The 72,089-nt window shown below is 31.7% G+C and overlaps 5 protein-coding genes and 1 long non-coding RNA gene across 8 annotated transcripts; 4 read left to right on the plus strand and 2 right to left on the minus strand.

The window, feature by feature from the left end:
• Positions 1 to 5,228: 5,228 nt before the first annotated feature.
• On the plus strand, positions 5,229 to 8,532 carry LOC120082143 (heparanase-like protein 1). The gene is made up of 9 exons (XM_039037386.2): positions 5,229 to 5,447; positions 5,526 to 5,562; positions 5,633 to 5,816; positions 5,912 to 6,066; positions 6,808 to 7,041; positions 7,119 to 7,308; positions 7,425 to 7,550; positions 7,908 to 8,007; positions 8,080 to 8,532. Exons 1-9 carry the CDS (start codon positions 5,229 to 5,231, stop codon positions 8,395 to 8,397), a joined length of 1,563 nt encoding a protein of 520 aa, XP_038893314.1. The 3' UTR covers positions 8,398 to 8,532.
• A 3,597-nt stretch (positions 8,533 to 12,129) lies between these two features.
• On the plus strand, positions 12,130 to 15,503 carry LOC120082237 (uncharacterized). Of its 2 annotated transcripts, none has more exons than XM_039037513.2 (6): positions 12,130 to 12,267; positions 12,363 to 12,454; positions 13,212 to 13,490; positions 13,997 to 14,276; positions 14,351 to 14,432; positions 14,524 to 15,503. In XM_039037513.2, exons 1-6 carry the CDS (start codon positions 12,242 to 12,244, stop codon positions 14,719 to 14,721), a joined length of 957 nt encoding a protein of 318 aa, XP_038893441.1. In that variant the 5' UTR covers positions 12,130 to 12,241; the 3' UTR covers positions 14,722 to 15,503. The 2 variants fall into 2 exon arrangements, with proteins under 2 accessions (XP_038893441.1, XP_038893442.1); XM_039037514.2 differs by lacking the exon at positions 12,130 to 12,267 and adding an exon at positions 12,577 to 12,617 and having other exon boundaries at positions 12,303 to 12,454.
• On the minus strand, positions 14,905 to 15,498 carry LOC120082238 (nodulin-related protein 1-like). The gene has a single exon (XM_039037515.2). The coding sequence runs from the start codon at positions 15,462 to 15,464 to the stop codon at positions 15,054 to 15,056; it is 411 nt and encodes a 136-aa protein (XP_038893443.1). The 5' UTR covers positions 15,465 to 15,498; the 3' UTR covers positions 14,905 to 15,053.
• A 6,831-nt stretch (positions 15,504 to 22,334) lies between the features above and the next one.
• On the plus strand, positions 22,335 to 23,287 carry LOC120081875 (uncharacterized). The gene is made up of 2 exons (XR_005482971.2): positions 22,335 to 22,827; positions 23,058 to 23,287. It is a non-coding gene; the product is annotated as an uncharacterized LOC120081875 (long non-coding RNA).
• Positions 23,288 to 34,907: 11,620 nt separating this feature from the next.
• LOC120080748 (UDP-glycosyltransferase 708G1-like) lies at positions 34,908 to 36,912 on the plus strand. The gene has a single exon (XM_039035371.2). It carries the CDS (start codon positions 35,335 to 35,337, stop codon positions 36,721 to 36,723), a length of 1,389 nt encoding a protein of 462 aa, XP_038891299.1. The 5' UTR covers positions 34,908 to 35,334; the 3' UTR covers positions 36,724 to 36,912.
• A 3,969-nt stretch (positions 36,913 to 40,881) lies between these two features.
• Positions 40,882 to 47,875, minus strand: LOC120080916 (uncharacterized). Of its 2 annotated transcripts, XM_039035595.2 has the most exons (5): positions 47,337 to 47,756; positions 45,180 to 45,588; positions 44,568 to 44,803; positions 43,688 to 44,483; positions 40,882 to 43,349 (listed from the first exon to the last, which is right to left on the minus strand). In XM_039035595.2, the coding sequence occupies exons 3-5, from the start codon at positions 44,799 to 44,801 to the stop codon at positions 41,185 to 41,187; spliced, it is 3,195 nt and encodes a 1,064-aa protein (XP_038891523.1). In that variant the 5' UTR covers positions 44,802 to 44,803; positions 45,180 to 45,588; positions 47,337 to 47,756; the 3' UTR covers positions 40,882 to 41,184. The 2 variants fall into 2 exon arrangements, with proteins under 2 accessions (XP_038891523.1, XP_038891522.1); XM_039035594.2 differs by lacking the exon at positions 45,180 to 45,588 and having other exon boundaries at positions 47,337 to 47,875.
• Between the last annotated feature and the right edge of the window lie 24,214 nt (positions 47,876 to 72,089).

Raw genomic sequence — 72,089 nt, forward strand, 5'->3', positions numbered from 1 at the left:
TCATAAACCAAACCATGTCCAACAAGGTTTGATTTCTCCTATTTGATACATCATTTTGCTGAGGTGTATCAAGTGCTGAGAGTTGGGAAACTATTACATGTTATATCAAATAGTTCTAGAAAGATGAATCCAAAAACTCTCCACCTCGATCAGATCAAAGTGTTTTAATTGTTCTATTTAATGCGTTTCCAACTTCAGCCTTGAATTCTTTGAACTTTTCAAAGGACTCAGACTTTTGTTGCATTAAATAAACGTACCCATACCTCGAATAATGATTAGTGAAAGTGATGAAATATTCATAACCTCACCTGGCTCTTACATTCATCGGACCACAAAGGTTTGAATGTACTAGCTCTAAAGGTTCTTTGGCCCTACGACCTTTTCCAGTAAAAGGCCTTTTAGTTATTTTGCCTTCAAGGCATGACTCACACACAGGTAAATAATTTTCTTCTAACTCTCTTAGAAGTCCATTCTTTACCAACCTCTCAATCCTATTAAGCTTGTCGCAATCTTAGGTGCTAAAGTTGGGCATTTTCCTTAGGAGAAATTATAAGTCGTTTATTTTGAGTTTCAACAGTTTTAAACATCTTTATGTTTGGGAGGGCATTTTTTGCTAATGGCGTTAGCATATATAAATTATTTTTAAGTTGAGCAGAACATATATCAACAATATTCTTAGTAATAAACATTTTATTATAAGAAAAATGAAGTTGATATTTACATTCTAAAAAACACTTTACAGACACTAAGTTCCTTTTTAAATTAGGAACAATAAATACATCATTCAAAATGAGAAATTTTTTCTGTAAAGTCAATTGGAGACCTCCCACTGCCACAGCTAAAATGACGTGCCTGGTTCCAACTCGCATCGTCTTACCAGCACCAAGCTGCCTCCAGGAATTAATTCCCTAAAATGAAGAACAAACATGGTTAATGGCCTCAGAGTTAATAATCCAGACAGAATCTGAAGGATCTCTAAATATAGAGAACCTATGAGCAGAAGCAGATCGTCCAATCTCCATTGTGAAAGAACACATATATTCACAATCATACTAAATAAATTATGTATTAAATCATAAATTACAGCATACTTCTTGAAATAAATACAAAGGTTAGAGAGACAATACCTTTGAAGAACACTTCTTCAAGAATATCCCTCGATCAAACTCAAATGCAACGAGCAACTCGAACTCCCTCGAACAGCAACAAGTAACAACTCGATCATCGAACAGATTTAGACACAGCCACTAGATTACTTTGGTATTCTCGGTGTGAGAATCCAGGAGTGATGGGTTCTGGTTTATTTTGGATAGAGGGAAGGAGGTATACGATCGAGTAAAGGGAAACACTATCATATAGAAGATGGAAGTCTATCGAATAGACTTGATGCTCGATCATTTAGTTAAGAGCACTATCGTATAGTAAACTCGATGCTATTTTATAGTTGATGACGAGCAGAAATGCATGTCATTATAGGCTTTTTATTTAGAATTATGAGGGCTGTTAAGTAAAATATGTGGCGAATATGTTAGGAATTCATAAGAAAATGAGTTTGCGTCGATTGGCATTAAGAATCTTAGCTAACCCACTATTATGCGTTATTATGCATTCAATTTTTATTGTTGTAGCAACCGTAGGAAGCGATCGCATGCACAAAAGCTAGGTTATCGCAAAGACGATCGCATACACTCGACGCATGGATGTTGTGCCCATCTACTGCATGCCTCCATCTCATGGATGTTGCAATCATTAACCGCATGCGTCCAGCGCATAGAAGTTGCGGCCATCAAGCGAATGCGGTCATTGCAAAGAGATTGCAGCTATAGAATAATGACCATAATAGAGAGATGACTACAAGGTTGATGGAATGCAAACATGAACTCATATCTCGGGAGTATTAAAAGATGATGTTGACATTTCACCTACCACATCGTTAGCAGCAGAGATCCAGAAAATGACCATCGTGCTGTGAATGTCAGATTCAGAGCAAGTCCATAAATGCTATTGGCGATCAAGCTTTATAAATAAAAGCCATTGAGCAGAATTTCAGATCATCTAAGGTTTTTTTCCTGAGGCTCCCTACTTTAGGGCGGATCCTTGTGATCCAGACCTAAGCGTGAGAAGATAACTTGAGAGTTCTTCATCCCCTTCAATCATTCCGAGTGACGACCGGAGCCTTCGCCAGAGTTAGAGCTCGAGAGAGTCTACTCCATCACCCATCCATGGCACCACTGGCAGCCTTGACACACATCTACTGGAAGCAAGATATTGCTTTCAGCTGGCCCTCTATTTCTCTTCTTTCCTCATATTGTATTACATTTTGGCTTAAGGAATTAATACATTTTGTGATCATGCATTTCTATATTTTCCTTCGATTCCATCTCCATCTTCATTTACTTAGCATCCTTTACTTCATTGCATCACTAAGTGAGATTGCTAGAGTATCACATACTTAATCATGCGACATAGGAACATGAAGCATGTAGCAAACCACCGGGAGGTGTGCGTTGTGTGAGTGTTGTGAGAAAACCTTATTTGCTTAGTGTGAAGCTCTAGCAACGTTTGTCTATAAGAGGATGCAATGCTTATCTATGAGTAAAATCAACAACAACTAACTGCCCGAGAGGGTAAATGGTTGGTCGCATTATACAATGTAAACAAGTGTTCACTAGAAATAGGAAGAATCTTACGTCAACCAGATTTATGCGATTACCTTGTCTTATGAGTGCATCATTCATCATTTAGACATACTTAGGAAAGTAGTCTAAAAATCAAATCTAAGTCTCGGGAGAGCTGATTGGATCACATAAGCAAGAATGGGGAACTTAGAAATAAGCTCCGTTTGCTACTACACAGCGCATGCACCCTTTAACTAGGTTATGGTGGTATGCGGTCATATAGAGGCTTAGAAATAGGCTTCTCAACACTATCGTATATACATCGCATGCATCTACGCCAAGTGTGTATAGCATGATCGCATAACTTGCGTTTGTTGGGGTTGCCCTTGCGGTCAAGCTTAGTGTTGCAGTGAAGACATCCTCACTTTTTCATCTATTTTTCCGTACATTTACTACGCGTTAACAGTTTCCGTGTCTCTACCTCTCATTCATACTTCCACCGCTTAATCTGTTAGTTAGGAGTAGGAGTAGTGCATAGTTTATTACCCTCATCATTCTTTTATTTATTCATCGCATACCATTTAGCTACAAGTCCCTGAGTTCGACCTCGGATCACCCAAGAAACTTGCGTTCTCATTATACTTGGCGAGAGCGCAAGAAAACTTGTGATAGGAATGCATGGTCATTGCATATGAGTTCAACGCATACATTCTATTTCAACGCATGACCACCAATGCATAACTTAAGACATGCATCATATAAAATTGCGTTCACTAATTTACGTCACTAGTAGTCACTCGATAGTTAATAATATCTGAGCCGCGTGTCGTAGAATGACTAGAAAAATAATTTTTCATCTCTATTCCACTCATTTGTCATAAAACCGTATAACCACCCACTAAGGGTGGTTATTGAGAAAAAAGAATTTAATTATCATATAATTAATAAATTATAAATAAATACAATAACTAACTTATCATATTATATTTATAACCTAAAGTTTTAATATTTCATCATATACAATACATAAATCATAGTTCTTTTTCTCTTTTTTATGACATTTAATATAAATCATATTTATATTAAATTCAAATCTAATTCATAGAAATCATATTTGAATCATATTCAAATGTTATTTCCCCCAATCAAATGTATCAAATACATTATATCAATTATATCATACATAATCAAATTTCCTTTTGTTAATTTGAACATTTCAAGCTAACCCAAAAACTTATTCTCAACTAGAATCCATTGAGCTACCAAGGGGACCTTATGGACCTGTAGCTTGAAGCTCTAACGGTACGTGAATAACTGACTAAACTCTTTAATCACATTATCCACAATCTGTTAACTGTCGGACATTCCACTAAAAACCGACAGTTGCACTCTTCGCACTAATATATTTCTATGTCCATTGGATATAACCAATCAACAGTACGATGACCCTTCACAAATCGCTCGTAAGTACAACTGGACCAAATTACCGTTTTTCATCTGTAGTTACATCTGACTCCTTAAGTACCATTGATCCCTCTAATGAACAATAGATCGTAAGGAGTGAATTTCATCCTGTATAGCTGAGTTCCCAGCTCCCCAATCAGACGAATCCCCAAAATGGTAGGTTTGTTGAGTCGACGATCTGGCCACCCTCACCCATGCAAATCAAAAGACCGCCCTATGGTCATCCTAGTGAAATGAAAGTCTCAATTATGAACGGCGTTATATAATAAGGAAGAATATCATGAATCGAGGAGGAAGATCGGCGAGGAAGAAGATCGATGATGCTAAAATTGAAAAGAAAGAAACGTGATGCCTGAAATTAAAAAAAAAAAAAAACAAAGATAATGCATGGCAAACGAAGGGTATTTTTGGTAATTTGAAGAAAAAAACCTGGAATCTTTTTTTTTAATATAAATTGTAAATAGTTTTTTTTCCTATTTATAAGAACTACCCTTTTTTTTAGCACCAATATTTATTTGTAACTTTGAAGTCGATTATTTTATGTTTAATAATAATTATCAAAGCACTTAATTATTTACTTTAATTTGGAAATTATTTAACTTGATTCTTTTTGTCATCCTTATTTAATTATAGTTAAAGTTATTTATTATTAACTCTCAAAGTAAACTTATTTTTAACTATAATAAATATAAGATTGTAGAAATATTTTTCATAAAAACAAATCAAATATAAAACATCATGAACATTCCTCAATGGAAGAAAATTGAAAGTTCAAAATCATCTTTCGTTAACTAAATTCATATCTCATCCGTCTATATATAAATGGACATTATAATTTCAGACTTAGAAATTTTGTTTTATGTGCAACGATTTAGCCTCTATATTAAAATTTTGCTATTTTTACTGACAAAAAGTCATTTAACAAAGAAATTCAAATATATCCTAGTCAATTCCATTTTTTTCCCTGAAAACATAAACGATATCAATTCAAAATATTAAATCGATCATTGCGTATCTGAAAATGTAACCAAAATTTGAAATCTGATCGAATAATTTCTGTTACAACAATAATCCAAGTTTAACCCTATTCCCTTTTCTATAAATACTCTCACCAGTCTAAAAGATTCTCTCATCATCATACTCATAATGGCAACAATGGCTTCCAAAGCTTTGCTCCTCCTTTTCATTTGCTTCTTATCATTTTCATCTTCCATTTTAGCAGAATTCGTTAAAGTTTCAGTGAAAGGAGTGACCACCATTGCTGAAACTGATAACGATTTCATTTGTGCTACTTTGGATTGGTGGCCTTCTAATAAATGCGATTATGGCCAATGCCCATGGCGAAAAGCTGGCATCCCCAATTTGGTATCTTTCTCTTCTTCTTCTTCATCTCATTGTTTCTGTAATTTACTGATCATGGAAGCTCTGTTTTTGCTTTAACAGGATCTTCAGAATGTTATCTTGTCCAAGGCAATCAAGGGTTAGTTTTTGTCTGTTTAAGATTTTCATTTTTTGGTTTTCATTTTTACTTATTTTGATTGAATTTTCAGAGTTCAATCCTTTGAGAATCCGAGTTGGTGGATCACTTCAAGATCAAATCATTTACAGAGTTGGAAGCTCAGTGAAGAAGTGTCCTCAAATGAAGAAACAGAGTGATGGTTTGTTTGGGTTTAGCAAAGGTTGTTTGACTATGGAAAGATGGGATGATCTTAGTGAGATATTCAACAAAACATCGTGAGTAATAAACTAAAACATCATTTAAAAGAAAAAATATGTCGTGTTCTTGTCGAATAAAAAACAGAGTAAGTCGATTTAATTTGTTGTTGCAGAGCTCGGATAACGTTTGGTTTGAATGCTCTGATGGGTAAAACACCAGCAAATGATGGAAGTATTAACTGGGTTGGTGATTGGGATCCTCGTAATGCTCGAGATTTCATTCGATACACTGCCTCTAAAGGATACAAAATCGATTCTTATGAACTGGGTATTGCCCAAAATTTTACCTTTTTTAATTTTGGCTTTTTAAATTAGAAAAATAATAGCTTTTTAAAATTATCTCTCCTCCCTAAAATTATATATATTTATTTAAAATAATTAAGAAAATTAGTTCAATAAACATATTCTTAAAACTCAAGTAATTTTTTATTATTGTTTTTTAAAAAATATTTTAAATAAATTTATGATATTTAAAAGGGTAATTGTTTTAAATTAAGTAAATTACTTAAATGACTTTTTAAACATATTTTTAAAACTCAAAAAAAAAAATTTATTATTATTATTATATGGTATTTTAAATTAAAGCTTCTCTAAAATTATTTTTAAAATTTTTTAATACTATATATTTATTTAAAATAATTAAGATAATTACCTAAAAAACCTTTTAAACATATTTTTTAAAACGCAAATAATTTATTAGTATTATTTTAAATAATTATGTAAAATTTCTAATTTTTTTAATTTTAAACTCATATATTTATTTAGAATAACTAAGACAATTACTTTAAACATATTCTTAAAACTAAAATAATTTATTATTATAATTCTAAATAATTATATAACATTTTAAGTAAGAGAAATAGCTTTTCAAAATTGTTTCTCATCACTAAAATCATTTTTCAAAATATTTTTTAATTCTAAATATCATATATTTAGTTAATATGAACGAATTTTTTTTTATTTACCCTTTAATTCTAATTAATATATAATTAAATTTACCGTAATGTAGGAAATGAGCTTTGTGCAAGCGGAGTGTCGGCAAGGGTTGAGCCAGATCAATATGGTAAAGATGTGAGTCTAATGAGAAAAGTAGTTGAAGAAGTTTATCCTGATCCCAACAACAGACCCAAAATTCTTGGACCAGCTGGTTTCTTTGACAAAGAATGGTTCACAACTTTCCTTCAAAACACTGCCCCAAATGTTGTGGATGGAGTCACTCACCATATTTACAATCTTGGAGCAGGTAAATAAATACAAATTTATAAATTGAAGAATAAATTTATTAACAAATATTACATAAAATTATTATGATATATGTAGGTGTTGATCCTACTCTTATAAATAAGGTTCAAGACCCTTATGTTTTGGACCAAATTGCTCAAACTTTTAAGGAAGCTATGGAAGTTTCACAGAGCTTTGGGCCATGGTCTAAGCCTTGGGTTGGTGAATCTGGTGGTGCTTATAACAGTGGTGGAAAAACTGTTTCTCATACTTTTGCCAATGGATTCTGGTTTAATTTCTAATTAACTCTTTAACTTTAGAGAAATTAATCATTCAAATTATTATGGAGTAATTAATTTAATTGTTTTTTATTTTTTTATTTTTTTATTTTTTTGATTGATTAAGGTATTTGGATCAATTGGGGATGACTGCCACATTTAATCATCAGGTTTATTGTAGACAAGCCTTGATTGGTGGAAATTATGCTTTACTTAATACCACTTCTTTTATCCCTAATCCTGATTATTATAGGTCAGTAATTCTATTTATTATTATTTTTTAAAAATGGATTCTCCTTTTGTTGAATTTTTTAAAATTATACCCTAAATCCATTCATATGTTTGTTAGTTAAATTAGGGTTTTAATAATGAGTTTGTTGGTTAAACCCCAAAATCCACTCCTTTAAATTTTGGCTTTCTTCAACAGCACTTTCAAATCTATTTTCCCAAATCCTTCCCTTAACCATTTTTCTTAAATCCTCCAATTTGTTTAAAAAATCTGAATATTATATCATAAATGTTTCAAAATTATAGAAATCTAATGAGAATTTCAAAAATGATAGAAATGATTGATTGATGCAGTAACTAAATTTTATTTGGATGGAAACAGTGCTCTGTTATGGCACAGATTAATGGGAAAGAAGGTCCTCTTAGCATCCCACGACAGCTCCCCATACCTTCGCGTTTATTCGCACTGCACCAAAAACAATGTAATTAGCTCAACATTTCTTTTATAATAAAAAAGAAAAGTTTTTATTAATATATTTTTTAATTGTTTTCAGGAAGGTGTTACAGTTGTTCTAATCAACATGTCAAATTCGACAACTTTTGATGTAAATATTGTGAACGACAGAAATGTTTATCCAAATTTCATAGGAAGCAAATTAAAGGCAAGAGAGGAGTATCATTTAACTCCCAAAGACGGCAATATTCAAAGCGATGTCATGCTTTTAAATGGAAGTCCTCTTCAACTTACTCCAACGTTGGACATTCCCGACATGTCGCCCAAGCTCGTTGATCCCACGTCCGCTGTGTCGGTTGCTCCTGATTCTTACGTCTTTGTCTCCATCAAAGACTTCAAAGCTTCTGCATGCGCATAGGTTTTAGATTTTGCATTTCAAGGTAGTTAGGTTAGGAGGGTTTTGATTTCTCTAGTTAGTTAATTATGTAGTTACTTTTTGTTTCTTTTTTTCTCTATTTTCTTTATTCAAATTTTGATTCATTATTCAAAGTATATGACCTTTGCTTCATAATCACTTCCCTTTTATCATATTCTTACCAAAATTATCAAAACAAAACTAAATTTCTAAAAACTAGTTTAAGTCTCATGGAGGGAACATATACAAATTATTTGGAAGATTAAATTAAAATTAAATTCAAACTCTAGTGAGGATATATACGAGAGACAAATGGAAATTATTTGGAGACAAATAAAAATTATATTAAAATTTTCTTCAAGAGACATAATTCATTAGAGAGAAATAGAAGTTATATAAAAAGACCGAATCAAAACTTACTTCAAACTTGGGTAGATATATATAAAAGTATTTTGATAGACCCAATATAGATTAAATTCAAACTTACAAAATTTTAAATCTCTCGTAGGCTGTATTTGACTCTTAGTTTGATGAAGTTACATCATATCTATGTATTTTTTCACCAATGGTAGGTCTTTTTCAGGAGTTTTGTTTTTAATAAAATTGATGTATAAATCAATTTAAAATAAGCTTTTTAGTTGTTCTTTTTTTTTTTTTTCCTCTGGATTTATGTATTTGTTTCATATTGGAATTAGGATATTCATTTGTTTAGGAATGAAATTAGTATTCTATATTTGGTTTGTATGGATGGATATAATGAAGGATAGATATAACGAAGGATGAATTATTTGTGTATTTTGATTTTGATTTTGTATATGAGATTCATTTGTTAATATTAAAGTTTAATCTTTCCTTTTTATGGATATAATATGCTTTAAGTTTTGAAATGGAATTACTAAGGATGTTTAATTAACTAAATTTCACACTTTTTACTAGTGTTAAATTTCACACTTTATTCATTTGGTTCAACTATGAATAAGGATTGGATTAAGTTTAGAGATAGATTTTCAAGAGAGTACATCAATGGGGTCGCACAATTCATGGAAGTGGCAAATTTTATGTATTTGTTGTACTTATTATTTATATAAATTGGTTGTACTAATAAATTATAGTTTGTGTAGGAAAAAATGGAAAAGAACAAGAAGAGTATAGAATGTTTCAATTTCAATCATTATTGTGAGTCGAAATCCTTTCTTCAAGTGCAAAATAAATTTGTACGGTATGATGCAAATTCAATATTGTTTTATTCATTTTCCATTGAATGTAAAGAATAAAATTTATTTATTGAATTACAGACGATGGACCTTCGAACAACTACGTACGTTAAGACAACTTTCAAGTCTTGATTAGTGGATTTAGGAACTTAATTTAGTTGTTTGTGACTAGTTATGGTAGCCACTTCAAATAGGAGCGTTTTAGTGGATTTAGGAACTTCATTTGTTTGCTTTGTAGTTATCCTGTAGTTATGGTAGTCACTTTAAATATGTGTGTTTTAGTATACTTGTTGCCACTTTGTGGTTTAAATGGCGTTTAAGTGGAACTAGGACACATTCAAAGCAGCGGCGAGGGGGTGGAGGGGGGGATGCTTTGTTCTTGGATTTATTTATAGAGATCCGAGAGTTGAGTTATATGCTTTTAGGACTATCGAATGACAGGTTTGGCCTGGAAAGAAATTTAGGTGGATTTAGGGGGGAGAGATTCACTTCGACGCTTTCTATGCATTTGTGCTACTTTGTGGTTTAAATGGCGTTTAGGTGGAACTAGGACACGTTCGTAGCTTGGGAGGGGAGGGGATGTATATATGTTGTAATTATGTTTTAGATTATCTTGAAGCCTAATTGTGGACTTAAAAGGAACAATTTCTTGGCTTATTTGGAGGGATCCGTTAGTTGTGGATATATATGTTGTAATTATTTTTTAGATTACCTAAAAGCTTAATTGTGTTCTTGGATTTATTTGTACGGATCCCAGAGTTGAGTTGTATGCTTTTAGAACTATCGAATGACGGGTTTAGCCTTGAAAGAAATTCAGGTGGATTTAGGGGGAAGAAATTCACTTCAATGCTTTCTATGCATTTGTTGCCACTTTTTAGTTTAAATGGCATTTAGGTGGAACTAAGACATGTTCGTAGCTTGGGAAGGAAGGGGATGTATATGTTGTAATTGTGTTTTAGATTATCTTGAAGCCTAATTGTGTACTTTAAAGAACAAGTTCTTGGCTTATTTGTAGGGATCCGATAGTTGTGGAGATTTAAAGGGTGTTTATCTATTTGTTTAAGTAGATTTACGACATGCTCGTAACATGGGAGAGAGTTCATGTCTTAATTATAACCATTTTAATCACTTTTTAGAGAGAAATGGTTGTTTGTGGTATTCATTTTTTAATGATGACAGGTTTGTAGCTTGAGAGAGGGTTTATTCCTCATAACCATTTTAATATTTTGTTTGTCTTTGTGTGATAGTTAAGATCTTTTTGTGCATTTTTCTTTGTTGATTTTAAGAAATTCTTAATAATATTTGTTTTTTCTATTTCAGGTTGTTCGTATAAATTCTTAAAGATAATTTTTTGGAGATTGCGAGAAGATTTTGTGAGATGATTACTTAGTTTGGTTTAGTATCTCATTTATTTTGGATTAAGGTACTTTGACTTAGAGAAGATTAAACTTTTTTTTGTATAGGAGATTGGTAAAAAGTTAGAAAAGCTCAAATTTAATTGTATGCACAATTTTTGTTCGTGGAATTTTATAGCATGTGTATCGAATATTAGTCTTATTTTTAAATATATAAGCTTACTTTTGTTATATTTATCCCAATTGATTTGTTTGAAGATTAATTTTTGTTTGTGCATAATTAGGTATTAATGAAATAAAAAAAATTGGTTATCTAATTTTTACAAAAAGTATATAAAATTATAAACAACTTATGCCGATGTAAATAAACATTGACAGAAATCTATCTATTGAACTGAAATTTTGTTGTTTAGGACTATGCTTTTCCCGACATAAATTGTATTTTGTTGGGAAAACACATATGTCGACGCAAACAATTGCGTTGCCAAAAATGGTATTTATACCGACGAAAATAGTTTTCGTCAAGAGGAACTTCTCTCAACATAGATACGACGACGATTATGCCGATGCAAAAAAAATGCGTTGGCATAACCTATCCCGACGTTTTTAATACTTTGTCTGACGTTTTTTTGCGTGGGGAAAGGTGAAAATTTTTGTAGTGTGTGTCTCTTATAACCCACGAAGCCCAAATGGGCATTCAACTAAGATCCAACTATAATGCTCCGCATTTAGAAGAGGTACATAAATGACGTTGTCATTGTTTTAAGGATTCATATTGGTTTGTGTGGATGGTCTTCACCTTTTGAACCAATTAAGACAAGTAAAGATGATGTTACCAAGTTAGAGAAAAATATTGGAGCCATCAAGTGTCGAGGCAATATATGATCTAAGATTAACGAACCTAAAGAGGTACCATCATGAAAGGGACGGAGAACGCTATGCTAATTAATAATTATGATAAACTTATGAAGAAAGATATCAGCTGCAAAATGCTTTGGAAGTTGGAAGAAAAGAAAGAATACTTTCCTTTAGTGTAAAAGCTGTTTCAAAGATTCAAATCCATGGAATGCATACAAAGCATATTTTAAACTTCACTTCTCTTCTATTCCTTAAATTTTTTTTAAGAAAAAAACAAAAACTATAAAGTTTTTGACTTATTAAAATTTTTCTTTTCAGTTGGCTTGGTCTTCAAATAAACATCCCCACCTCCTCCTCCTCTACGCCATCACCATAATTTCCAATTCCCTTGGAAACAAGAAATCCCATTCGAAAATTCCTATGGATAATTTGCTCAAACAAATGGGGTATTTAATGTTTCCTTTTACTTTGAACATAAATTTATACAAAAACAAATTCTTTCTTCTTTATATCTCTCTCTTTAATTAACCACTAATTTCAGGTCAAGTTATCCTGGTCCTGGACAAAACAGAGAAGGACAAGCCAATAGAAGAGACATATATTTGCCTCCACAAATATCTCAATCTTCTAGAGGTAATCAACAATTCTTTGTTCCAAATCTTTGTATATTTTAGTTTATGTCCTCTGTCCTTTGACACTTTGATCATTGTTTTTAAATGTTAGTTCAACACCATTTTGTTTTTGTACTTTTTAAGGTGGTTCTCTATGAATAACGTCATCTTTTAAGCCTCATTCGGTAATATTTTGATTTTTTGTCTTTAGTTTTTTAAAATTATGCTTCCAACCACCTCTAAATTTCTTGTTTTCTTATCTACTTTTAACTACCGTTTTCAAAAACTAAGCCAAATTTTGAGAAATTATAAATAAAATATATATATAGTTTTAAAAACTTTTTTTTTGGAATTTGGCTAAGAATTTAACTATTTCATTTAAAGAAATATGCAAATTATTCGAAGAAATTGAGAGGAAATAGATTTCTTTTTCAAAAATTAAAAATTAAAATTCCAAATGGCTGACAAATAGAGCCTTTAATTTTTAGAATGATGAGATCAAATCGAATGTAGTTTGTCTGGTTGAGAATAAGATATATACAAGTCTAAAGGAATTATTGTGACAAAATTAAATGTACAACTAAACTGACTAAATGTATGATCATTCAAGTTATTAGTACAAATGATCAAACGTGTAACTCAAATTTTAAGTAAAAACAAAACTCCTATCAACTTAATTCTTTCTTAGACAGTTAATATATTTTTAAGATTTATTAGAAGATGTAGCCAAAATATGACAATTAAGCGTTCATTTTGAGAAATGTTTATGGTACATGCAGAGAAAAAAACACTTGGGAACTGGTTAGGAAGGCAATTTTCACGTCAAATGAGTCGAGGGAATGAATTATCTAACGGCGGAATAGAATGTATAACCGCAGTAGCAGCGGCTGCCTTTGCAATTCATTCGATTGAAGAATCAGAAATCACAAGACCTAGAAGAAAGGTCGATTATCCTGAAACATCGTCATTTCCAAAGATAAAGATCTTCGAAGACGACAATCATACCTCCCCTCCACGATCGACATCGAAATCTGATAAGATTTTTCGAGCATTCACAAGTTAGTATTGTGTCAATTCCATAGATGATATACGTTTGATTAAATTATAAGTTTAATCTCTTGAATTTAATATTTCCATTTAACAGGTATTTGAACTTAATAAAAATATCTAATTAGTCACTAAATTTTGTATTTGATAGATTTCTTAATCTTAAAAATGCCAAATAGGTCTATAATTTTCTTTTTTATCTTATATATTCAACATTACTTAAAAATAATGAATATAATGAATATATTCAACATAAAATTGAATTTTATATCCAATAAAACATTAAACTAAAACAAGTATAATAAGTTTAAAAAAATTAAGAAATATGTTTGATACAAATTCTAAAGTTTAAAATGTTATTACATATTTTTAAAGTTAAAAAAATCTAATAAACATCAATTTTTTTTAAGACAATGAAGATTCAAAGTTAGAAGACCATAAATTTTATAATTCTCAAATGATATTATCATTTTTAGCAAATTTGGATATGAATGTATTGAATGAGATATTGTGGCAGATGCTAAGAAAGATCCTGAAGAACCCTCCGGTGAGAAACCGGCAGTGAACTCCGAACAACAGAAACAGAAACCAAAAGAAAACAGGATCGTTCCTTCTCCACCCGCCGTAAACGACGACTCCGGCGGCCGAAGAACAGAAATAGAGAAACCATTACCGATCCCTCGACCTCCAACGCCACCCATCTCTCGAAAACCACCAACTGCACCGATCCAAACCAGGCCTCAAGGAACCAAAGCAGATCTCTGGGAAATAACAGAGCTTGCTAAAATCCAAGAAAGGTACTTAACTTATATTGTTCGCGAAAAGTTATTCAATGTGACTGTTTGATTACAACCGTTAAAGAACATTTCAGATACCAGAAGGTAGACGAGACAATTTCTTACTGGGAAAGCAAGAAGAAAGAAAAAGCCATACGCAAATTTGAAGCATCACAGGTTCATCATCAGTTTATCTCTGTTTTATGTTTGTCAATCAATTCACATAGAATTTATTATTATTGATTGATTCTGTTTTGTAAATTTGAAGGTTGTGGGAACGAAGCGGAGTCAGAGGGAAAAGGGAAGGAAAAAGTTTGAGGAAGATATGGAGTTTATAAAGCAAATTGCTGGAGAAGCAAGAACCAAAGCCCATCGTAAGAAAAAGAATGAGATTCTTAAAGCTAATCAGAAAGCAGATATTATCAGAAAAACAGGGGACCTTCCTGTTTCTTGTTACTGCTGCTGAAGAACACTAATAATTCCGTTGATTGATTTGACTGCTTTTTTCTTTTCTTACCTTTTCTTTTTTTTTTTTTCTTTTTTTTGTGTTAACCGAATGAATGCTTTGTGAACAAAAATAATCTATAATTTAAGTTGTTTTCAGATGGGTTCTCTGTTTTACTCTGTTTTCATCATTATCAGTCTCTGATTTTGCTTCAAAACAAAAATCACATATCAAACATATATAATATTAACTAGTCTACACAAATTCATCATAGGTTTAGCAGAAAATGCAAACCCTTATTTACACAGAATTACAAAAACAACCACATAAAAAAACCCAGTTGCCAAAAAGTGTCATTTCTTCAAGAAACCTTCAGCCACTTTCAAATAATCCCCAAACCCAGATCCTCCCGCTTCCTTCTCGGCGGCTTTCTCCTCCTTCGGCGGCTCGGAGCCTGAACCATGAGGAGCAGAATGAGACTTTTCATACTGATTGAGATAGTCCTCAGCTTTGTCAACATACATACCAATTCCCTTGGTTTCATCCAATTTTCCGTAATCGGAAGCAGCTCCGAGAAGGTCTGCAGCAGCTCCGGCGACTTTGCCCTTGTCAACAGAGTCGCCTCCGCCACCAAAAGAGGATTTGGCGGCGTCAGCAACCAGCTTAGCGCTGGACACGAGATCGGAAGCCGATGTCTTGTGGTGGTCTGGGTTTTGGTCCTGTGGCTTGTCGGAGGAGCCGCCGAGTTTAGACAGGAAATCCATGAATGTTGTGAAAACGGATACAAAACTGACAGTTTGATTATCTGTTTATGGATGCTTGAAACTAATTATATAGATCGGAAAGTGGAAATTTTTTTTAAATGTTATTTTAATATTTATTGACAAAAATATGATTAAAAAAAAGAAATGACAAAATCAAGATAGTCTCTTGAAAGTCCTTTATCTTTACTTCAATATCATTATTATTCTATTTTTATCAATAGTTTAATCTTTAACCTTATTTTTAAAATTTGTTTCTTGAACCATTTTTTTTTATAAATTTATTTTCCAAATACCTTAATTTTATCATTATTTTTAAAATCTACATTGAGTGGATAAAGAAAGATATGAATAAATATTGAGAAAAAAGAAATGAGTGGTTTCAAATGGAGGGGAGTAGATAATATTGAATCCACCATTGGTGGAACAGGGAAGCTTTTAAAAATCTTCAGAGCCACGTGGGTGTTGTCGTTTTCATATTTAAATATCATAAATACTACAAACGACCATGTCGGCAAGCCCAGATCTCGGTGGGCCTGAGTTGCACCTGGCCATTTTCCGAAATGGGCCTTGGGTGTGAATTTGGGCCCAATGGCTCTCGTCATCAATTGTACGATAAAACATGTTAGATGCATGAACAAGATAATTTTTTTTAGTACAACAATTGAGGGTAGAGAGATTCGAACCATAGAACTCGTGATTTCTAGTATATTCAAATGTTAATTGAGTTATACTCCTTTCGGCCATGAACAAATATATAATTGTATATATCGAATAATATATAATATATTTACATTTTTCCATATATTACCAATATATTCAACATATATTTGAGATCCCAATAGAGAGATGACGATTTTTCAGCGAGGAATATAAAAGAAAATAAATGAAACATTAATTTGAAATTGTTTGACGAGATTTCCTGAGAAATTTAATTTGTGGGATTTGAACTTTGTATTCGTATTAATTTTAGTATACTGAGTACAATCTCTAATACATGATCCTTTTATGCTTTTCTCTCGCAAAGTAAACTCTAACGTTAAGTTTGTTGATCTTATTGGATGATTGATATTTGCGCTTGATGATCGTCTTGGAGGATCGGCCTTTGGGTTTATTAATCTTCTTGGAGCAACCTTTGGGCTTGTTGTTCAGATTGGATCGACCTGTGGCTTGTTGATCAACCATACTATACATTAAAGATGAAGTAGAGCCATCCACACCAAACTTGAAGATGAAGTGAACCGGCTTCTGATCTTGAACTTTGAAGATGAAACGTCACTTCAAGTGAGCGAAACCAACCATACCATACTTTGAAGATGAAACAGAGCCATCTGCACTGAACTTGAAGATAAAGTGAAATGGCTTCCGATCTTGAACTTTGAAGATGAAATGTCATTTCAAGTGAGCAAAACCAACCACATACTTTAAAAATGAAGCAGAGTCATCTGCACTGAACTTGAATATGAGTGAAGTGGCTTCCAATCTTGAACTTTGAAGATGAGATGTCGTTTCAAGTGAGTAAAGCCCCAACGTTGAAGATGAAGTGTCGAAATTTAGGCAATTGATGCCTTCAGCTTGAAGCAAGCGATACCCAACACTTGAAGCTTCTTTATTTAAGATAGCAATGACAAGATTGATTTTGTTTAGTGAGACCTTTTTTTGTATGCATCTTATTCGTGTAGTCTCGTGCAAAGCAGCGTGTTTCTTCAATTTACTGTATCCCCTCCTACTAGGGATGGACATCTTGAATTTGTTACTCTGTCCTAATTTGTTAAGATACCCCTATTAAAGATGAAAATCTTCAATTTAGAATTTTATTTTTCATTGAGGATGAACAATATCAATCTTATAATGTAACTATTAGGTGGTTGTGGCATTCCTAGTTTTTGTCATAATATTTTATGGACTAAATTTAAATTTCTTTAAGTTACCTATGTACCCTTGAAATAAGAGATCGAGTCATAACATAGTTTTTTTTTTTTTTTTTTTTTTTTTGTGGTCATTCACCTTTTAAGCTTATGCAGACAAGGAGCAACATGCAATTTATACTCTTAAGACAAGGAGTTATTACATTAGTTTCACCATGGTTTTGACCCTCTTCTTCATTTGTGGGATTTGTCAATATGATGTGACTTCACCGTTAAGGAACTTTTTGTACTAATGACAACAGACAACTTCCTCTTCATGCGTGAAGGGACAATACTGTGAATTTTATCGTCACTGCTTGCTTCATGAAATGGTTTTGCATTCAAAGTTTTCATCTTTGTTCGTGTTAATCGCTTGTCACTTTGAAACGATCAAAAGCAAATGGCGAAGTTCAATCTCTCTTTGATGTTGAAATACTTAGCCTTTTAAAAACTGAAGTTCAAGTGGAAGTAGACATTAAACATTGATTTTCTTCTTTCCCCGTGGTCATACCCAATCTTTGGAAGATTGAAGATTGAGTAGTTGAAGGTTGAAAATAAAAGTTCTTTGCTTGATTTCTTTTGAATCATTGGCTTCTTCGACATTGATATGATATGAACTTGTAAAGTTTATTTGATTGCAGCTATTTGTTTCTATTGCAGCATGATTTGATGGAGTTGTTTCATCAAAGTCTAGTTCAATTTTTCCTTCTTGAGCTAATCTTAACATTAGCTCTTTTAGAAGGAAGCATCTTTACACTTGATGACTGATGACTCGATGATATTTATAGTAGTTTGGATCATCGACTTTTTACATCTTTTTTGGTCATTTAGACTCAGAAAGTTGAATCAACTGTGCTTTCAGTAGTTGTTCTAACATGTCAGAAATGTTGAAATCAGGAAAATGATAGATTTTTTTCTTGTCTTTCTTATAAATTTAAACGATGTATTTCATATTCTTGACGCTTTTTAGGTTTCTTATTTTTTCATTGAGGGACGACTTAAGAGGAGTTGTATTGACAGCCATAGATTCTTCTAAAGTCGTCTCGCCATAATTTCCTTCATTCTTTATGTTAGGGACTAAGATGGTTTTATCTTTTCGATTAGCAATACTCAGTTCCATATCGTGGGCACGAGTAGCTAGCTCTTCAAAGGTACGAGGCTTTCTTCCTTGAAGAATGTAAAGAATTCTCTAGTGCATTCCTTGAATGCACATCTCAACAACAGATAGTTCGGTGAGACGGTCTTTGCAATCCAGACTCGTAGCTCTCCAACGATTAATGTAATCAATAACGAGTTCACCTTTTCGTTGCTTGTTATTGGTGAGCTCAAACATACTGACTATTCGCCTAGTGTTGAAGAAGCAATTTAGAAACTCTTTTTCGCATTGTTACCAACTGTCAATTGACTCATACTCCAAGTCAGTGTACCAGTTAAAAACATTTTCTTTCAATATTCGAACAAATTGTTTGACCAATAAGTCTCCTCGCATTCTAGAATTTTCACATGTTTCGATAAAATAAGCAACATGTTGCTTTGGATTGCCTTTCCCATCAAATTATTGAAATTTAGGTAACTGGTATCCTATTGGCATTGCTAAATTATCAATTCTTTTTTTATATGGTTTAGAATACAAAAGAGGATGGACCACCATATCGGGCCTTGATAGAGTTTGTGATCATATCTTTCAATAGTTGCACTAATAACGAAGCAATTGAAGTTAATTGTTGTTGTTGGTTTTCTTGCAAGATTGTCTTTACTTTATCATTATCCTTGACAGCAGGTGTTTGACTTGATTTAACAGCATCACGACTTTCATTGTGATTCTGTAGAGATGCGATTTCATAATCTCTCTCTTCGATTGCCTTCATTAGTTGGCTCACCTTTTTTTCTAGTTTAACCATTCTTTCTTCATCTGTAACCACACCTGTCATCATTACTAACATTAGTTTGGGTTCCGAAGCTTCTTTTCCTGATTGTTTAGAAGATGAAGTGACTTCACTAGATAATGGATTCTCTTTGGTGACAATTCTACCATTTGTTGATTTTGACAGTTGCTCCCAGATATTTTTCGCGACCTCAAAGGGTGGCAGCTCTTCAAATCGTTGAATTTTCTTGGAATGACTTCGAGTAATTATTCTTGTGTAAACATTGCTTGAAGTTTTGGAATGTTTTTTTTAGAAGTCATGACTTCTTTTTGTTATAGAGAAAGAGATGAAAGGGAGAGATGGTCCCACCAGTTATGCCAAACTGTTCGACGAGATTTTCTGATAAATTTAATTCATGGAATTTGAACTTTTTATTCGTATTAAATTTAATTATAGTGTGTACAATCTCTAATACATAATTCTTTGATGCATTCTCTCGAAAAGTAAAGTCTAATGTTAAGCTTGTTGATCCTCTTGGATGATCGGCCTTTGAGCTTGATGATCGTCTTGGAGGATCGACCTTTGGGCTTGTTGATCTTCTTGGAGTAATCTTTAGACTTGTTGATTAGTTTAGATCGGCTTGTGGCTTGTTGATTAGCTTAGATTGATCTCTGGCTTTTTTATCGGCTTGTGAGCTTTTCCTTGAGTTTGAGGAGATTGAATATTTAGCTTGAAGTTGTGAAGATACGCTTAATTTGTTGAAGTCTTCGGATCTTTGAAGCTCCTAATAGTCATTATCTTTAGTTCTTAAGAACTTGAGTGCTAGTCTTTGGAACTTGAAAGGCTTTAGTTTTCGGCACTTGACAGCTTAAGAGCTTTTATTTTTAAGACTTTGGAGCTTGGGAGCTTGGGAGCTTGAAGAGCTTCGGTGTTTAATTCTTTAGATCTTGAAAGTTTCGGTCTTTGGAGCTTGAGAACTTAAGAGCTTGAAGAGCTTCAGTATTCAATTCTTTAGATCTTGAGAGCTTTGGTCTTTGAAGTTTGAGAACTTGGGAGCTTCAGTTTTCAAATTTTAAAAACTTTGGCCTTCAGATCTTGAGAACTTCGGTTTTCAATTCTTCAGAACTTCGATCGTCAAAGCTTCTTATCCTCAGAGCTGCCAATCCCCTCAAATGAAGAAGTAAGACCTCGATTTACAAGGGTTCTTCGTGGGCTTTACATGGGCTTGCGTCTATTTGATTTTGGGCTTGGACTAAAAGTGGGCTTGGATCTAGTCTTTTCTTTGGCCCAAATTTCTATCCTAGGCTTGAATTGGCTTGGGCCTTAGCAAATTTAATTACCTGACCCAATCCATTTATAATTTTCATATTGGGCTTGAGCTTCAATTGTGATGATGTGGCAAATTTTAATTGGCCGAAATTTATCATTCAACAGAAATATCTTTTATTAAATTAATATCATTTTAAATTAATAAATAACAAACAAAAAAGACAGAGTAAATGTGGTTAAAAAAGAATTAATTTTTTTAAAAAATTATTGATAAGAGATACCATAATTAATGATATTTCAAAAAATAAAATCCTTATATAATCAATAGTAAATCTATAAATGGTATGTTTTTTTATTTTAAAATATTCAAAATTAAAAGACAGGGGATAATTTCAAAATGTCAAAAGTGTCCTAAAATATTGTTAAATCAAAATGTCAACAAAATCTATAACTAGATTTTAACAACATTTTGGGTTCAGTTATCAACTCATTTGGGTTGGGTTGGGTTCAAATAAATGAAATTTTGGTGGGTTGGGTTGATTCATGAATTCACCTAAAATAACCCGTACCAACCCGAACTTATTATTAACTTTATAATGTATATTTTTTATTTATGGTACAATCATATATACATATATTTATTTAAGTTTTATCATTTTTTTTAGATAATTTATTCTCCAGCAACTCCTAAAAACAGTTTTTAGCACTTTGAAAAGAAAATATTCATTATATAAATTGAAATTGAGTTGTTAATCTTAATTCAATATATGAAAATAATTAAATCAAATTTTTACATATTAACAACTTACTTTCTTTTAGAACAAAAATAACCTGATCAACCCAACCCAACCCCAACCCAAATGTTTCATGGTTGGGTTGGGTTGAGTTCATCTTTTAATAAGTGTTATTTGGTGGAAGAAATTAACAACCTGAACAATTAGGTTGGATCCAAAAAAGTTCTTCAATCTAATCCAATCCAACCCACGAACACCCCTAGTTAACAAGTTCATTAGACATAGTCAATCATCTTCTAAAATTAATAAATTTATTTTTAAATTACCGAACTTTCAAATTTGAGTTTAATGGTAATTAGAAGGGAAAAAAAAGCGTCTGATGGACCCAATATTATCAACATTTTTTACGAAAACAACAAATTATAAGACACATCAAATTTTGTATATGACAAAAATTTGTCTAATTGGTCAATTTTTGTCTTACAATCATGAAACGTCACGAAAAAAATGTGGAATAAGCTAAAGATTTAGGCACAAAATATATAGATTTATGGAGAATTTTTAAAAATAGAAAAATAAGAAAATTTATTTAGACAAAATAGCAAAGTTTTAGTATTTTTTTAGAAGTCGATAGAAGTGTATCAGTATCTATCAGTGATAAACGCTGATAGTAGTCTATCACTGATAGACGTTGATAGAAGTATATCGGTATCTATCGATTTATATGTTATTTCTGTAAATAGTTTGACATTTTTTCTATCTGTGAAAATTTTACTAGATTTATTGAGACTTGTTAAATAACCCTATTTTTAAAACTTAGAAATTTATAGACACGAACTCCTCAAATGTGGAGATGATGAAGATATTCGAAAGGTATCAAACTCATTTTAAAAGGTTAAGACCAAAATAAAACAAACTAATTAACATCAAAGGAGGGTATTCTTGAAAATAAAGGAATGTTGGAGGGCATTTAAGAAAATCCTCCAAAATGTGGATATGATGACAACATTTGGAATGTTGAAAGAATGAGGACATTGTTGGAAAATAATTATGAGGTTTAGTTTAAAAAGAGGATGAGAAGAAGGGAATGGAATGTGTGTTATATGAGTTTACGTAACAGATAGTAACCCCAGAGGAGTGAACCAGAGAACACAAATGGATTTGGAGTTTGCCCAATTGATTTTATTTTGGGATTAATTCAAAATATCTTTTGTGTTCTCAGGTCACCCCTTTGGGGACTCTCTTGTGTTATTTTCTTTCATCCTTCTGCTTTGCTTTTTCCTTTTCTAATTCTTCGTGTTTTGTTTTGCATCTTATTTTATTCTCTTTTAAATTGCGATATTCGATTCCATAAGTGTTATAATTTTCAATTTTAATAATATTGTCTTATGTTTTTAACAGAATAAGAGAAATGAACTATCATGGATTATCTAGTGGTAATGGAAACATCAAAAGAAGGTCAAAAGGCTAAAGAGTCATGGGTTTAATCCATGATGGTCACTTACCTAGGTGTTAAGATCCTACAGATTTCGATGACAACTAAATGTTGTAAGATCATGTGGGTTTTCCCGTAAAATTAGTCGAAATGCATGTAAGTTGACTTGAATACTCACGGATATATAAAAATAAATAAATAAGAGAAATATGAGATGTGACGTTTTATCTTATGATACTATTTCAACCATTAAAAAGTGAGCATAACTCAAGTGTAATTGATATATACTCTACCTCTAAAATCAAAGATAAGTTTATAATTTTTCACTAATAAACTACTTTAATGGTTAATTTTATAAAATTTTTATTTTTATTTTTTTTTGACAGCCTAATTTATGATGACATCTCAAAAGTATTCACAAAGAAATATGGGAATTGGGGAAAGCTGTGACAGAGCAATTGAAGAGCTACCATTTTGATTTTAGCTTTCTACATGAGCTGCGCCTCTTTATTTTTGTTTAATTTTTTTTTATATATCAAATATTAATTTCTGACATACAATTTGACATATCTTTTTTTTTAATAATATTATATAAGTGTTCCCTTCTAAAATTAAATAGTCTATTTAAAAACGTTCACTGTTCCAACTAAAAACTAAAATAAATCAAATCAAATACTAGAATTATGTAAACTTCATCTTCACACGTATTGAAAAATATACTTACGTATCTGATTTGTAAATTTATTTTCTTATATGTTTTGTAATTAGTTTCCATTTAAGTTTTTTTTTTTATGATGTAATTTGATTTTAGGCTGTATATAATGAATTAATTAAAAATGAAAAAGTAAGGAAAGAGGTTTATTTGGCATGGTATCAGAGTATACTAATTAACCTAAAAATAAAAAATGAAAAATCTGCCATAGAAACTTCGCCGGCCACCTACTGAGTTTGCTATTACGCCGATTGAGTTTGTATGTTTTTTCTTTTTGCCACGGAATTGCCAAGACGTGCCATACTCGAACAGAAAAACAAAAAACTAAAACTAAAAAACTAAAAAACAAAGGGTACAACTGGTCTGCTGTGATGTTTTGTGATTTTGTGCATTTAATCCATGCTTAAGGGTGTTCAAAACATCTGATAATCCAAATAATCCGGACTACCCAACTCAAATTATAAGGGTTGGATCGAGTCAATTTTGTTCTTGAATTGGATTGAGCTGAAATTTTTCTATTTTAGTTGCATTAGATTGGGTCTCCGGTTGGCTAAAAAAATCCGGGTTGTCTCAATCCAACCCATTGTTGTTTAAAGTTTTACTATTTTTGTTTTTAAAATTGTTATGATATTTGTCTTTTGTTTAAAGTTCGTAATAAATATTATATTTAATATTTAACATTTGAATTTTATGAGAGTTTAGTTATTAGTAATGTAAAATATTATATTTAATATTTAACATTTGAATTTTATGAGAGTTTAGTTATTAGTAATGTATTGTAGATAAATTTACATATTTTTAAATTAATAAGAAAAAAACTAAGTTATAACCCGCAATTCAACCCAATCTAAATTTTAAGTGTTGGGTTGAAGAATGTATCTAGATTGTTTGAATTGTCAATCCAACTAAATCGAATTTTGAAATGGATCTAAAAAAATATATATATATATTCTCAATCCAACACCATTCATGTACGCTTACATGGAAGATTGATTTTATTGTTGTGAGATTTTGGCCAACTACCAGTTTTTTCAAATTGATGGTTGGGGAGCTTGTTTTTGTTTCACGTTTCCCAAATTTTTGGTTTGGTACAGATTTGCTTGGAGAGAATCACTCTTGCTTTGAATCGAATAGAATGCAAATAATGGATAAATTTAACTCTTCCTTTTCTTGGATAATTAATACGTGAGCATCTCATCATGCGACAGAAAATTTGAATTCTTTGACTCAAACATACACAATTATTTCATGTAAGCTTGCCAAATGAAAAAAAAAAAAAAAAAAACACTATTAATTGATGATGCCAGTGGTTTCATGCTTGAACATATTTTATTTGTACCGACCTTACAATGCAATTTAATATCGGTGTCACAATTAATTTAATCGTTTTGTTTGGCTTACACCTTCTTTATGTGCTATACAGGATCAACATTCTAGAAACTTGGTTGGCACCGGTTGTTGGGTTTTATGCCCTAAAATTCGTAGATAATAAATGTTATAAATTGACCGTCATCAATAAAGAGTTATGAATGTTAATTCAATAAATGTTATTGCTCGTATTGTTGTCTATTTTGTCTTAATAATCCTAAATCTAATAAACTAACATCCAAAGTTGTTTTATGAGTATTGAACTGTATGTGGAGACATACAAGGGTCTATAGTGTAGGGATAAGATTAGGTACCTTATCCTAGTGATACTATGGATACGGTCCACTTTGTATTTGATACAAACGTAATGATCCGACGCATTCGTGTAGGTGACACGTGAATGGGGATATCATATGTAACGAGTTTGCATAAGACTGGACCGTGAAATAGTAACCACTAGATGTAACACCGTTGACTAGTTAGGTTTCTATTTCATGAGGATGACCTAGGTGACTTAGTCTTAATCCTAATTATATTATGAACTCCTATTCACGAGAGATTGTCCTTTTATTTGTATGGGTGGGGGTGGTTAGATCACCGACCTAATATGCCTACCATTTTGGGGACAAGACTGAGCGAGGAGCTAAAAACATAATAATACAATATGGAATTCACTCTTTCCCATCTTAAGGGTAAGTAGATGAGTGTTCCCTTAGATGATGTCTCTAGGACTTCAACAAAAGACCTTACCCTCTCATTAGCCTGAGAGGGATTTTTGTTTATTGGTTGGACTGTTAATTAGAGGACCATTGATACTTAAGAAGTCAGAGGTAACCCAAGGGTAAAATGAACCCAATTGGATTTATGAACACTCCTAAAGGACTAACTTGTTTGTATTGGTCCAAATCCGTGGACACAGAAATATATCTGTAGTGAGAAGAGTGAATAAATAAATTAGCATTGATTAATTTGGTCAATGAGTTTAGCCAATTAATCTCATATCGTTGGAGCTTCTGATCTACAAGTCCACCAGGTCCCCTCGTTAACTCACTTAAGGATCCTTAAGAGGGAAATTTTGAATTGTTCAAATTAATTTGAGGAAATTATATATTAATATGATTAATATATAATTAATTGTGGATATAATCTGTAATTAAATTGAAAAATAATAGTTGAGTAAGATTCAAAATAATTAATTCTTGTCAATTAGATTAAAAAAAATTAATTAATAGAGAGGTTTTGCACATATACATGTGATGTATATGATAATTAAATATATACATTAAATTGGGTTTAATGTATAAATAGTTATTTAATTGTGTTGCAAATTAAAATTAAATAAGTGTTATTTAATTGAGCTAATTAATTAAATATGTATTATGTAATTAATTATAAAAAATGAAAATATTAGGAAAATGGTTTGGCCCTTTGATGACGAGAAATTAGATGTCAAATTATTCAACAACTAAAATCCCTTGGACGCGGTATGCGATGAATGTTCTTAAGGTATACGTTGATAGTCATGAGTCGATGGTCATGTGTTGGAATGAATATGCGTTTACAAATGTGTGTGATGACTATGCGTCCTGTCACAAGTTTTCTTGCATTCACGCCAAGTATAACGCGAACGCAAGTTTCTCGGGTGATCCGAGGTCGAACACTGGGACTTGTAGCAAAATGAATGCGGTAATATGCATGCAGCGATTTAAATAAAAGAATGTTGGAGGGGGGTTGCTACGTTAACTCTACTCCTACTCCTAGCTAACAGACAACGCAATGAGAATATGCATGAGAGGTAGAGACACGACAACTCTTGACATGAAACAAATGAATGAGAAAGATAGATAAAATGCGGAGATGTTTTCATTGCAATACTTAAGAGTGACCGCAAAGGCAACCTTAGTCAACGCAAGCCATGCAATCATGCTACACACACGTGAACCTAACTCTAGGACGTATGCGGTGGATTTGCGATAACGCCGAGAAGCCAATGTCTGCCTAGACCTCCATAACCTACTCACTAGCTCTCGCCGCATGAGCATGCTAGCCACATACCACCTTATCTTACTTCCTGGATGCATGCAATATTCTATCTGTAGGGCATATAAACTGTGTGATAGCAAACTGAGTTTATCTCTAAGTTCCCCGTTCTTGTCTATGTGTTCCAATCCGCTCTCTCAAGTCTTAGATTTGGGTTTTAGACTACTCTCTCAAATATGCCTAAATGATGAATGATGCGCTCATAGGACAAGGTAACCGCATGAACTTGGTTGACCTAAGATTATTCCGATCTCTAGTGAACAATGCATACATTGCTTAATGCGACCAACTACTTACCCTCCTGGGCAGTTGGTTGTTGCTGACTTTACTCATAGACAAGCATTGCGTTAGCCTATAGACAGGCGTTGTCGCAGCTTCACACTAAGAAAATAAGGTTACTCACACACTAACGCAACGCACACCTCTCAGTGGGTTGCTACATGCTTCATATCCCTAATCCACATGACTAAGTATGCGATATCCAAGCAATCTCACTAAGTGTTGGAATGAAAGTAAAGATGCTAAGCAAAAAAGATGGAGATGGAGTCGAAGGAGACAGAGAAATGTATTAAAAACAAATTGTATTAATTCCTTAATCACAAAATGTCATACAATATAATATAAGAAAAGAAAGGAAAATGAAATGACCGGCTGGACGCAAAGACTTGCTTCCAGCGGATGTGCGTTAAGGCTGTCGGTGATACCATGGATGGGCGGTAGATCTGACTCTCCCGAGATCTAGCTCCGGTCGAAGGCTTCGGTCGTCACTCGGAATGGATGAAGGAGGTGAAGAACTCTCAAGCGTCTTCTCATGCATTTTGTCTGGATTGTAGGGAAAACCCTGGGTTGTAGGGGTAATCCCTAGACAAGTTGGAATTCTGCTCAACGGCTTCTATTTATAGAGCTTGGATCGCTGACAACATTAATGGACTGTTCTAATTCTGACATTCGGCGCGTTAGTCCTTTTCTGAACCTCTGCCGCTAATGGCATGGTAGGTGAAATGTCAACATCAGCTTTTGATTTTCTCAAGATAGATGCATTGACGTGTTCATTCCATCAACCTTGCGTTGATCCTATTAGTATGCATTATCGCGTAGCCGCAATCATTCAGTGACCGCATTCGCTTAATACCGCAACTCTACACGATGACCGCAATCGCTTGACGAGTGCAACTCCCATGTGATGGATGCATACGACTGATTACCGCAACATCCATGCGTTTATCGACGCGTTCGCCTTTGCGATGGAGAGTTTCTTCGCATGCGGTCATCTATGCGGTGGTCCGATTTCCGCGTTTGCGCCCACTTTCTGTATTAGCTACAAAAATAGAACATTGAACGCATAATAACGCATAATAACAGGTTAGCTGAGATTCATCATGTTGATCGACCCAAGCTCACTTTCTCGTGAATCCCTAGCATAATTGTCGCATATTCTGCCTAACAACCTTCATAATTCTAAGTAAAAGGCCTAAGATGACATGAATTTCTGCATGTCATCACCCTTCTTTATATAAACATCTCCCTATGGCTCTTTGATATACACACATTCTCACCAAAGAGAAAGACTGACAATACACAACACCCTAGTGTTATTGTACAGGATTTTCTCTAAAAGAATCTTCTCTATTATCCAAAACCTTTTTTCTCCTCTCTCTCTCCCAATAATTAGATACCACCTATCCCTCTATTGGAATCCCAGAGAATAACGAGATTACTCTTGTGGTAGTGTTCGGGATTGTTAAAGAAATTGTTCGTGATTAAGATCGTTGGAAATTCGTTTGTTGGAACTTGGAGAGGATTGTTTGTGGCACTTGGGAGTCTACAAAGGTAAGAATCATTCTTATCTTTTCCCTAATGCATGCTAATTTACATATTTATATATTCTGTTTTGTATAATGATTTTGTTTAATGTAAAATCAATTTGTGGGATGCAAGGCATTCTGAAAAAACACTTCCGTTGCGGGATTCTATCCCCCATCACCAGTGAAGGGAAGGATGGACTATATTATTTTCGGGGAACTCCTACCGTGCATACAGTAAATGCTCCAGAAATATCTAAATTTGAGCTCTGACATAGGAGATTGGGTCATCCTTTAGACAGAGTGGTAAATTTAATTCATGTCGTTCATTCTAGCTCCGTGAAAAAGAAATTGAATAATGCATGTGTCACATGTCACGTGTCCTCAAGCTAAACAAACTCGAGATAGTTTTCCGATTAATGATAGCAAAGTTAGTCATATATTTGAACTTATTCACTGTGATTTTCAATACACCATCTTCTTGTAGTGTTCATTAACTATTGTAGATGATTTTTCAAGAGTTGTTTAGGTTATTTTTAAGAAATAAAATTGAAGTTTATATGGTTGAACTTCAGTTTGAGACATCTGTTAAAATAGTAAGGAGTGATAATAGGACGAAATTTCTATGCATGCATGACTATTTTGATGAGATTGGCATTATTTTTCAATCTTCTAGTGTTGGAGCTCCACAGCAAAATAGGAGAGTAGAGCGTAAACATCAATATACTTAATGTGGCCCACGCTTTAATGTTTCTAGGAAATCTTCCTATTACATTTTTAGGAGAATGTGCAATGGGTGCAATTTATTTGATCAATCGTACCCCTTCTGGTTTATTGAAAAATAAAACACCTTTTGAAATTCTATTTGGCATTGCTCTAGACTTTAATGTGTTACGTGTATTTAGATGCCTATGTTTTGTTCATAATCAATGAGAAAAGGGGATAAATTTGCTCCACGAAGTCGAAAGTTTGTGTTTGTTGGATATCCATACGGTTAGAATGGGTGGAAGCTATACGATCTTGTAATTGGAGAAACATTTATCTCACGTGATGTAAGATTCTATGAGAACAAATTTTCATATGTTGAACCTAGTACTTCTGTGTCTACTGATAAAAATGTAGTAAATGTTAATCCTATTTTGGATGATTTGGAAAGTACTTTTGAGGAAGTGTTGCCGCATGTTGATGTTGCTCTTATAGAAAAAGGCGTAGGGTCCATTAGAGTGGTTAATAATATAGTGATAGTTGAGTGTCACACCCCGCCCCGAGCCCGCCTCCTAAGCCCGAGGGGAGGCGTGAAGGTCCGTAGATACCACCCTTTTGTGATACCTACTGTCCAACTGAACCTCTTTACTCTCATAAACTCTAAGCCAAAGATGTAAATAACAACTGTTTGCTTAAGCTCAATTTATTACAAACAGTACAATGCTTATACAACTCTCAGGCTTAACTACAAAGTTTACAACAACAACTCTAAAACCGAAAGTGTGACTGTGGCTATGGCAGACCTTGACCTTAGCAGCACCCTAGATCTCCTCACCTTTCGGTACCTGGGAAGAAAAATATGAAAGAACAGAATGAGCTTCAAGAAGCTCAGTGAGTGGTAAGAAACTTCTAGAGTTTAATTCAACTTATAACATAACAAGCATATTACAACTATGAGGTTACAATCAAACCTCAGCCTTGAATGAGTCTGATCTCAACTCTATCTATACGCATGGTAGATAGTTAAACATAATGAGTATGTTCTCAAACTTTACCTACACATACGGTAGATAGTTAAACTGATACTAATCATAAATGCTTATTCTCTTGCGTTCCCTTTGTTTCCTACGTCTCCTATGTGCACATAGCTCCCCACTTATAGGCTCAGAAGTTAGGCCTACCGGCCCTCTGACCATCCCATATGAGGTCCCTCCCAAAGGCTCACAAACTAGACCTCTCGATCCCCTGACCATCCCGTGAGATTTTGCTCCTGGGCTTAGGAACTAGGTCTATTGACCCCCTGACCATCTTGATCACATATTCACATTCTCATGCTCATTTACTCATTCACAACGTAAGCATACACATATACTCTAAAAGATATGCTTAAAACTTAAGGAAAAATACCACTCACCTTGGTCGAGTAGGAACCTTCCTCCCTAGAAGTTCCTTAGTTTCCTCGGCTCCCTTTTGAACCCTTAAAATCTTAGCTCAGAACTCCTTGTGATTTGGCCGGAATCCTCAAATCATCAAGACTGGCCCAAGCTTACCCAAGAGCTCGATCCTTCTGTCTTTTCCTCACTCTCCAGCCCGATTCCTTAGAGCTTCTTCTCTAGTAGCCCTACCTTGAAAATTAAACTCTTAAAGCTTTCAGGTGGCTTTGGAATAACTTGATAACTGGCAGAAATGACAGTTATTATAAGCCTTTTATTTATAATTATGAGGGCTAGCAGGTAGAAAACGCAGTGATAATACTTAGAATTTGTGAAAAAATTGAGTTTTGCGTCGATAAGCACCTAAAACCTCACTGACCCAATATTATGCGTTATTTCGTGCCAAAGTGTCTATTCTTATAGCTATCGCAGGAATCAAAAGCATGCATTTGTAATAAGCAATCACAGACAAACGCATGTGTTGAAGTCAGGCGACCGCAAAAGACGATCGCAGGCAGCAACCACATGCGTCCAACGTATGGAAGTTGAGGTAAACGCATGCGTCCAACGCATGGAGAATGAGGTGAACAAATAGAAATTGTGGCCACAAAATGAGCCATAATAGAAGATCGCAAGATGGGTAAAACGCGTTGATAACTTCAGCTAAATTAAGCTCGGATGCATACCTTGGGAGTATCAACAAGATAAGACGATGTGACAACGCCCATACCGCGACAAAAGCAACAGTGAGCCATACCTTCATTATTACAGCTGTCAGTGTCCAAATTCTATAAATAGCCCTTGATACCTTCATTTTGAGACATCCGAGCTTCTGCCTCAAGGCATAAGTTTGTGATCACGGATGAGAGCTTGAAAGAGATTTCCAGTGAGAATTCTTCATCTCCACAGCCCAGACCGAGTGACGATCAGAGCATTCACCGGAGATAGAGCTCGAGATAGACATCTTCACCATTCAACCATGGCACCACCGGCAGCCTTGACGCAGAGTCCTTCATCTCCCTTCTAATCTCTGTATTGTATTACATTTTAGCTTGAGATATTAAGATATTTTGTGATCAATGCAAATCTTACTCCTTCATTACCATCTTCTTCATCATCTTCATCTCTATCATAGTTTTTCTTCAGCGTTTATTTATCAAAGTCAATCGCATGCTTAATCGTGTAACCTAGAGATAGGATGCATGTAGCAACCCACCGAGAGGTGTGCGTTGTGCAAAGTATAGTGAGTTAATCCTCTTTGCTTGGTGAAAGGCTGTGGCAACGCCTGTCTATGGGATGTTGCATTACTTGTCTATAAGTTAAGTAGCCGCATCTAACTGCCTGAGAAGGTAAAGGATGGAACGCACTAAGCAAGGTTCGTATTTTTCCTAGAGATAAGCACAATCTTATGCTCGACACAACCATGCACTATAGAGATATAATCATGCGGCTGACCACCTAGAGGTGTGATACGTTAGTACAACGAGCTGGGATTACTCGAGCGATTTAAGATAGTAAACGTTACTAAGCATTAATGGTTGTTATGTCTCTACCTATTCTCATTGCAAGTCTTCTATTGCTCAATCTGTTTAGTTAGGAGTAGGAGTAGTATGTAAAACATTTAAATCTTCTTCGCTTTATTTTTATTCTTATTCATCGCCTCAAACGCATCACTTCATAAATATTATTGAGTGACAAGTCCCCGAGTTTGACCTCAGATTACCCGAGAAACTTGTGTTTGTGTTATACTTGGCACAAGCGTAAGAAAACTTGTGATAGGAACGCGCGATTATTGCATGCTAAGATTAATGATCATCATTCCGACGCATGACCTCAGACGCATGGGAGCAAACACATCAGCCATTTCTAACGCATGATTTAATGTACAACCCCATTCGTCCTTAAAAATAAAACAAAACAAAACGCGTCCCTAAATTATCCCAACATCATTTAAAACGCATGAGTGAATGGGAGAACTTCTCGTCCCAAGTTGATGCTACTTTCAGACCTCACTGTTCGACAACATCTTCTCCTCTTAGAACCACTTGATCTTCCTTTGAATCTGCTCTCAAACACTCTTCCTACTGTTCTTTGAAGAGGATTTCGATTTTTGAACTGAAAGATCACCTTGCGGTGGTATTTATAGGCCAAAGGAACTGATCCTTCTCATCTTACAAAGCCTTTAACGCAAAATACCTCCTACTTTGGAGTGTTTGCACCATGTTTTGCCACCACCTTTTTTCTTGAATTTCACCTACTTCCATGCCACTTACCTGCTTGCATGAAGTTTGAGTTGTCTTCCTCATGCATAAATCTTCCTTGCACGAAACTCTATTCGTCCACCTCCTACTAACTCAAACTCAACCTTCTCTCGGTATAGCCATTTGTCTGGGTAAATTCATCAGCCTTGCATAATGCAAGCCTCAGCACCGCATAAACACTTGGCCCATCGTCTAATCCATCGTGTAGCTCTTGCACTTCATCGCACAGCTTAATCGTTTAGTGAATCTCTCGCTGTCGCTTAACATCCAGCCCTCTCGCTGTTGCCGATCGTCTAATGCCTGCGCCCATCGTATAACACCTATGCCCCATCGCATAGCTCCATTGTCTAGTGATCTTTCGCTCTCAATGATCTCGCTATCGCGTATCTTTCGCTGACGTTCATCGTCTAGCACATAGCTTATCACATAGCTCCTACGTCTATCGTGTAGCGCTGACGCCTATCGTCCAACGCATCACGCCCATCGTCTAGCGCGTCCGCTTATTGTGTAGCCCCATCGTCTAGCGTCTGCGTCTATCGCACAACCCCCATCGTCTAGTGCTATCATCTAGCACATTGGTTAGCATCACCTGTAGCTACACGATTGTCTAGCACATCGCTTAGCACCGCACATAGCTATACGATCGTCCGCCCAGCGCCTTGCCTCATTGTATAGCTTTCTCGCTCTTGCTCACGTAGCTTTCTATCATCCTAACGCATGAGCAACCCTTAGACAATGCCTCTTGCCAATGCTTCGACCAACATGCGTCCATACCTCACAAGATCACACATGGTTTGTCCTTGGCTTCAATGCTTAGTTCCTTTCTACCTCTACAAACTTAGCCTTATCTCATTCGTTAATGTTTCCTAACATCACACGCATGGTTTCTTTTTGACTTCCCACTTAGTCAAAATTTTACTAGTTAAGGTTCAACTCAAAGCTACTCAACAAACTTATTCAAACACTTAGAAATTTTTCCCTCTCTTCAACATAGGGTTTAACTTATACTTAGTTAATTTGCTTAATTACATGCTTAAGTAAGGAAATTAAAATCCAGGTTTCACATTGAGGATGAAAGTTCTGACAATATCTTGGGTGAAACTTCTAATCACATCGCCACAACCATTGAGTCACCAACAATGTTACACAATGAAAACAAGCAAGTGAAGTAGATGAATTGGGCAGAGGTTTACGAACCAAACGCCCATCAGTTCGTTTTCGTGATTTTATTACTGAACCTACACAGTAAGAGAGTCCATCTCGAAGTTCATCAGTGTCCATGAGTTCCTCGAGTACTCCCCCACTCTATAAACACTTTGTGAATTATGATAAACTTTTTGCAAAACATCGTATATTTCTTGCAGCAATGACTATAGGACATGAACCTCGATCAAGCTATAAAAGATATAGGTTTGAGAGAAGTCATGCAAAAAGAAATAAATGCATTGGAAGCTAACCAGACTTGGGTCATGGAAGTCTTGCCCCCAAGTAAGAAAGCTCTGGGGTGTAAATTGGTATATAAAATCAAATATCACTGGAGAGATTGAAAGACTTAAGGCTTGCCTTGTAATTTTTGGTAATCATCAGGTTGAAGGTATAGTTATAACGAGACTTTTGCTCCAATGGCAAAAATTATCAGTGTACGAACTTTTCTAGCAGTTGCAGCTGCAAAGAGTTGGAAATTGCATCAGATGGATGTTCACAGTGCTTTTCTTCATGGTGATCTCGATAAGGAAGAGTATATGAAATTATCACTTGGTTTTATTGGCAATATTTCGGGTATGGTGTGTCACCTCAAGAAGTCTTTGTACGGCTTACACCAAGCATCAAGATGTTGGTTTGTTAAGTTAGCCACCAACCTTTAATATAAGTTTTTTTAATATCAATGTGCCATCAATATTTTTATTGTATTTTATTGACTATTGTATTCCAACATCTCTGACGGTACCTTTTGTATTATATTTCAGTGTTTGTATTATTGTCATTAACTTGACATTTTATGATTTTAAGTGGATTGCATTTATTATTTCTATATTAAAATATACATATATCTTAATTTTTTATCTACATATCTATCGTTGATAGCTTCATTCATAGCTCTCCGATCTCTCATTGATAACCATTGAGTCCAAATAATTCAATTGAATTGAAGTAGTTGTTGAACTATTAATGATAAATTGACTGTGCGGTGGTAGTTAGAAGTAGCGGTTCTCTTCACCCACGATAACACCTTCCAAGTTTTAATGTCGACCATCAACCAATCGCATTCAACATTTACACTCCTTACTATTTAACCTCTCTTCTTTTCTTCTACTATTCTTCAACCTCAATCTTCGCCGGAAATGTCAAGTTCCGATCAACCCTCCGGCCACCAAACCCATGTTGCTCTCTTCCCAAGTGCCGGCATGGGCCATCTTGTTCCCTTCCTGAGACTGACCAACACTCTCCTCCGCCATAACTGTAAGCTTACTCTCATCACTTCTCATCCTTCTGTATCTTCCGCTGAATCTCACCTCATTTCCCGCTTTCTCTCTGCTTTTCCCCAAATCACTGAACTCAAGTTCCATATCTTACCTCTTGACCCTTCAATCGCTAATTCCGATGACCCATTTTTTCTTCAATTTGAAGCCATTCGTCGCTCTGTCCATATCCTCAATTCTCCCCTTTCCTCTCTCTCTCCGCCGTTATCCGCTCTTGTCTGTGATGTCGCCTTGATTTCCTCTAGTCTTCAACTTACAGCAACCCTTAACATACCCAATTACGCGCTCTTCCCTTCCTCTGCTAAAATGCTCTCTCTCTTTGCCTATTACCCGGTTGCTAAAATGTCTGATCCATCATCCGACTTCATTCGCATCCCAGCCATTGGTTCCATTCCCAAAAAATCCCTCCCTCCTCCTCTGCTTGTCAATAATTCGATCTTCGAGAAAATTTTCTCACAAGATGGTCAGAGAATCAGAGAACTAAATGGGATTTTGATCAATGCAATGGACACAATAGAAGGAGATACTCTCACAGCACTCAACAGTGGGATGGTACTAAATGGATTACCCCCAGTAATACCAATAGGACCATTGTTACCATGTGATTTCGAAAACCCAGATGCCAAATCTCCCATAAAATGGCTGGACAATTTACCCCCGAGATCGGTTGTTTTCGCATGCTTCGGCAGCCGGACCGCCGCATCAAGAGACCAAATCAAAGAAATCGGAAGTGGGTTAGTTTCTAGTGGGTACAGATTCTTGTGGGCAGTGAAAGATAAAGTAGTGGACAAGGAAGACAAAGAGGGGTTAGAGGAAATAGTGGGGGAAGAACTAATGAAGAAACTGAAGGAAAAGGGAATGGTATTGAAGGAATGGGTGAATCAACAGGAAATCTTAGGGCACAGAGCAGTGGGTGGGTTTATTAGCCATTGTGGATGGAATTCTGTGATGGAAGCGGGGTTGAAGGGAGTGCCAATTTTGGGTTGGCCTCAGATCGGAGATCAGATGGTCAATGCAGAATTGATAGCAAAGAAAGGGGTTGGAATGTGGGTTGAAGAATGGGGATGGGGCCAGACATGTCTGGTGAAGGGCGAGGAACTTGCAGGAAGGATTAAAGAGATGATGGAGAGTGAAGCTTTGAGGAAACAAGCTGCAAAGTTTAGAGATGAAGCCATTAAAGCAGTGGAAGTTGGAGGAAGCTGCGACAGAGCAATTGAAGGGCTGATTGGGAGGTGGAGGAAGGGGACTTGAAACCCTACTCTTCATTTCTCAACTTGCCTCAAAAAGAAATTACCGCAGTGGTAAAATTTGTATTACTACGGTTATTTTAGTTCATTACTATTGCTAGGTGGTATTTATATGTTCAATCTCTCGATTATTGTATTAAAAAAATCCACAAAGTAAGTGAAGTCTATGAAATGAAGAGCGAAATTAATGTAATAGAGATAATGAAACACAATAAATGTTACACAAATAATGGCGAAAAAATTCAGAACTAAAACAAGTTTTCAAAATATATGTAGAGAGGTTGATAGGTAAGCTAGGTGAGTGATGCTCGAATTAGTTTTAAAATTTAGTTTTAATGTATTAAAATATGGAAAATATCAATTTATAATTCTAAATTTTGACATTGTATTAATTAAAATTTTGAACTAATAATTATTTCTATTTACATTTTGTTCAACCAATATAGTGTGAAATTTATGATTTGACTTAATTAAACTCGTAAGTTTTTATAAGCTTATCAATTTAAACCTTTTATTATGACTACTTTTGAAAATCATCCATGTATTGATTCTCAAACACGTACGTGTGTAGGCTTCTTTAAATGTTGGTTTACAAAATTGACAAATAAAGTAAATGTATTGATGATTCTCAAAGACAATTATGACAAAGGATCTAAATTAATTCATTTATGAAAGTTTAGGTGTTTAATTTATACATCTATAAATTTCACACGAGGTTTTTCCAAATGAAAAATAATTAAGGATGTGAATTAACACACTTGTGAGCCGTTTGAATCGCTGATATTATTTTATGGGTATATATATTAAATATGAGGAATTTGAATGTCTAGGTATTAGATATCTAGAATAATTAATGACTGTGTTTAAATATGTATGGATACCCAGAATAATTAATATCTGAAAGTTAAATAGATGTGTTAAAGTTACCAATTTTCTATATAGAAATCAAAATTAAATAATTACTTAATTAAATATAAGAGACCAATTGATGCCGTCATTAATTAAAGTTAACATTATTTAATTTATTGTTATATTAATTAATTATGTAATGAATTAAAACGAAAATAAAATAATTACTTTTATATTAAACATAATTGAATTACTTAAATTAATTACTAAAAAATAAACTAGTATAAATTAATTATAATATTGATAATTAATCATAATAATCTTATATTAAATAGTTAAGATATCATAAAATATTAATTGTGAAGGTATTAGCTGAAACTTATTAAGTCTAAATAATATATTTGTATTTGATAATTAATCAAAATTAATAGTAATTAGTAATGAATAATTTATATTAATTTATTAATTAATTAGTTTATATTTTATTGTTAATCTCCTAGACATAATCTCACCATTCTACAGAGTAGTAAAAAGGTTCTCTTGATAATAATATCCTGTGTTTTAAAATCTAAAAGCCTGTGAAACAAACAATGTCTAAATCTCATGGAAAAATCTGTAAAACAAATGGGGTCTTAAAAAATTTTAGGGTTTAACTTAATAAATTTATTAGTTTAGAGCTCAAATTGATACAACCCTTAAAGCTAAAGAGTATAATTTGATATTTTCTCAAAAAAAAAAAAAAAAAAAACCTACTTTAGGTAAAATAAAAGTCTTGGTTTATTAACATAGTTGAATACTTGGCTATGTAACTTGGAAGAAACAAACCTTGTTAATGATTGAATCAAATTTGATTGATATATATGTTGAATTTTATGTGAACATCCAAATGCTGAGAGTTGCTCCAAGCAAGGCCCAAGTCCAAGGCAAATTGTAAGGTGTAAAATCATGTGTCTCAAAAAGGTTAAGTCAAAGCCTCGAGTTCTAAGTCGATCAACCAAGTTCAAGTAATAACTGAGTCGAGCTCAATGATGGCACGCTACAACCTCGAGAGCCACAATCTCCTTTAACACTAATGGTGATGCACATAACACCAGATAGGTATCAGATAAAAGGTAACCTCGATTCCACAAACATCATAACACCACAGGCTTACACGTAACCAAAGACGTTAAAGTGAACTACAAATAGCCTCATTCGATGATCCTAAAGAGGAAGCGCAAGTAATTTTCAAATGAAAACCCTAACCTTACTTTTGAATGCTTAGTTGAACTATACACTACCTATATTAACTTACGTATTAAAATGTTGTTGGCTCGATACCACACCAATGCGAGAATATTTCATGTAGGTCAGCTTGGAAAGCAATATCAAAATAGGCGAAGTGGTCCCACAAGAGATCTACAATAAAGACGAACATCTATAAGATTACTCGCTAACACAATCGTTCATATGTCTAGATTTATTAATGAAGCAAATAGCCAATTGATGTACTTTACCCAAATGTGGCGTGAATGAACCATAATTTCTTGGAAAATAATGAACCATAAATGAACACAGGGCTGTTACAAGACCCATTATGCAACAGCTCGATTAGACTTGATTTGGTTAATGTAGACCCACACCAAGCCCAACCAACGTTGTTTCACCCTAAACTATAAACAACCTATAGATCGAGGACGAATCAATTTCTTTATTTTTTTTCTTTTTACCCCTTAGAAAAACCTTTTTTTAAAAAAATATGTAACAACATATGCAATCCCCAAAAACAAGTATGAATATTAATTTTGTAACGTTCGTATGTAAAGGATGTTAATGCAACTTCTAAAAGTTTAAAAGATATTTTTACCTGAGATATTAATAGTTTTTATGTATTAATGAAGTTTTTTAAAGTTTAGATTTTTTTTAAAAAAAATAAAATATTAACATTTTAATCAAACACTAAGAGGATTTTTTTAATTTTGAAACTTGTAAGTATTTTTTTAAACAAAGTAAATATTTGAGGATATTTTAAATAATTTAGCCTTTAAATAGATGACCAAAATGTGATAATTTAAAACCTAATAAAAATGAGGTGAAAATGTGGAAGTTGTAGGACATATACCGATGGTAAAAGAATTTTTTTAACTTTTTTTTTTTTTTTTTAAGTTTAAGGGTATTACCGTAATTTTTAAAAATTCAGGTCATTTTTTTTATAAAAAAAATTACAATAAAGATACTTTCATACTTTCAAACTTTAAACTACCATTTTGATCATTGTTTTTTTGAAGTTTTTAACTTTAATCTATGCTTTTAATTCTTCACGTACTTTCAATAAATCTTAAATTTAATCCAACTAAATTAATTTTTATCAAAATTTATGAAATAATAATAATAATTTTCTTATAAAGAAATATAATATGTGAATATATTTCCAAATTTTATAATAAAAATATTAATAGATAACAAAACAAAATTAAAATAATAACAATAAACTAGTATTGAGAAGTAAATTTAAGATTTATTGAAAATAAATGAGGAGATTAAAATCAAACAAACTAGAGATCAAAATCGTATTTTAAGCATATATATATATATATATATATATATTAAAACCAAATTACAAAGTTGGGTAGTATTTTGTGTAATTGAGCTTAAAATAAATAATTAAAGAATAAATGGAAAATGAGAGACACGTGACGGAAGCGTGAGAAGCAAAGGACAGATAGAGATAGGGAATGGACAGCGAGCGAGTGAGAGATGCATGAGAATAAGGAAAAGAAAAGGATATGATTGGATGACAACTTTGAAAATCTCTATTTGGTTTTGGGGCCCACTCTTATTAATAAGGAAACTGCCTGTACCAACCAAATCAACTTCGACACCGACATGCCTACGCATGTTCAAACTCCTCCCACGCGCTTCCCCCGCGCGTGTCCCTCACTCTCCCATTCCCACAATTCTTCAAACTCGGGTTTTACGCTTGGGCTAAATGATAGACTACATTTAAGTATCATCAAATCATGAATGAAATGAAACTACTCGTACTACGGCAAACCGTCATAAACAAACTCGTGTACAGGAACCATATTAATGATTGGATTAGTAGATGTAGAACTATTGTTTATCAAATATTAGAATTTGAGTTGAGATGTAGATTTATCTCACAACAGTAATTTTAGAAGCTACAACTGTCTTCTTTATCACATGTATGAATCGTTGGATGAAATATTTAAAACCATGAAAATTTTCAAACCTTTCATCAGCTTCGCTCTCGTTGCAAATCCAGCAACCGTTGGTCCGAAGAAGCAGAAAAGAATAAAACAGATGAAGATCATAACAGAATCCATCTCAAAACCCAAAGCAAAGTGTCAATCAGCCTCACAGGTTTAGGTTTAGGAACTCTGGTGGTATATCCAAGGAACAAATCATGCAACATTATTTATGAATAATACAGAATTGGCAGACACCCAAAGACAGATGAGAACCCAAATCTTCAGCTATCAAATGTACAAAGAACAAGGAGGGGACTCTGCTCCATGGATCTTAAATCTCAACCTAGAGCCATACAAATAACCTTCCCAGCTTTCCTCTATAACATCATATGCTCAATTAATAAATCAAAGCCTCCTACCGTTGATTAAGTTAAAGGAACAGCCGGAGGGTTACCGGCCGGACATCTCTGCCGACGGGGCCGTCTAGTTGTTTTGCCCCAACCAGTCAGGCTTCCATCTTCCAGACCCATTTCAATGTTACTTAGTTGCTGTATCAGCTGATTACATGCTGATTGCACAGGGGGCGGCGGACTGATCACTGATCGTCGTCTTCCCCTACCACAACCGTTTCTAGTAGAGTTCCTCCTCGTAACTCCAGAATGCCAAGAGTGGCCCGTCGCTCGCATTAGCCCACCAAATGTCTGAAGATCTTCTGTAACCTCATGCCTTGATAGAGAAGAAAGGCCAGGAAGGATGTCCTTCTGGAAGTCCCTTCGCTGCCTACCTCTCCTCGTCTGGCCCTTTCGGGGCCGATTTTGTAACAAATTGGTTCCAGTATCTTCAATTTCCATATTTTCTGGAACCAGGGGCTTAGGCATGTATTCTTCTTCACCGACCTCCGCCAGCCTCAAAGTCATGTATTCGAAGTAATCAATCCCTCTCAAAGAGGATTCCTCAATATCCTTGCCTTCTATGGATCTCAATACAGTGTCAAACTTGGTCTGTACATCATCTCCATGTGTGGAAACTATCTCGGCAAACCAATTTAGGGGATCGCTCGAAGAATCTTCCAATGCATTGCTAACACTATCATCCAAATGACAGGAATGGCCACAAGAAGAGATGGCAAGTATTGCCTCTGCTGCTAAAGCCATAAGATCATCCTGAATATCAACAGCCTTGTGCTGAGGAGATTGTGGTTGCTGTTCAAGCTGTTTTTCCAAGGATTCTTCTTCTGCAATTATGTCGTCTTCAGCCTCGGGCATTGCTGGGACTTCTAAATCTATATCTACCACGACCTTTTCCTTGCCACTTGAAGAAGCCAGGGGTAGAGGTCTCATAGATGGTTCTTCATCGCTTACACATGAGTTCAAATCAATATCAACTCTCACAGTAGAGATCTTTGTGTCCTTTCCATTCTCTACAGCCAGAGCTCCGTCAGTAGCGTTGTCTGACTCAAAAACTGAAGGATCACAAGGCAAATTGATATCAAGTACTCTAGTTTTCCGGTTATCTTCCACTTCATTCTCAGATGGATTAGGAAGAGGTGCTGATGGGGATGTAATAGAAAACGACTCATTCTTAGAAATGCGTGACCCTTCAAAAATGGGAAACCCAAGAAGTTTTCGGTTACTCTGGCATTCACCGTGTTCCAACATTCTGGGTTCAATGTTACTACAATGTGAATTAGACTCGATGTTTGGATAACATATAACTTTACTGCCGTTTTCAGTTTCATTTCTATCAGAACATTGTTTCTTCGGAGAGAGTGCAAAATTAAGCTCTGCAGTCATGGGAAATCTTCTTGAATTGTTCATTTCATTCTTACTAGCAGCAGGTACAGCCCTTGACCAAGGTAATACATTATGATGGTCCTCATTGTTTTGTTCTGCCTCTCTGGTCCCGTAGTTTGGTTGTTGAGCTGCCTCATTTGATAAACTTTTTGAGAGCACTACATTCAAGTTAATGTCTTTTGGAGAATTCGTGCCCACACAACCAGATCCCTTGTAATAGTTTGCCCCATGGTCTTGCCTTATGGTAGAAGAGAGAACTCCCCCATTGGAACCAGATGCAGACCCGAAATATAATCCATTCTGGTAAGGAGTTTCACAACCAGACCCAGGGTTTGATCTAGAGTCACTACTCAAATGCCATCTATCTCCAAAAATTCCATTGTTCTGAGCTGATGAAGGAAAACTCTTCTGAACAGCAGCAGAAGATTTGAAACACGGCTGTGTATGACCTGAAGTCGTCTTTTGGGAGCTGTTGCCATTTGACTTTTCCCAAGATGAACCGGAGTGAGCCCAAGACTTACCCACGTCGAAAGAAGGAGCAATTTGATATGTGCGAGATGTCTGAGAAGCTAAAAGAAAACCAGGATCCCCAGTATTGGACATTTCATAACTTCTCTTGGATAATTGCAAATCATTAGCTGGCCTGTCCAACTCTCGTTGAACCTTGCTTTTATCATTGAGACAAAAAACTGGAAGTTCATGGAACTTGTTAAGTGGAACTTGCAAAGGATTAGAAGATAAATGGAATTTTTCCATCTGACCATGAGCAAAAGATTTCTCACTTTCCTTGCTACGTCCTGAAATAAAGTAGTTTAAGGGTTCAAAAACAAGTGAGAACTTTTCTAAAACAAACTTCTTCTATGTTCATAAGAAAAACATTCCAAGTGAAGATTCCAGTTAATATAGGTAACCACCACGGGCCACGGGTATAGAGACTTCAATTTCTCAGATTCATGTATTCTTTTTCTGTTCATATATTCAAAGCATTAAATATGTTTTTTGTGAAGGTTAAGAGATAAGAGATGCATCTGCAGATCAGGTAAACTGACTAAAGAAATTTGGGGGAACAGCAAAAGCCAAAAACCCTTGCATGAAATTTTACTAATGTTCACACAATATAAAGAAGAAATAATACCTGCTTCAAAGATGTTAGGAAATGCCTCTCTTTTATTTCCGTTCTCAATATACGAATTCCTATTTGTTGCATGTCCACCTTCACTACTGGAGCTCAGAAAAATTTCTTGCTTTGTAGACGACACAATGGGGCCTTGAGTCTCCCCATTGCTAGAGTCACGAGCACTAGGAAGATCAAAAAAATTGGACCCATTTGCCTCTTCGACCTGAACAGGCTCGTTTAAGTCAGCCAAACCATATCTGTTCCATAAACACGAGTCAGATCTCAAAGCAGCACTTTGGCCACCACTTTTTTCTCCAGGATTCACATTCAAATTTGCTGTCACACAACTCTGAGTCTCAAATTTCTTGTTGCCATTTGAGTGACAACCCAACGTGGAAGGCACTTTTTCATCATGAAATACCTCCCCCTCTTCGCTATCAATGTACTCATCTGCTGGAAGTTGAAGATCAAATGTTTTCCTCCTAGACTTTGAGGGTCTAGATTCTAGTACCTCACAGTCTTTTGAACTAGTTCCATTTTGGGATGGTAAGAGGCCATCGCTTCTATTGTTTTCTTTCAAAGAACTTAAAGATGATTTTACATCTTCAATGCCAGGTACGGATGGTCCACTGGAAGAAATTGCAAGAGGAAAGCTTGGGAGATGCCATTTCCTTGCACCATCAGGAGTACTTTGAGATGCTAGAGGACTAGATGAGAATGATATGTCCACAGGTACCGGGTGTCTGTGTTCTGATCTTTTAATATCATTCATTAACTCTCTCTGTTTTATATATAACCGATGCAGCTCACGAACCTGCTTAATGACAAAAGTAAAAAGAAACTCAAAAAACAATGTGACCATAACAATGGAGCTTCAAAGACTTGGAATGAGCGTTACCTGGTTCTTGAATATGGCTTCATGCTCAAGCATTGTCCTCTTCACTGCATCTCTATCACAACCTAGATATGCATCGGAGGTAGCTCTTGGCAGAATTCCATTATAGTATTGACCGCTCTGACATGCTTTTTCACTGTAATATAAAGGCCAGCTACAACCATGAGAATCTTCATTTAGATCCCTCATTGAGTGATATCCTGGCAAATAACTTTCATACTGCACCTTTGTTCCCATTCCTGAGTCAATGAAGATTCATTGAATCATATACTTTCATATTGAACAGAATCCAGATTTTTAGATATTAATAAATCTGAATAATCAGAACTACTCATATTAACATATTAAATAATAAATGGATATTCATATCAGCACGTCTCTTAACATTATATTGTGACAAAGAAAAAAGAATGAACTCTAAGCTAAAGGCAAAAGTCAAGCCAGACACAAGGACATGAATCTTCAACTATGAAAGTCATGGTCATCACCTTGAGTATCCAAATGGTTGGGAAAAATTGAGAAACAAAATAAAGTTGCAATCCAAGTCTAATAGCAAAGAGAGATAGTTTTGGGCATTTTCAAGGAAATGGTGAGATGTTGAAGTCCTGGGGGTACCTTTAATATAAAGGATGACGGCTCTTATTTTTTTGTTCTCCCTAACACTGTTGCTTCTTCTATCTCCAATGTGTTGGTAATCCTTTATTCCAGCTCATGCCTCCAAATCAAATGCATCCCCCTCCCTGGTAACCTCGGAGGATATTACTTGTAAATATATCCCCATCATCCTCCTGTTTTCAATATCAAGACTATACCCTCTAGGCTCAACTTTAAAGACAGCACATGTGCCCGCAAGAATAATGTATACTAGTTTCGGATCAGAACAGTCCATGTTAACCCAAGTGCCACAGATTTCTTCTGTGGCTTATACTAACCCCAGAATGCTCACGTGTGGTTTGGTGTCATGTCTTGAGACCCAAAACATGCTTCAGATTAGGGATTAGATGACTCTGGAGGCGAGAATAATCTGCTGAAGGGAAGGTTATTCTCGGTACGAGGAACAACTTGTAGGTATTTCCAAATTCAATTGAAAATTTTGAGTGAAACATATATAAAAGGCAAAATTAGGTTTCTTGTTAGACTAATTGGTTCCAATAAAAGGTATCTATTGCAGACTCTAAGATTGAAGAGAAAGCAATCATGTTACAACAATTGCTTTCATTTCTACTTATCCCAAAGATATATAGCCGACTATGACTGTGGTAAAGAACCAGAAATGTTCTCAAAGGGCGAAAATCAAAAGAGGGAAAATATTAATTCAATAAAGAAAATTTCAATTGCAATGAGCTTACTTACAGAAATCATGTTTGTTGACTGCCACTGCCTAACTAACAATGCACAGTATCAGGTGCAGAATCAAACACTAACGCCATTACTGTTATATCCAAGCAATTTTCTTGGGGACAGTGATTAAATAAGCCGTCCAATGTCCAAGAAAGTTGCAATGAACCAATGCGAAAATAGAGCTACCGATCTATGATACAATGTGCTATCAAATTAGTATATCTAAGTCACCTAAAGGCATTCCATTCTTCAGTATCATAACCACGCACAGTTGCAACTTTAAAGCAACACTACAATGGGAGTAAATAAGGAGTTTCCTATGCAAATAAGTTGGGAACTCGAGGAGAAAACGTGCTCTCAAGAAATTCAGTGTCAAGTAAGAGGTAGTAGTATAGTATGCTCTATCCGAGTTGTCACGATACATGCACAAATCTTCTTCATACTCCAGTAAACCAACAATATCCGGCATAAAAGCAACTTAACAGAAGGCTGCTCATATGATAAGGACTGATAGGGACTTAATGGCAACTGCCTTTAACTACAAGAAGTTACTGACAGATAACAGAATTACTCAGAGAAAACTTAGGAGTAATTCAACCAAGGCAGTTCAGATCAGTAGCTAAGAAAATGTACACAAAGCAGCTAAAGCATTATCGTAATCATCTCAATCTCCACACAAGCCTACTCAGTTGCCATTCGCATCAAGACAACTGCTACAACCAAATTAAGCTATCAATTGCAAGTCCAAATACAGTGCATTAAAATGAACAATGCATCATCAAAGTACCCTTTCAACTCACAAATTAATCAAAACCAGTAAATTAGTTCCCTAGCTTCAATTTTGAGCAGGCAGGAATAGATCATTTAAAGTCCTCAAAAATGCAAAAGCAAATCAGAGAACAAAGACAAACACCACTCAAAAAAATTGAACCCAAGGTGTAATCAAATCTCCCCAAGCTCAATAGAAAATACAGTCGAACAAAACACCAAAAATAAAATTACGATCAAAAAGGGAAAAATCAATTATCCCCTCAGCCACTCACTAAAATACCAAAGAACAAACATCAATATCATCTCCAAATCACAACAAACAAATTCCAAATGTACAAAACACAATCTACAATAATCACCAACCGAAAACAAGCAGTCGAATCCACAAATGTAAAATTTAGAAACTGTTCACAACTAAAAAGTCTGATTGGAAAAGAAAATGCATAAGGCAAAAGCAGTAGACCCCAAATGGTTAAAAGGGTCGGAACCCATAGCAGCAAACAACAAACAGTCTTAGAAAAAGCAAGAGAGTAGAATACGAAATTAAGACAAATTAAGAAAAACCCATCAAAAAACAAAAAAAGAGGAGAATCATCGGAATCCAAAAGGAACCCAGAAATCAAATTAAGAAAAAAAAAAATGAATAGATGGGAAAATTACCTTAAACCCACATCCTCCGATTCGAAAAACTCAAGAACCCTTCACGGATTCAGCCATTAACAACCCCTTGAGAAGGGGAAAATTTAGAGTAGGAGAGTTTCACCATCAAAAAACAAAACCCAAAAAGAAAATCCCAAACAGAATTATAAATATAGAGATGAAATAAGAAGATGGGTGTTTAAGAAACAGCAGTAAGAGAGAGAGGTGAGGTTAGATCGTCATCGAGGTAGAGAAAAAAGAGGAGATTTTCGATCTGCTGGGCCACTCTCTCTCTCTCCTCTCTCTCTAATTCTCTCTCAAAATTGTTTATGTAAGGAAGGAAGAGAATTTTCAGGGACTAGGGAGAGAGAAAAGGGGAATGAAAGAAAGAAAAGAAGTTCTTAAATTTTAATTTTAATTTTTTTGGAAAAAAGAAAAGAGAGAGATCCCAGATAAGAAATCTTCACATAAACGAACGACCTTCTAAGAACAGTGACATGAAATTTGTCAACATCCGGTCTCTTTTTATTCTCTGCTTTTTCTTCACTTCCTCTTCTTTCTTTCTCTCTCCCATTTTCATAATTTTTACTCTCTTTTTTTCCTTTTTTTTATTAACTTTAAATTAATTTTAAACTCATTTCTCTTATATTGAAGTAAACAAAAAGAAATGGGCATTTCTAGATTCTCTCCACCTTCCTTGCTTTTGGTGCACATATTAATTTAATATCATATCATACATTTCAAACTATTCTTTATTCACTAAAATACACATTTAACAAATCTAACTATGTTTTTCCTTTTTTTTTCTCTTCCCTTTTTTACTTTCTCAATAAGAAAAAAACAAAAATCTTTAGTACATCAATCTAATTTAGATAAGATTTAGCCTTAATTATCCTAAAACAAAAAAGGAGAAAAAAATTTGACATTATAGTTATATTAAAATGAGAAGATAATGAGGATTAAGATGGAAAATTTTCTAATCCTATTAATGAGTCTAATATAGGCATGAGACCAAATAATAAAATGAGACTCGAGTTATTATATATGTGTTGTCTGTTTATTGGAACAGCATCGAGCGGCTTATAAATTATAACAACGAGACTCTTTGATTCGTCTCGATATGAATAGAACATTTTTATATATAAATTTTTTTGATATATCGAAATTTTTCCATTAGACTGATTTTACGCAATATCGTATTCTTTAATAGTTTTAACTTTGTCAATCGAATTGCATTGACAAACACGTAAAGAGTCCATTCGCTGTTTAGTCCAAAATGATACAAACAAATAATATTGAAAGGAAGAAATTTATATTTGAAAAGTTACATATATTTATATTAGAAAATGAAGTGAAATTGTTGTGAAAAAATTTTATTTGATTAATGTGTCCATTGGAAGCAATGTTTTAATTGGCTAATACAACAGACATAGGTGGGGTCCAGTTGATACTGTGGGGAGGATGAGGTTTATTGAGGTTTTGAGTTTTGCTATTAAATGCCCTTCTACCTATTTCGGAATTACGGAAATGCCACTATTGATTTTTCCGTAAAAAGAAATGATCACTTATCCTCTGTTTTGTTTTGAGCAGCTGGAAGCAAGTTTTTTTAAAGATAATTTTTTTCTTAAAAAAAGATAAATTTTACTTTACAGAAAATAATTAATAAATTTGCAAATTGCAAGATAAACTAACACGTCGTTCAAGATACGACTATAACAGTCCCACGTGGCACATTTCCATGGGAATGCTATGGTAGAATGTTTAATCCCCTCCCCTTCTAGTTTTAGCTCTTTTGTTTTACAACATTTTGGTTTGTTGTTGTTGTTGCTTTTTTTTTTTTTTTAATATTGTAATTAAAGTGTGGGATAGGAAAATCGAATCTCAAATCTCGAGATCGATAATATAAATACTATGTCAGTTGAGCTAAGTTCTAAATTATAATCTTCTTTTTTTTTAAGCGTGTTTATTATAGTCCGTGGTTATTATAATCTAGAGATTATAATAATATATTTAAAATGTATGTCAGATTTATCCTATTAAAAATGTAATAGATTGGGAATGAAAAAACATACCTTATTTGATTACTCTTTTTGTTGTTTACTTGTGTTCTATGTTTGTACTAGCACATGGGCCACACATCCAAATTTGGAATAAAATAACGCAATCTAATTGATGAATAAGACTAGAGAGTATTCAATCAATTATGCCTAAGAATTACATCCTATCATTATTGTTACTGTCATAATTACCGTTACAGCTACCATTATTATTACTGTTACAGTTAAAAAATGATCAATTTTAACATCTTTACTATTACCGTTATTGCTTGATCCTCAGAGGTAATGATTACAGTAATTTTGACAAAATTCGTTATTTTAAGTAAACGTGACCACAATTAATCCAATTACGTTTGCGATCCAAATTTAATATAATTGATCCATCAATGAAATTTCATTATGATTATACCAATCTTCATTAAGATTTAGTAAACGTGATTGTAGTCTATTTTAGTTTTGTTTATAAATAAGGAGAGATTATGATTATAAAATAATAAGCATTATAAACACCGAAGATTTTTCAAATAATTATATTGTAACTAAGAGTAAGCTTTAATAATTGAAAATTTCAATTAGCAAAAAATTCATATGAGTTTAATATAATATCCACTATTCAATGTAAGCTTGGACCCAAAAGCTTCCTTGTAAGTTGACCATTTTTGTAATTTAAACTATTTTTTATATAGTAGATTTTCTGGGTTTTTTTTTTGTTTTTTTTTAACTTATGAAAAATCTCTCGTACTTAAAAAAAGGTAAATAAATAAGGAACTTATTTTTATTTCGGGGTTTAATAAATTTGATTGACCATGAAGCATTTATTTTGAATTTGTTTTCATTGTTTTAAAAAATGTTATGAATGTATTTTAGATGCTGTGAATGTTTGAGACAAATTGAATATTATATTTGATGTGATCCTAACCATTTTCAATTTCATATACAATAAATTTGTAGATTATACAGATTTTATAAAGTGTCTAATAAGTTGGATAAAATTAAAAATTTAAGAGGCAACCTTTCATAAATATTTTGTTTTAGGTTTTTTTTTTTTAACACTAAGATTATAAATACTACTTCTAATTATGAGATTTTATTTATATTTTACAAACATTTTTAAAATTCAAGCAAACTTTTTTAACTAATATATATATATATATAATTTTAAAAACTCACTTTTATATTTAGAACCTGACAGATTCAAGATTTTTTTTTTTTCTTTTAGAGAAATATTAAAACAAACCTACATAAATTGTAAAAATTAAAAAAAAAATACAACTTTTAAAGACTAAAAAAATATATATATGAAATAGTCAACAGAGAGTTTTTAAATATGTAAAAGAATGTCGACAATTATTTGAGTTTTTAAAGAATGTCGACTAATAAATATTTTGGCTTGGTAGTACAAGTTCATGTTTATGATTTATTTTATTAAAAAATTTATTAAACATCTCGATCACGTCTATTATAAATATTTTGTATTTGAATTCATAACTTATGGTATTTATTCTACTCTTGATTTAAAAGACAGCAATGAATTTAGATAACATCAGGCTAGAGAAATCACAAATGACTTTTTATTAATTACTTTCTTTAACTAATGTTATAAGCCATCACATCATTAGATTCGATCATGGACCATGGTATACAAATAGTAGTTTATGTACAAATATACTCTTTCTCTAAGACCTTAATTTAATTTTAAATAGAAGTAAATCATTGCAAGTATATTCATTTTAGAATAGTTCTTGCTATAACTAGTCATATTACATTGTGATTTTTTTCTTTTAGTTTCAATGAATCGATTAGTAAAAATGAATGGGAGAAAAGTGTGTATCCAAAATGAAATGAAATTAGGTGGTGCCTAATTTCTCCTCTCTTTATTAGTAGTTTTCTTCAACAATATACATGAGGTGGATAATTTGAACTTTTGACATATTGATCAATAATCGATAATATATACTTTAAGCCTTCTTTTCTAAAAACTTTGTGGTAATTGAGATAAGATTTTAAATGTAATATTGGTTGATATAATGTGAATGATAGTTTTATATTGTATGCATATGAGATAAAATTTTAAAAATAATATGAAATGAAAAATCTAGCAAATTGGAATTAGAAATTCTTTTGGGACGAGAACCCCTAATTCTCAATCACTAAAACTCCCAAATCAACTCGATCAACCCTAAGGATTGGGTTAGACGTGGATTGTCTTGAGATCAAATATCTTGAAACAAATATGAGTTTCTTAGCTCAAGATTCGAACACTTCACAAGATATGATGATTAATCCCACTTGAATGTTATTGGCATGCAACTCAACGCATGAATTACAAAATTCAAGAAGCTCTCTTGACTAAACTTGAAAGAAGCATCATAGCCAAAACTCAATTCATCGTAAAAACTTCACTCTCCAAAATAACCTAAAGGCAAAGCTTTAATAGCTTCCACAGAAAACCTTAACCTCACGTTATAGTTCATAGTTAAAATATACAAAAATAACCCTACTTAATGTAACATAAAAATGATAAAATTTTAAAATAATAAGATTACATCGAAATTATTAAATAAAATATAATTAATAATTTGATGTATTGGACGGTTCATATCATAACAATTCAACAAAATTAAAGTGTTCAAATTTTTTAGGAAAAATATTAATTGTATTGGGTACGATGGATATATAATTTATTATAAAGTTTATTTGAGGAAGATTCAATTAGTAACTTTATAATATGGAGAATTAATTATTTATTTGGACAATATTTATATAAATAGGTTATGTACTTGAATTAAATAGAGGGAGAATTAATTAATTATGTGATTGGATTCAAATAATTAAATATTTAATTTGAATGAAATTCAAATTAAAGAACTTGCCAGAGATGCATATTTAATATGATTTAAATATTTCAAATAATTTAATATGAGATGTTATTTGGGAAGATATTTATTAATATCGGATATTATTAAATATGTAATTTAAAATCTAAGGGGGCGTTTGGGGTAAGGGTTATCATCAAAATATAATAACCACAACTTACTACAATAAAAACTATTTCAAAACATCCCATTAGCTACATTCAACACTATTTTAAAACCCTCATTTGCTACAGTATTTACTATTTACTACAGTTTTACTATTTTACATTCATCATTTTTTATTATTATTTGCTACCGTTTACTATTCCATTCTCGAACTAAAATAGTTTACATCTATCACAACCCAACTATAATAACCTAGACTATAATAACTAAGCCCCAAACGTCCCCTAAGGATTATCCCAATAGGATTAGGAGTAACCTATAAATAAGGCTCCCAATATACAACCTCTACAATTACTCTGGTCCATTTATAAATTTTTTTAATTTTCTTAAGAAAAGTTCGAAAAAAAAATCTTCTTCTCCATTTCCTCTATTCTTTCAAGTAACGGTTCCCACAAGTCGGATTATTGCTAGAGTCATAGTAAGGAAGACCTCGTGGAACTTGAAAAATCTAAGAAGGAGACTACCAATTTCGAGAGGAGATTTTAATAATTTAATCATTTATATTATTATTAAAAGAAAAAGAAGAGGGAAAAAGGTGATTGAATTATATTATATAGTAGTGCATCTCAGTGTGGGGCCAATTAGTTCATATGAACTGTGAAGTCCAAATCCATGGCCCCAAAATTTCCCGTCTATCTATTCTTCTCTAGTAATGAGGTGGTACGTGCACCATCACACGTTATTCTGGGGATGTCCGTAAAGTGGAAATATCAATTCATTATGCCGCCTCAAAATAATAATAATATTATTATTATTATTATTATTATCAATAAATAAAGTTTGGTATAATTCATTCTCATCCCAATTCATATTCCCATTGTTATTCCGTATACCACAATTTTGTTAATAAACACGTTATACTAACACAATTTTAATTTAAAGTGTTATACTAAAATACTTTATTTGGTTGAAAATTTTACCATTTTATACTTTATTTTATTTATGTTCGGACCCTCTTCCTTTGTCACAAATAAAATTGATTGTTGATCTTAATTTTTCTTATAAATGTTTTACTTTGGTGTTGCCTCAATGCTAATTTAATTTAAGATGTTACAATTATGACAATTCGGTAATTATTTGGACTTTGTTATGTAATTTTTTGTTTTTATTTTTTATTTTTGAAAATATAAATTTATGAACACCCATTCCAATTTTTTTTGTTTCGTTATCTAATTTTTAAGAGTGGTTTAAAAAACTAAATCTTATTTTGAAAATTAGAAAAAGTAATTTTTGTTTTTAGAACTTGACTTAGAATTCAAGTATTTCTTCTAAAAATTTAAGAGTGGTATAAATTTAGGAGAAAAATAGCTAGAATTCCTAAAAAAGAGGGAAAAAAAGAAAACTAAAATTAAAGTGTTAGAAAACGGGGCCATGTTTTTTTTTAAAAAAAAAAGAGTTTATAATCATCATTTCCATATATCGTTTCCTACGTACATTTTAGAAACGTTTTCAAAATTAACCAAAACCAGATATTGAAAAAGAAAAAAAACAAAAGAGAAAAACTTGTTTTTTGTTTATGAATATTGGCTAAAAATTCAAACGTCTACTTAAAAACTATAAATTATAAATAAACAATTTTTGGGAAATAAATACGTTTTTATAAAGGTATATAATTATAGAATGTAATTTCAATTTTTATAAGAGCAATATTTAGATGCATCCTATGTTTATACTCTGTCTTTTCCTATATATAAAAAAGGTTTTTTTAATAATTTTTGTATAAAAATAATTACTACGTCGTAATTTTTCATTAGATGGAATAGAGCATATAATAGATGAATTCAGAGAAATAATCAAATCAATGAGGTCTAAAATTTTATTTGAGATTTTCTTTTACTTGTCTCAAATTATGTAGCTATGGAATCTGGTTTGAAATTTAAAAAATGTATGTAAAAATAAATAAATAAATTTAGAAAATAATATAAAACATTGTGTGATGGGATTTAAATATTTGTAGTGACATTGTGACTTAATATAAATAATAAAATAAAAATAAATGAGGTGAGAGAGAGAGGATATTTTAATATGATTTGTTTGGTATTTAAGAGAGAGAGTGTGTGTGATGTGGTCCCATTGGAAAGATTGATTATCAATTTCATGGAAAATGAGTGACTTTCCAAAGTAGCAACTAATAAGGAAGATTTGGCAAAAAATACTGGGAGTGGGCCCACCATTCAAATTTCCCATTCATTCATCCATCCTTTTACTTTCTATATATCATAAATTACAACCCTAAATTTTGAATGTTTTAATCATGCCTATAAACCTTTCAGAACACTTTGTATTTATTCTTACATTTTGAAATGAGTTACAAATAATATTCTTGGAGAGTTTTTTTCGGTTAAAGTAAGATGAAAATTTGTGTGACCACTAATGCCTAAAATTTAAAAGGTATGGTGATATCAGTTAACACGTGATTCACGTAAACTGAACGTTTATTGTGTGACAGATTTTAACATATCTTTCAGATGAAATGAATGGTGACAATGATAATTATATTTTTATATAGTTATAAATAGTATCATTGTGTTTTGTAATTTCTACGCATCAAATGACAACTAATTTCATATTTATAGTATCGAAAATGTATGTATTTCTTGAAATTGTTCAAAACTATAAAACGTATATTTTGACACAAATTCCAAAGAAAAAGTAATATAGAATATTAATAAATTTAGCAAACGGCCAAAACCAAAACATGTAATCCTCGTTAATAAGTATTCGCGAATTAAACCATTCCAATTTCCCATTAACTCATCCATCCTTTTACTTTCAATATATTATAAATTATACACATAAATTTGGAATGTTTTAATCATACCTATAAACTTTCCATAACACATTATATTTACTCTTACATTTTGAAATGAGTTACAAATAATATTCTTTGAGAGTTTTTTTAGGTTAAAGTAAGATGATAATTGGCGTGACTATTAATACTGAAAATTTAAAAGGTATGATGACATCAGTTAATACATGATTCACATAAACTGAGCGTTTATTTTGTGACAGATATTAACATATCTTTCAGATGAAATGAATGGTGACAATGATAATTATATTTTTATATAATTATAAATAGTATCATCGTGTCTTGTAATTTATACGCAACAAATAACAACTAATTTAGTATTTATTTTATCGAAAATGTATGTATTTCTTCGAATAGTTCAAAAGTCTAAAACGTATATTTTGGCATAAATTCAAAAAAAAAAATGTAATATAGAATATTTATAAATTTAGCAAACGGCCAAAACTAAAATATGTAGTCCTCGTTTATAAGTATTCGCCAACTAAACCATTCCAATTTCCCATTGACTTATCCATACTTTTACTTTCAATATATTATAAATTACACTCCTAAATTTTGAATGTTTTAATCATACCTATAAACCTTTTATAACACTTTGTATTTATTCTTACATTCTGAAATGAGTTACAAATAATATTCTTGGAAAGTTTTTTTCGATTAAAGTAAGATGAAAATTGACGTGACCATTGATGCCTAAAATTTAAAAGGTATGGTGACATCAATTAACACGTGATTCACGTAAACTGAACGTTTATTATGTTACATATTTTAACATGTCTTTTAGATCAAATGAATAGTGAAAATGATAATTATATTTTTATATAATTATAAATAGTATGATCGTGTCTTGTAATTTCTACGCATCTAATTACAACTAATTTCATATTTATTGTATCGAAAATGTATGTATTTCTTGGAATGGTTCAAAAGTCTAAAACGTATATTTTGGCACAAATACCAAAAAAAAATATAATATAGAAAATTAATAAATTTAGCAAAAGGCCAAAACCAAAACATGTAATCCTCGTTTATAAGTATTCGCCAACTAAACCATTTCAATTTTCCATTGACTCATCCATCCTTTTACTTTCAATATATCATAAATTACACCCCTAAATTCTGAATGTTTTAATCATATCTATAAACCTTCCATAACATTTTATATTTATTCTTACATTTTGAAATGAGTTACAAATAATATTCTTGGAGAGTTTTTTTCGGTTAAAGTAAGATGAAAATTGGCTTGACCATTAATGTCTAAAATTTAAAAGGTATGGTGACATCATTTAACACGTTATTCACGTAAACTGAACTTTAATTGTGTGATAGATTTTAACATATCTTTCAGATGAAATGAATGGTGGCAATGATAATTATATTTTTATATAATTATAAATAGTATCATCGTGTCTTGTAATTTATACGCAACAAATGACAACTAATTTCATATTTATTTTATCGAAAATATATGTATTTCTTGGAATGGTTCAAAAGTCTAAAACGTATATTTTAACACAAATACCAAAAAAAAATATAATATAGAAAATTAATAAATTTAGCAAAAGGCCAAAACCAAAACATGTAATCCTCGTTTATAAGTATTCGCCAACTAAACATTTCAATTTTCCATTGACTCATCCATCCTTTTACTTTCAATATATCATAAATTACACCCCTAAATTCTGAATGTTTTAATCATATCTATAAACCTTCCATAACATTTTATATTTATTCTTACATTTTGAAATGAGTTACAAATAATATTCTTGGAGAGTTTTTTTCGGTTAAAGTAAGATAAAAATTGGCATGACCATTAATGTCTAAAATTTAAAAGGTATGGTGATATCAGTTAACATGTTATTCACGTAAACTGAACATTCATTGTGTGACATATTTTAACATATCTTTCCGATGAAATGAATGATGACAATGATAATTATATTTTTATATAATTATAAATAGTATCATCGTGTCTTGTAATTTATACGCAACAAATGACAACTAATTTCATATTTATTTTATCGAAAATGTATGTATTTCTTGGAATGGTTCAAACGTCTAAAACGTATATTTTGGCACAAATTACAAAAAAAAATGTAATATAGAATATTAATAAAATAAGCAAACGACCAAAACCAAAACATATAGTCCTCGTTTATAAGTATTCTCCAACTAAACCATTCCAATTTCCCATTGACTCATCCATCCTTTTACTTTCAATATATTATAAATAACACCCCTAAATTTGAAATGTTTTAATCATAACTATAAACCTTACATAACACTTTGTATTTATTCTTACATTTTGAAATGAGTTACAAATAATATTCTTAGAGAGTTTTTTTTCGATTAAAGTAAGATGAAAATTTGCATGACCATTAATGCCTAAAATTTAAAAGGTATGGTGACATCAGTTAACACGTGATTCACATAAACTAAACGTTTATTATGTGACAGATTTTAACATATCTTTCAGATGAAATGAATGGTGACAATGATAATTATATTTTTATATAGTTATAAATGGTAGCATCGTGTCTTGTAATTTCTACACATCAAATGACAACTAATTTCTTATTTATTTTATCGAAAATGTATCTATTTCTTGGGATGGTTCAAATGTCTAAAACGTATATTTTGGCACAAATTCCAAAAAAAATGTAATTTAGAATATTAATAAATTTAACAAACGGCCAAAACCAAAACATGTAGTCCTCGTTTATCAGTATTCGCCAACTAAACCATTCCAATTTTCCATTGACTCATCTATACTTTTAATTTCAATATATTATAAATTACACCCTTAAATTTAGAATGTTTTAATCATACCTAAAAACTTTTCATAACACTTTGTATTTATTCTTATATTTTGAAATGAGTGCAAATAATATTCTTTGAGTGTTTTTTAAGTTAAAGTAAGATGATAATTGGCGTGACCATTATATTTTTATATAATTATAAATAGTAGCATCGTGTCTTGTAATTTCTAGGCATCAAATGATAACTAATTTTTTATTTATTTTATCGAAAATATATGTATTTTTTGGGATGGTTCAAATGTCTAAAACGTATATTTTGGCACAAATTCCAAAAAAAATGTAATTTAGAATATCAATAAATTTAACAAACGGCCAAAACCAAAACATGTAGTCCTCGTTTATAAGTATTCGAAACTAAACCATTCCAATTTTCCATTGACTCATCCATCCTTTTTATTTTAAATATATTATGAATCAAACCCCTAAATTTGGAATGTTTATATCATACCTATAAACCTTCCATAACACTTTGTATTTATTCTTACGTTTTGACATGAGTTACAAATAATATTCTTTCAGAGTTTTTTTAGGTTAAAGTAAGATGATAATTGGCATGACCATTAATGCCGAAAATTTAAAAGGTATGATGACATCAGCTAACACGTGATTCACATTAACTAAACGTTTATTGTGTGATACATTTTAATGTATCTTTCAGATGAAATGAATGGGGACAATGATAATTATATTTTTATATAATTATAAATAGTATCATCGTGTCTTGTAATTTATACGCAACAAATGACAACTAAATTCATATTTAGTTTATCGAAAATATATGTATTTCTTGGAATGGTTCAAAAGTCTAAAACGTATATTTTGGCACAAATTCCAAAAAAAATGTAATATAGAAAATTAATAAATTTAGCAAACGGCCAAAACCAAAACATGTAGTCCTCGTTAATAAGTATTCGCGAATTAAACCATTCCAATTTCCCATTAACTCATCCATCCTTTTACTTTCAATATATTATAAATTACACTCCTAAATTTGGAATGTTTTAATCATACCTATAAACCTTCCATAACACATTGTTTCATACCTATAAACCTTCCATAACACATTGTATTTATTCTTACATTTTGAAATGAGTTTCAAATAATATTTTTTGAGAGTTTTTTTAGGTTAAAGTAAGATGATAATTGGCATGACCATTAATGCCTAAAATTTAAAAGGTATAATGACATTAGTTAATACGTGATTCACGTAAACTGAACGTTTATTTTGTGACATATTTTAACATAACTTTCAAATGAAATGAATGGTGACAATGATAATTATATTTTTATATAATTATAAATAGTATCATCGTGTCTTGTAATTTATACGCAACAAATGACAACTAATTTCATATTTATTTTATCGAAAATGAATGTATTTTTTGGAATGGTTCAAAAGTCTAAAACGTATATTTTGGACAAATTCCAAAAAAAAATAAATTAATATAGAATATTAATAAATTTAGCAAACGGCCAAAACCAAAACATGTAATCCTCGTTTATAAGTATTCGCCAACTAAACCATTCCAATTTCCCATTGACTCATCCATCCTTTTACTTTCAATATATCATAAATTACACCCCTAAATTCTGAATGTTTTAATCATATCTATAAACCTTCCATAACACTTTGTATTTATTCTTACATTTTGAAACGAGTTACAAATAATATTATTGGAGAGTTTTTTTCGGTTAAAGTAAGATTAAAATTGGTGTCACCATTAATGCCTAAAATTTAAAAGGTATGGTGATATGAGTTAAATTACACCCTTAGATTTAGAATGTTTTAATCATATCTATAAACCTTTCATAACACATTGTATTTATTCTTACATTTTGAAATGAGTTACAAATAATATTATTGGAGAGTTTTTTTCGGTTAAAGTAAGATTAAAATTGGTATGACCATTAATGCCTAAAATTTAAAAGGTATGGTAATATCAGTTAACACGTGATTCACGTAAACTGAATGTTTATTGTGTGACAGATTTTAGCATATCTTTCAGATGAAATGAATGGTTACAATGATAATTATATTTTTATATAATTATAAATAGTAGCATCGTGTCTTGTAATTTCTACGCATCAAATGACAACTAATTTCTTATTTATTTTATCGAAAATGTATGTATTTCTTGGGATGGTTCAAATGTCTAAAACGTATATTTTGGCACAAATTCAATAAAAAATGTTATTTAGAATATTAATAAATTTAACAAACGGCCAAAACCAAAACATGTAGTCCTCGTTTATAAGTATTCGCAACTAAACCATTCCAATTTTCCATTGACTCATCTATACTTTTAATTTCAATATATTATAAATTACATCCTTAAATTCTGATTGTTTTAATCATACATATAAACCTTTCATACAACTTTGTATTTATTCTTACATTTTGGAATGAGTTACAAATAATATTCTTGGAGAGTTTTTTTTCGGTTAGAGTAAGATGAAAATTTGCGTGACCATTAATGCCTAAAATTTAAAAGGTATGGTGACATCAGTTATAACGTGATTCACATAAACTAAACGTTTATTATGTGACAGATTTTAACATATCTTTCAGATGAAATGAATGGTGACAATGATAATTATATTTTTATATAGTTATAAATAGTAGCATCGTGTCTTGTAATTTCTACACATCAAATGACAACTAATTTCTTATTTATTTTATCGAAAATGTATCTATTTCTTGGGATGGTTCAAATGTCTAAAACGTATATTTTGGCACAAATTCCAAAAAAAATATAATTTAGAATATTAATAAATTTAACAAACGGCCAAAACCAAAACATGTAGTCTATTCGCCAACTAAATCATTCCAGTTTCCCATTGACTCATCTATACTTTTAGTTTCAATATATTATAAATTACACCCGTAAATTTGGAATGTTTTAATAATACCTATAAACCTTTCATAACACTTTGAATTTATTCTTACATTTTGGATTGAGTTACAAATTATGTTATTGGAGAGTTTTTTTAGGTTAAAGTAAGATGATAATTGGCGTGACCATTAATGCCGAAAATTTAAAAGGTATAATGACATCAGTTAACACATGATTCACATTAACTGAACGTTTATTGTGTGACAGATATTATTATATATTTCAGATGAAATGAATGGTGACAATGCTAATTATATTTTATATAATTATAAATAGTATCATCGTATCTTGTAATTTATACGCATCAAATGACAACTAATTTCATATTTATTTTATCGATAATGTATGTATTTCTTGGAATGGTTCAAAAGTCTAAAACGTATATTTTGGCACAAATTCCAAAAAAAATGTAATATAGAATATTTATAAATATAGCAAACGGCCAAAACCAAAACATGTAGCTCTCGTTTATAAGTATTCGCCAACTAAACCATTCCAATTTTCCATTGACTCATCCATCCTTTTACTTTCAATATATTATAAATTACATCCCTAAATTTGGAATGTTTTAATCATACCTAGGAACCTTTCATAACACTTTATATTTATTCTAACATTTTGAAATGAGTTACAAATAATATTCTTGGAGAGCTTTTTCGGTTAAAGTAAGATGAAAATTGGCATGACCATTAATGCCTAAAATTTAAAAGGTCTGGTGACATTAGTTAACACATTATTCACGTAAACTAAACGTTCATTGTGTGACAGATTTTAACATATCTTTCAGATGAAATGAATGGTGACAATGATAATTATAAATAGTATCATCGTGTCTTGTAATTTATACGCAACAAATGATAACTAATTTAATATTTATTTTATCGAAAATGTATGTATTTCTTCGAATAGTTCAAAAGTCTAAACGTATATTTTGGCACAAATTCCAAAAAAATGTAATATAGAATATTAATAAATTTAGCAAACGGTCAAAACTAAAATATGTAATTCTCGTTTATAAGTATTCGCCAACTAAACCATTCCAATTCCCCATTGACTCATCCATCCTTTTACTTTCAATATATTATGAATTACACCCCTAATTTTGGAATGTTTTAATCGTACCTATAAACCTTCCATAACACATTGTATTTATTCTTACATTTTGAAATGAGTTACAAATAATATTCATTGAGAGTTTTTTTAGGTTAATGTAAGATGATAATTGGCATGACCATTAATGCCGAAAATTTAAAAGGTATGATGACATCAGTTAACACTGATTCACATAAACTGAACGTTTATTGTGTGACAGATTTTAACATATCTTTCAAATGAAATGAATGGTGACAATGATAATTATATTTTTATATAATTATAAATAGTATCATTATGTCTGGTAATTTTTACAAATCAAATGTCAACTATTCCATATTTATTTTATCGAAAATGTTTGTTTTTCTTGGAAAGGTTCAAAAGTCTAAAACGTATATTTTGGCACAAATTCCAAAAAAGGTAATATAGAATATTAATAAATTTAGCAAACGGCCAAAACCAAAACATATAGTCCTCGTTTATAAGTATTTGTCAACTAAACCATTCGAATTTCCCATTGATGCATCCATCCTTCTACTTTCAATTTATTATAAATTACACCCCTAAATTTGGAATATTTTAATCATATCTATAAACCTTTCATAACACTTGTATTTATTCATACATTTTGAAATGAGTTACAAATAATACTCTTGGAGTGTTTTTTTCGTTTAAGTAAGATAAATTTGGCGTGACCATTAATGCCTAAAATTTAAAAGGTATGGTGACATCAGTCAACACATTATTCACGCAAACTGAACGTTTATTGTGTGACAGATTTTATCATATCTTTCAGATAAAATGAATGATGACAATGATAATTATAGTTTTATATAATTACAAATAGTGTCATCATGTCTTGTAACTTATACACATCAAATGACAACTAATTTCATATGTATTTTATCGAAAATGTATGTATTTCCTAGAATGGTTCAAAAGTCTAAAACGTATATTTTGGCAGAAATTCCAAAAAAAATGTAATATAGAATATTAATAAATTCAGCAAACGTCCAAAACCAAAACATGTAGTCCTTGTTTATAAGCATTCGCCAACTAAGATAGATACATAGAATCTCAACTGTTGTTACCCTAATTAACCTTTTTCGAATTTAAAGGTGGATTATGCCAAAAAAAAAAAAAAAAAATTATCTAAACTTCCTCTATTACATAAAGAAGAAAAATGGAAGAGGAGAACAAATGTTGTTAGCTCTTACACAGATTTGAAAATCTAGGAGTAGAATTTAAAATTTTGAAAAAGCTTAAATGCATAATTGAAATGTGCTAAGTTAAATTTTATGAGCTTTTTAAAAACTAACCATGCTTTCATTTCACTTGTGGATGTCATTGATAGACCTTTTATCTTCCTTTTTCTTCTCATCTCTTTTGTGATTCCAAAAGAGACATTGGAGTGGAGTGTGATGATGAGACCATCTCTCAAACCATCAATGTTAAGTTTTCTAAAAGAAAATTTTAAAAAACAATCAAATTAAGCCATGATGACTCTATGCCTTTTAGATTAATAATAATAATAATAATAATTAAATTAAAATATCGTTTTAATTTTTATATTTTATTTTTTTTTTAGTTTCTATTCGATTTTTAGATTTCTAATTCTTATACATTTAAGTCTCGTTTGGTAACCATTTTGTTTTTTATTTTTGTTTTTTAAAATTATGTCTATGGACACTACCTCCACCTCCAAATTTATTTCTTTGTTTTTTTTACTTTTCACCAATAGTTTAAAAAACCAAGCCAAAATTTGATAACTAAAAAAAATAGTTTTCAAAATGTTTTTTTTTTTTTATTATTGTAATTTGGCTAAGAATTCAACCATTGTACTTAAGAAAATTGTAAATCATTGTAAAAAATATGGATGAAACGGCTTAATTTTCAAAAACAAAAAACCGAATGGTTATCAAATGGGGTCTTAGTCTTTAAATTTTTAATTCGGTTTCAAATTAGTCTATGGGTTTCAAAATGTTACAATTTTACACTTAGATTTGAGTTTTATTTCTATTTGATTCCTATGTTTCAAGATTTATATCTTTGATATAGATTTTTTTATTAAATTCACTTTCAATCCAATGTTTATTAATTAGTTTAAAATGATTATGAAGTGAAATTTTAATAGCAACGAAAATTAGTGAAACTTAATAAATTTTAGTTCTTTTAATTTGTTTAAAGCATGACATTAACCCTCTTTATGGAAAGTGATAATTTAGTTAAAAATTAAGGTTAAAATATAAATCTTGAAACTCATGGACCACGTTCAAATAAAACTCAAAGGTAAAAAATATTAATATAATATTTGAAACATAAGGAATAAATTGAAACCAAACTCAAACTTTAAAGACTAAATGTAAATCATTTTAAAATCTATGGACCAAATAGAAACTAGATCTAAAATTTAGGGACAACAATGTATTTTTTTCTAATAATAATAATAAAACTAAATAACCTTTTTAAATATAAATTTTTTTTAAGGAATTTTCTATTTATAAGAATTTCCCAAAAACTAACCCAGCACATTAGAAAGTTGGATACTGCGAGTGTTGGGCGAATATTCGATATATTTTGTTCCACTTGTTTATATTTATTTGATAAATGATATATTTTTTTCCTGAAAGAATGTGAATAAATGAGTATATTATTATGGCCACTTTTTAATTGGACTTAGTAAATTGAAGTGCTATTATTAATATTAAATTCATCAAAAGGATAGTTTTCTTCTTCTTCTTCTTCTTTATTATTATTCTAAGTTTTTAACTCTCCCATTTGTCATGAAAGGACAATGAAATTTTTATTTTACCCCTTTTGATATATATAGCAAATAATTGATAACACATTATTAAAAATGAAATAATTCAGTGTAGAATGTATAACAATGTGTTTAGAATATATCTTCAAGTATTTAATTTAAAAATAAATTATTATAGAAAAAATTAAAGTGTTTGACAACCATTCAAAATAATTTTTCAGATGCATTTTAATTAATTTTTATGAAAAATATTAAAATAAAAATGAGTTTTTTGAAAAATATTTTTTTCTCAAATCAATCCAAACAGACTTTAAATTAATTATTGAAAAACGTAATGTTATGCTAAAAGTAATTGGTAAAACATCATGTGTTTAAATTAAAATTGATTAAAATTATACATGTTTAATTTTGAATTGTAGTCAAAGATTTTTTTTTTTTTTTTCAAAGTATTAAGCAATTTGAATTATTTAAATTAAAAATGTACTTTCAAGTTTCAACATAACTAAACATACTCCCAAATCCCTTATAAGAAAAGGGAAAAAATGACTTTTATTAATGGGTCTAAGTCATACTGTCTCTGTACCAAAAAGAGAGAGACAAGCTTTAAAAAATAAAAAAAATAAAAAAATAAATAATAATAAATCGAGACATTAAAAAGGTTCCTTCTACCTTCTAAAAATATTCCATCTTTTTTTCTATTCCCTCCTTTGGTCAACGTATTAATTAGTGGACTCGTAATTTTTTTTAAAAAGAATGTTAGCGTAGCAAACAATACATGAAAGTAATATGATTTTTTTTTATATTATCTTAATACAATATTTTTTTTTCTATCCGAGTGTGTTTGGCCCACCGAGTGAAGTTAATAAGTTGGAGTTAGTATATTTGTGTTTTTGGTGTAGTTATAAGATGAAGTTCTTGATAATCGTGAAAAATATATTATAAGAAAAATATGAAGTTACTCTTTGAAAAATAAAATAAAAATATGAAATTACTTGATAAATGTGGAACTTCAATATTATTTGCTATTTAAGTTAAGTTGGTGGACCAAATAATCGTTTTGTGTGGGAGTTGGAATCATTCTTTAATTGAAATGTCAAAAATAAAAATAAACTTAAAGTTTAAATCTTATATTGGTCCCTCAACTATAGAAAACGTCTATTTTAGTCCCTAAATTTTTAAAAAATGTTTAGTTTGGTTCTTCCGGTTAAGATTATGTTAACTCTTTAAAGATAAAATATGTTTAAGAATGAAATTACATCTAGCATGGGTTGAGAAAGATAAAAATGGGGTAAAATATCAACAACCAATGTACCAAAATAGAGAACAACCAAAATCTTTGATGCAAAATGAGTTCTCAGATCTCCTATAGAAAATCCCACCTAATTTAAAATTGAAACCCTAGATTTTTAACATGGCTAATTTATTTGACAGTCTAATAATAAAAAAAATATATAAATTGTCTCACCATTATGTATAAGAATTGACGGAATCTTAATAGCAAGTTTAAGGATTAAAATTAACGTTTATAAAAAAATTATGGATGAAAATAGAATCAGATTTAAAATTCCACTAAAATATGATTTAAATCTAAATTTAATAAATGAATAATAGAGATGGCGTGGAGGGCGACTTAAGTGGAGCCAGTGTCCAGTCCCCCACAAGCCTGGCCGGCCTTTGTTTGTCGCTTAAACTGAACCCATCCAAATCCCCAAATTCTTCTATTATTACCCTATTTTTGCAATTTCACCCATTCAATTAAAAACAAATAAGATAAGGACAAAAAGAGTTTTTTTTTTCTTTTTATTTTGACAAGTTCTAATTAAATGATAGGTGAACTTTATAAAACTAATTAAGAACAAAACTCATCAATCGTGGTCTCATCTCAATCGTAATCAAGTTTAGTTAAAAAAAAAAAAAAACGCTTTTTCCTAATTGATCAAGAGACAATTATAAATACAATAATCACGTTTAAAATATTTGTAAATATAACAAAATTTAGATCCAGTTTTCTCATAGTCTATCAATGACAAATCATACCGCTAATAGCAGTCTATCAGCAATAGAGTCTATCACAGGTAGAGATCATATCGCTAATAGGAATTTATAACAAATAGATTATGCTATATTTACAATTATTTAAATATGTGGTTATACACTTAATTATTATTCTCAAAAAGTGATATCTATTGCAATTACATATTAGTTTAACTATAAAATTCACGAGGTGCATCAAAGTGAGCTTGACTCATCCGATATAAAGTATGTCTTAATGACTAAACAAGATTGTGGTTCAAATCCTACTAAAATCAAATCAATGTTTGTGTTCTATTGCAACAACTATGCTATTTTTAGACTTTCAAATTTGTTAAAATTCAATCATCTACAAGATACAAAATTTTAGATTTGGTTAAATATAAAACTTAAATTTATATCTAATAACACTGATTGATTTTTCTTTTAAAAAAAAAAATGGAATGGGTCAATGTTCTATTAAAAAAAGTCAAAATTTCAAAGATCTATTAAATTAAAAAAAAATAAATAAATTGTGAATTCAAGAATCAAATGGATTACAACACTAAAAAATCGAGGGATTAAACTTATAGTTAATGATTAAAAATGGAAAACAAGGAACTGAAAGAATCAAGATTCCAAATATAATTTCCAACATAGATTAAATGAAAAGAAAATGACAAGCCAAGCCAAGCGAACGTGTGGACACCATTAACTCCGGCCATGGACGCCCAAACAATCAACCTACGATTCTCTCTCCCTTTCGTTCGATTTTCGGCGACGTCTAGACAAATTTTCAATATTTCAACTGCTAAATTTGGAGTTGTATAGTTAAATTCACATTTTTAACTCATAATTATATCCCTTTTCTTTTTAGTTTAATATGAAAATTGGAGAATTTTTGGATAGGAAGAGTCCAACCATCGCCCTAGTTATATTGAATATAATCTGATGTCAATTGAACTATGTTCGATTTATTGGAAATTGGAGGATTTGAACCCCAAATATCTTAATCAATACTTAATAGTATGCACTTTTATATTATGGAGTTTTTCAAAAATAGAAAAATAAGAAAAACTATATACACAAAATAACATAAATTTTATAAAAACGGATAGAAGTTTATCATTGACACAATGTTTTTTCCCTATTTTTGTAAATAATTTGAAAATTTTCTATATGTGAAAATCTCAATAATTAATTTGACATTTCATGGATGAATTTTAAACTTAAAAATTTACGACAAAAATTTTCAAATTTTACAAGCATAATTGGAAGGGAGATTCTTATAAATCGAAAAATCCAAAAAATATTTATACTTTATACCAAAAAGTCTAAAAGTGCTTTATATTTTTTAAACCGTTTACTACAAAGGATAAATAGTTTTAATTTTTTTTTATATTTAAAAAGTGTGATGTATCCTATTTTTAAATCAGTGTAAATTACTACCCTAATTTAGTAATCTCAAAAACCAAAATAAGACAATTCAAAATATTATAGTATCTTCATACATGATTAAAAACATGAGTAAATTGCAAAAATCACCTTTAAAGTACGATAATAGTTGTAATTACACTCTCAAACTTTCAATTGTGAAAATCAAGCTCTCAAATTTATACAAATATTAAAATTTGACCCTCAAACTTATATTATGGCAAAAATTATAACAATTATATAAGTTTGAGTGTTGAAATTTTATCCTTGGCATCGTTATTCACCATCGTTTAAGGTGGTTTTCGTAATTTTGTCGAGTGGGAAAAAAAAAGGAATGGGGGTAATATGGTAAATGCATAGTGGATAGGGTTTGAATGCGATGGAGAATTGGAAGTAATTATCCCAATCTAATCCAATCAGGTCCGTACAGATGTTTGACGGTGATGAAAAGGGGAGCTTTCCCTTGGCTTCCGCAACCAAAATCTGTCTCGCCTCTTACTCGCTCTCAAATCCCCATGTCGATCTCCCTCCACGAATCTAGGCCTTTCTCCCCTTCCTAAAACCCTTTACCCCTATTTTATTCCCTATTTACATTAACGCCCCCACTATTTTCCTCCCTCTTACATAAATACCCCTCTCCTTCTATTTCGTGTCTCCGTCACTCATCTATTATCAATCATGAATTTGGTGTGCATTTTAAGATTAAATTATAATCTTATATCAAATCATAGGGGATATATTCAACCGGATTAAAATTTAATTTTATTCAAATTATAGGGACTAAATCTATAACTTTTGTATTTTCTAATCATATACTTTAACATCTATTAGATTTGGACTTTCATTTAGTAAGTATGGCAAATTTTTTTACACACAATTTAATTTTTGCTAATTCACCTATTAGATTCAATTTTAAAAAATAGTGTACAATTTTCAATTAAATAAAGGTTTTTTTTCAAACAAAAATTTTAACAATGTTTGAAATAAGAATTTATTAAATGTGTTGAAGTGTTATAATATTAAATTTACGTTAATTTAAAAGCTTTTAATTTTAATTGATGATTTATTAAGATTATTAAAGTTACAACATTTATATAAATTTGAGATACAATTAGCTTTATAGTTGAGATCTGTTGGCACTCGGATCTCGTCCGAGTTGGGCTTCGTTGCTAATCTCTCGTGGGCTCGACCTTCGGTCCACATCTCCCTAGTCTAGTTTCGAGATACTTACAAACTAACTTGTGTAAGAGATCTTTATAGTAGTGTAGTGTCGAACTTACTGCATGTTTTAGTTAGTATAAGAAGTGTCGAGTTCACTTAAGCACAAAAGAAATAAAATTGGGTTTCTCCTTCAGAGATTACTTTCTCTCTCCTTTGAGGTAGTAGAATGAACTATTTATAAGCATTGTCTCTCACACATGCATGTAAGGTGTTAAAAGTTAGAAACATTTTTTGTACTCAAGATTGCAGGGACGTAACCCAAGTTCAAATATTTCCCGATTAGTATATATTTTTAGGTTCAATTGGTCAACTCAAACCTCGGGGCATTAACATTTTTCTGTTGGAACGTGAGACTCCCCAATGCCTTTTCTCAATAATACAGAAGCTTGGACTCGCTTGTATATTTTTCGGTTTTTTCTTAGACAACCCTCAATAAAATAAATACAATTATAGGGGTTAAAATTTCTATTTATCTAAATCGATTTTTTTCCTTTGCCTCGAGTTTCCCTTCCATCTCCTTCGTCACCATCCATCTCTTTCCCTTTTATCCACCCTCTTGTCTTTCCTTCACAGACCTTTTTCAGTAACTCCTGTCCACTCCCTTAGTCCCTTTCCCACCCTCCGATCTACCTTACTTTCTCTTCCATTCAATGGCTGCGATTGATTCTTGTCTTTCTATTTTTTTTCCCATTATTTATTTTGGTTCCATTTCCATTTTAATACTTGTGATTTAGACTTATTGATGACATAAAAACTTGACTACTTTCTTGATGCCAAGTTGCCAACCACCAATCACCAGGGAACTACTGTTCTATTTCATTAAATTCTTGTACCTTTAAAATTAATCCGACAAATATCAATTTATATCTTTAAATTGTGGAAGGTGTATCAATTTAGATACTAAACTAAAAATTATATCAATTTAAATCTAAATTTTTAGATATGTATCAATTTAAACTCTGAACTTTTGGAGTTATATCGATTTAAACCTCAAACTAATAATTATATCAATTTAAAATTTAAACTTTCATAAGTGTGTCCAAATAAAACACAATGAAGAGTTTTAGTTGATACAAGGTTTAAATTGATACACTTATAATAGTTCATGGTTTAAATTGATACAATTATTAGTTTGAGGTCTAAATTGATACAACTCCCAAAATTTAGAGTTTAAATTGATACAGTTATTAGTTTAGGGTTTCATCTTATACAATATTCAAAATTCAAGGGTAGAAATTGATATTTTTCAAAATTAATTTCATACTTTTGCCATTCATAAACCATTTTTAACCACTCTTATCTCTAATTTTCTTGTTTATCCATAAATTTCACACACGTATATAACATGTCGATCATAGAGACAAGGATGAGCAAAAAATTTAGTCAATTATGTGAATCAATTAAAAAATAATGATCTCATATAGGTCAAATCGAAATTATACTTTTTTAGTGCAAATTGAAATTCTCCCACTCCATTTAGGGTCTCTTAGAATTGATTTGAGGAAAAAATGTTTAAAAAAACTTATTTTTATTAATAATAACTTATTAAAATACACTTGAAAATTTAATTTGAATGGCTACCAAATATTTTAATTTATTCCTAAATGACTTATTTTTTAAATTAAACACTTGAAAATGTATTTCAAACTCACCCTTAATTTAGTATTTTGGAGAAGAAAAAAAAGCAAAATTTAAATTTAAATTCAAGTTATAGGGATTGATAGGTAAATGAGCTTACTATTTTTAATGAAATTTCAAACATGTGTACTTTTGGATTAAATATTTTGGTATATATTGATTTATAGATATAATGCATATATACCAATGGATGTAAGCCAATTATAACGACTTGCATAATTATTAGTTAGACAAGCATCTACGATTAAGAGGTCATAGTTCAAATTTCTCAAATAATCAGATGTTTTTTTTAAAAAATGTAATTTATTGTTTTTAAAAGAGAAAAACCAATTATAACGTTGGTAGAAAAAAGGCAAGGGGACTAAAAAAAGGGCCAATTATAACAGCATAATCATCAAATCACATGGTTTTCGCTATTTAATGAGTGCAATAGGGTCAATTAGAGAGAATTTATTTTTAATTAATTAATTAAATATATGGACAATATATTTGAATTTTGAAACGAGATATTTTTTTTATTGAATTTAATTAATTATACGGTGAAGATTCAAACCTTTAACATCTCGACCTATGCTATAATTTAGATTAGATTTTAGAACTTTGATCAATATATTTATACAATAAATAAAATTTTGAATCTCAATTCAAAGAGGAAACATATATAACTTTTTTTTTGAAAGATGTTGTAATTTAAGTGTGGGGTAGAGGAATCGAACCTCAAACCACGAGGTTGATAGTATGAATACTATGCTAGTTGAGTTACGCTCTTGTTGACAGAAACATATATAATTTGAATGGCACAATCTACACTATTTATGATTTAATTAATGTTGATGTAGTATATATTTTAATACATTTAGATTTAGGATTGTCTAAAAATACTAAAAATGTGTTCTTAATTACATGGATATGTTTTCATTGGTTTGTCTAATAATTCCCTTCTTTTTCTTTTACTTTTTTTTCCTCAAACATTTACTTGATTTTTTTAGTTCTAA

The sequence above is a fragment of the Benincasa hispida genome, chromosome 7 (assembly GCF_027475165.1).
Source record: "Benincasa hispida cultivar pf3 chromosome 7, pf3_genome.v1.1, whole genome shotgun sequence".
Taxonomy (NCBI): Eukaryota; Viridiplantae; Streptophyta; class Magnoliopsida; order Cucurbitales; family Cucurbitaceae; genus Benincasa; species Benincasa hispida.

What these genes read in the sequence shown, in the direction of transcription:
- LOC120082237 (XM_039037513.2), top strand. Translation starts at nt 12,242, where the DNA reads ATGGATAATTTGCTCAAACAAATGGG. An exon ending in AATATCTCAATCTTCTAGAG is followed by an intron (nt 12,455 to 13,211) that starts GTAATCAACAAT and finishes TGGTACATGCAG; the next exon opens with AGAAAAAAACACTTGGGAAC. An exon ending in CTTGCTAAAATCCAAGAAAG is followed by an intron (nt 14,277 to 14,350) that starts GTACTTAACTTA and finishes AGAACATTTCAG; the next exon opens with ATACCAGAAGGTAGACGAGA.
- LOC120080916 (XM_039035594.2), bottom strand. Translation starts at nt 44,801, where the DNA reads ATGGGAACAAAGGTGCAGTATGAAAGTTATTTGCCAGGATATCACTCA. An exon ending in AAGCCATATTCAAGAACCAG is followed by an intron (nt 44,484 to 44,567) that starts GTAACGCTCATT and finishes GTCATTAAGCAG; the next exon opens with GTTCGTGAGCTGCATCGGTT. An exon ending in TCCTAACATCTTTGAAGCAG is followed by an intron (nt 43,350 to 43,687) that starts GTATTATTTCTT and finishes ACTTTATTTCAG; the next exon opens with GACGTAGCAAGGAAAGTGAG.
- LOC120080748 (XM_039035371.2), top strand. Translation starts at nt 35,335, where the DNA reads ATGTCAAGTTCCGATCAACCCTCCGGCCACCAAACCCATGTTGCTCTC.
- LOC120082143 (XM_039037386.2), top strand. Translation starts at nt 5,229, where the DNA reads ATGGCAACAATGGCTTCCAAAGCTTTGCTCCTCCTTTTCATTTGCTTC. An exon ending in CTTGTCCAAGGCAATCAAGG is followed by an intron (nt 5,563 to 5,632) that starts GTTAGTTTTTGT and finishes TTGAATTTTCAG; the next exon opens with AGTTCAATCCTTTGAGAATC. An exon ending in ACTTTTGCCAATGGATTCTG is followed by an intron (nt 7,309 to 7,424) that starts GTTTAATTTCTA and finishes TGATTGATTAAG; the next exon opens with GTATTTGGATCAATTGGGGA.
- LOC120082238 (XM_039037515.2), bottom strand. Translation starts at nt 15,464, where the DNA reads ATGGATTTCCTGTCTAAACTCGGCGGCTCCTCCGACAAGCCACAGGAC.